At 43.3% G+C, this 60,948-nt stretch overlaps 1 protein-coding gene across 2 annotated transcripts; it reads right to left on the bottom strand.

Annotated features, from left to right (window-relative positions):
- Positions 1-4,327: 4,327 nt before the first annotated feature.
- Cldn18 (claudin 18) lies at positions 4,328-30,533 on the bottom strand. 2 transcript variants are annotated; one of them, XM_041677605.1, is made up of 5 exons: positions 30,314-30,533; positions 9,188-9,352; positions 8,481-8,598; positions 6,403-6,513; positions 4,328-4,502 (listed from the first exon to the last, which is right to left on the bottom strand). In XM_041677605.1, the coding sequence occupies exons 1-5, from the start codon at positions 30,531-30,533 to the stop codon at positions 4,328-4,330; spliced, it is 789 nt and encodes a 262-aa protein (XP_041533539.1). The 2 variants fall into 2 exon arrangements, with proteins under 2 accessions (XP_041533539.1, XP_041533538.1); XM_041677604.1 differs by lacking the exon at positions 30,314-30,533 and adding an exon at positions 22,021-22,240.
- Positions 30,534-60,948: the final 30,415 nt, after the last annotated feature.

The following is a 60,948-nucleotide window of genomic DNA, read 5'->3' as shown; positions in this document are numbered from 1 at the left end:
GTTTAGATAGTTGTCTTTGAAGCATGTGTAGAGTTTCAAGTTTGCAGGAGTCTGAGTCTTACAGGAACTTAGTAAGCTGTAGTAGGAGCTAGGCAATGCTAACCTAGTTTTACTATTAATTTCCAGATTGGCTGGAATGGTTTATGTTCCCATCAGCAAGTGTGTGAGGGTTCTCTTTTGTCTATATCCTCACCCCAATTTGTTGTTATGCATGGTACTAGTACTCTGAGAGGTGTTTTTCTTAGATTAGAAACAACATGCTTATTTATGTTTATTAAGCAATAACCATGCTTATTGTTCATGTATGAGTATGCACATGTGCGTACAGACGCCTGAGGAGGCCAGAGGACTCAGATCTTTTGGAGCTGGAAGTGTAGACATGAGTACTCAGAGTCGAACTCAGTCCTCCGCAATAGCAGCATGGGTTCTGTTCACATTTTTCAAAGGTTTTCTCATCCTCCTCTTCCTTCCTTTTTAAAATGTATATGCATTCTTTTAGTTTGTTTGTTTTTGAGACAGAATTTCTCTGTATAGACCAGGCTGGCCTTGAACTCAGAGATTCACTTGTCTCTGCCTCCTAAGTGCCAGAATCAGTGGTATGTGCCACCACACCCAGTTAACGTATACACATTTTACCACACCGTAGTTCAATTCCTTCCCTGCTGCTAAACTCCCCCACCCTGCCCCTAGTTTTACACAATGGGAAACAACCCTGCCCTGAACTTCACTGCCATGGCCCTTCCTGGAGTGTGGGTGACTCTGAATAGATTCCTAGTGAAGCCTAAAGGGATGGGATCAAAGAGAACGAGCAGGTGCAGTCTTGCTGTGTGTAAGGTTATTTGTTGTCAGGGGACTCCAGGTGACACTTTGCGAGCTTCTGGCTACCTCCTGGCTATGCTGCTCTATGGATGAATGGTGTTGGTGTGTTTGAACAGGCATGCTGGTGGGGAAGGGTAGGTGTGCTACAATCCTCATAAAAAACATGGTCGCATCCGCTCACAGAGTACCTTCACTCCTTCTGACCATGCCCCTGCCTTTATAATCTGCTAGTTGGACATTTTGTTTTTCTCACACTCTGTTAATGACGACTTAGCTCCTCAGACCCGGGCAAACACTCCTAGCGTAGAGATTTGCAGGCCAGCAGCCTGGGCTCCATTATGGTATTTTATTCGCCCTTCAGCCAAGCTCTATCCTCTTCAGCAGGGGCATTGCCATGGCAACCTCCCTTCTCAGGGCAGTAACTATGGGTGGTAAGTCCTACATGCTTAATATGTTTGATATTTTACTTTCAAAATATTCCTTAGGGGAAGTTCAAATTGGCTGCTGAACAAAATAAATAACATTTTTTTGTTGTTGTTGTCAACAAGGGCCGAAGGCGGCAGCTTTGATAACAGGAAAGGCCAGGACTGGTCAAAAGCCCGAAACTAGAGTGAGCCAGTCACTTCTAGCTGCACTTGAGACAAGAAAGGAATGGAGAAGCACTTAGTGCACAGGGACACTGACTCAGACCCAGATACTGTTAGAGCAACCTCAAAGTCAAGGGCTTCCAGGGATGAAGTAAGCCTGTTCCAGAGCCAGCCTCAGGGCTGTCTGAGCTTTGCATTGCCTCCCCTGTTGCTATGCCTCCAATGTTGCTATGCCTGAGCCAACCTTGGCTTTAGGTAGCCCCATTATAAGTCTTAAAGGTAGCCCAGTTATAAGTCTTAAAGTTGTGTAAGTGTGTACCAGTCCCTCACACAGGCCCTGTACTTCATTATTGCTGCGTCTTTAGTATCCACAGTTTATGGATAAGGGACCTGAGACTTGGGGAGGTGAGACACTTACTTTGCTTAGTCTCCTAGCTGGGAAGTGGCACGACCCAAGGTGGAGAGGGAGCTGTTCTGATTTTGCAACTCATTTGTTTCTCTTGCTGGATACAGCGACTACAGCTTGGCATGCTTCTGTCTTAACCCTAGGTCAAGAGGGCAGCCCTGGCTCTCTTGTTTCACAGAGCCAATGATGTTAGGCACTTTAGTTTGGTGCACCCGTGGTCAAACAGGCTAAACTGGTTACCTGAACCCCGTCCTTCACTCCTGGTCATTCTGAGAACCTCATTTCATCAAGGCTTCTGAACTCTCAGAAGCATTAGCCAGACTGGACCCAGACCTAACTGGCCTCCAGGCATCTGGGCTTCTGCAAGCAGAAGCAATTCTGGAAAGATGCATTCAGCTTTGAAAGTATTGAAAGTTCTTATGTCCACCTCTCAAAGCTTAGGAAAAAAAAAAGAACAGACTGATTCAAATGGAAGTTAACAGTGTTTTTAATATTTAAGTAACAAAACATGGAGGTTAATACTCAATGCATACAATAAGACAGAGCAATAACAAAAAAATGACAGAGTACAGTCTATAGGGAAGCTTTTAAACAGTCATGCGTTAAGCCCCGTGGTGGTGGTGGCAGCAGTGGTGGCGCACGCCTTTAATCCCAGCACTCGGGAGGCAGAGGCAGGCGGATCTCTGAATTTGAGGCCAGCCTGGTCTACAGAGCAAGTTCCAGGACAGGCAAAGATACAGAGAAACCCTGTCTTGAAAAAACAGAAATAAAAAACAAAAAACCAAAACAACCAATGACATGTTAGAGAACTACTAACTGAAAACAGCTGAGTCTGACTGCCTCCAATCTGCCTGGGTGTTTTCTGGTGGGTGGGTAGTTGGGGCTGAGGGGAAGAAACTCACTGTGTTCATGGTCTTGAAAGGATGATCTTCCATTTGGAGCCCAAGAACCTCAATAACCTCCATGCCTTCAATAGCTCATTTCCACCTCCTTCTCTCCCTCCTCTCTTGAATTGTTTGATCCGTCCATTTCTTAGCCACCTCAAACAATGAGTTTTAGGAGGGCCCTCTTCAATGTAGCCTAAAACTACCGGTGTTCCAGTGGGAAGGACTCTGTGTTACCCTGGAGACAGCCCTGAGTATTCTCTGACCCCCTGGAGGTCACTTTTATCTGCGCTATTAATGTAAGAACTGCCCTTTCCTCTTTAACAACGCCTCGGCCAGGCTCTTACAGCACCACTGCTGCTCTGGGCTTGGGTGGGTTTTAGTGAGCATCCTTATCTCCATTTCCTGGGAGCCTGTTCCAGCTGCATGCTGGGATGGAGTTCGTGTTTTCTCCTACAAACACAGAGAAGGGTGTGGCCCACATATTAATGCCCTGTGCAACTGTCAGAACCACAAAGACTGACCATAGGGTCCAGGAACTGCCACTGTTCACTGGCAGGGACTGGAGCTGTGCCAGTGAAGAGGCACAGGCTAAGTAGTCTTTTTGCAAAAAAAAAAAAAAAAAAAAAAAAAAAAAAAAAAAAAAACAGTTTTAAGCTACTCTCTAGGATTTGGGATTTGACTTTTTAAAAACAAAACAAGGGCTGCACTTAGATTATGGAGATCTCAAAAGAAAACAAATAGGATCAGAAAGCTTTTCATGATGTTTGGATTTATGTAGAACCTTACTGAGTACAGTACAGACAATAGCAAGGAATGATCCCCACCCCCAGATATTTCTATATGTAAGGGTGAGGCCAATTCACAGAGATATTATATACCATTTTGCTAATGTACTATTTATTATAACTGCACATAGGACTCAGGTTACCAAAAAATCCACTTTATTCTCTTCTAAGGGAGATTTCTGAATTCTGACAGAAGGAGGACCCTGGGTGGAAAGTTCTGGCACGGTCTGGTTGAAATCAGCAGAGGCCAAGAGAAGTAGCTGGCTTGCCTCACCTGAAAACCCCTGTGGCTGATAATGTGAGATCGCCACATGAGCGGAGGTTGGGGAGACTGCAACTGTCTCTCCTCTATTATTGTCTTTTTAATCCGTGTTCACTATGATTATTAGTCAAGTGGGGGTGGGCAAGGCAAAATTAGTAGGAAATAATGCCCTTAATTCCATTTTTTCCCTTTAAAAATTTTACTTGGGGAGTCAAGTTGGGAAATAGATCCTCAACAGGTTTATTAAATATGGGAGGGAAAGGTTGTCTAAGTCATTGAGTATTTGTCAGTGTGTCAAGTTACTTTCTAAGTCTACAGCGAAAGGCTGAGGACTGGGATAAGTGAGTGGTTATGACCTCTAACTCATAAACGATAACTCAGCTGTTTTGTGATAGACTGTTTAGAGACAGAGACACGTGGCCAAAACTGTCTAACCTCACCATGGATGAAATTAAGGCTTTACAAGTTTCCCACTGTCAGTCAAAAGCAATAATGGAACAAGGTAGAATGTCCTTGGTTTGGGGAGAGCTCTTCTTGGGGAAGGGTTTCTTCTGTACCCGTTGGGGGGGTATCTTAGAGCCTTACACATAGTCATACTTGGTAGGATGAGACTGATCATCTTCCTCTGTGCGGGCAGCACCCCCATCATAGATCTTCTTGTTTCTGATGTTGGACCCAAAGCCAGTGCTGGCCTTGTAGCCTCCAGGCCTGTAGGCAACATTTTGGCCAGAGGCATGGTAAGACACGGCTTTGAAGCTGAAAGCAAAAGAAACAATCATTGAACACCATGAGTGTCTTTAGTGTTCATAGAGATATGTTAGTCTTAGTCTGGCTAGGATATGTAGTCACTGTGTTCTTGGAGACATAAGCTGTCTGCGGTGGACCATGATTTCCTGCTTTTAAAGGAGACTTAGAGGTTGATGAAGAAATTTAAAGGAAGAGAGGGGTGACAGAATGAGGGTGATGGGATAATGTGACATGAAAGCAGAAGTGGGGGCTATGGGAGGGAAGGGGATCAGCAAGGAGGGAGGGGCAATGGGGAACATGTGGGATGATGAGATAAATAAAGACAAAATTGGACACATGGATAAAAATCTCATAATGAAACCTGTTATGTTTCATGCAAACTTAATTATTTGCTTGTTCTTTTTCCTTCCCCCAGCCCCCCAACCACGCTTTTTTGTTTTGGAAGCAGTATCTCATGTGGTTCAGGTTGGGCCTCTAACTTGCTGTGTAGCTGAGGTTGACCTTGGATTGATTCCCACTGTCTCCACCTCCTCAGGGCTGGCATTACAAGTATCTACTACCTCCTTGACTTTTTTTGTGTGTTTAATTCTAACCTAAAAGATCAATAAAAATTCTGTCTGTCTGTGTAATACATGTGCATATTAGAGCTGTAATGAGATGGTTGCTATTGACCACTGAATTCTTTAATTAAGATGAAGGTGACAATTTTCCAGTGTGATTTTATTTTGATGAAGAATCACAGAGTCTATCAGCTGGAATCTACAGATGTGCAACTTCTAATTTGTTTGTTCCATGGGCAAGGTATCAGAGGTTACTGTGGTTGAGTATGCGCTCTACAAAATTCACAGGAAAATTTAAGTCCCAGTGTGATGGTGTTAAGAGATGAGCCTTTGGGGCAGTGGTGACACATGACCTTTAATCTCAGCTCTTGGGAGGCAGAGGCAGGCAGATCTCTGAGTTAGAGGCCAGATTGGTCTACAGAGGTACTTCCAGGACAGCCAGGGCTACACAGAGAAACCCTGTCTTGAAAAGCAAAAACAAACAAACAAAAACCAAACATGGATAGGGCTTTGGAGACATGATTAAGCAGTCATGAGAATGGCTGAAAGGATTGCTTCCTTGCCTTCCTATTCTTTTTTCCATGTGGGCAACCTTCCTCTCCTGCATAGAATGCAGGAGGATGCCATCTTGGCATCTCAGCAGCAGAGACTGGGCTCTCACTAGGTACCAATCCCAATGTCTTCATTTTGGACTTCCCAGCTCTAGAGCTGTGGTAAATATATTTTTATTGTTCCTAAATTAACTATCATAGGGTGTTGTGCTATAATAGTCCTAATGTGCTGTCAGAGGCCGGGAGAACAGAAAAGACTTGCTGTATGCACAGGGCCCAAGAGTGGTAGAACCACCATACAATCTGGCTCTACCGATCCAAGATCCTTTGTAAACATTAAGAGCAGGCTTTCTGGATATCAGGGCTGTTGGTACTTTGGAGCAAATCCTTCGTAGTGAGGGATGCATTGCTGGATGTCTACCCTGGGCATATATCTACCCACTAGAAACCAGATTCATTTTCCCCTACCATCAACAAAGCAATCAAGTATTTTCAGGTGCTGCCAAATATCTCTGCAGGTGGTAGAGATGCAAAACTCTCTTCCAGGGAAGGATTACAGTTAGGAATCATTGGAGCCAGAGGAACTTAGAGGGATCGCCCCCACCCCACCCCTAATTTCAAACAAGATCCATCTTAAACACTCCAGTGGAATCCTGTTCTATTCTTCCAATTCCCCATAAAGGGGGGAATTCAAGGAACTGGTAGCTGATATCATTCTCCCATGTATATGGATCAGTTATCCTGTCTATAAGGTATGCATCAGGCGAAATTCTAGCTGCAGTGGGAGGCAGGACTCACTTGCTGTCATCCGGTGTCAGGCCACGGCAGGCAATGCACATCATCACGCCCCCAATTAGTGTGAGGCCTCCAGCGATCCAGCCCACGAATAGAGCTGCACCAAAGGTGTACCTGAAGAGGGAGATGTCGTGAATACAGCTGACTAAACCCTCCCATTGCTTCCAGTCATTCCGTCCCCTTGTTCTCCTTTGGTCCCTCCTTCTCTCTCTCCTGATCAAGGAGTGAGCCTGCAAGGCTTGAAAAGAGAAATTTAAGAGTGATGGAGACAGCCTCAAGTTGTTTCTGAGGGAGTTTTGGTATCTTGAGTTTTCATAGTGGACCTTGTCTCACGTAGCATTATATTGCGACTCTTCCCTAAGGGCCCAGGTATTAAAGGCTTGATATCCAAAGTAGTCCTATTGGGAGATGGTGGACTTTTAGGAGTTGTGACCCATGAGGAGCTTTAGATAACTGAGCATGTGATTTCAAAGGATATGATACTCCTGGTATTAAAATTGAGAAAGTCCCAGGCAATCAGTAAAGACACTATAGGAAAGACCTGAAACAGAATGTTGACAGCTTATATGATCATGTTCCTCCTCATTCTTGTAACCAAGCAGAAACACAAATGAACCCTGGGTTTCCAGAGTCAGATCATAACGGTTGTATCATCTTGATACCCTGTCTGTATCACTTGTTGGGTAACTGGAGAAATACCAGGCTCTGCTATGTAGAGAGTATTTATACCACTCTCTGGAAACAAGACTGGTGGAGGAAGTTCTTCTGTATATGTGTTGCTTTTTATTGGTTAATGAATAAAGAAACTGCTTTGAGCCAATATCAGGGCAGAATAGAGCTAGGTGGGGAAAACTAAACTGAATGCTGGGAGAAAGGAGGCGGAGTCAAGGATATGCCATGTAGACTCCAGAGGGAAAAGATGCAAGCCTCTAGTTGGAATCTTGCCAGTAGGCCATAAACCTCATGGTAAAATATAAAATAATAGAAATGGGTTAACAAAAGATATAAAAGCTAGCCAGCAAAACACTTAAGAGATTGGCTAAACAGTGATTTAATTAATTACAGTTTCTGTGTTGTTATTTCAGGTCTGAGCTGCCAGAACGAACAAGCGGCCTCCTTACAACACAAAACCTTCCTTCTTAGGGGTTTTGTTGGTGTTTATTGCTGAGAGACATCAATGTGATACTTGGGGTAAACAAATATAGGTAATGATAATGCTTTTCCACTAAACTCCCCTCCCCCCTTGGGGCTGGAGAGATGGCTCAGTGGCTAAGAGCGCTGACTGCTTTTCCAGAGGACCTGGGTTCAATTCCCAGCACCCACATGGCAGCTCAGAACAGTCTGCAATTCCAGACCCAGAGGCTATGACACCCTCTTCAGGCCTCCTCAAACACGGCACATATGTGGTATATAGACATACAAGCAGGCAAATACTCACACACACAGAATAGAAAGAAATAAAATCTAAAAAAAATTAAAAAGCCCTGTTTCTTTCAGGCATCAAATTATAGTGAGGTTTCACCTCCACCTCCTAGACCTCCATGAGACAGGGAGCTTGGCTGTATCTCTTGCACCCTGGTCTCTGCCTGGGCCACAGCAGGTGTTCCATACATTCACTGGATGAGCTAATGAGCCAGAGGAAAAAGCAACAGCACTGGGAGGAGCCAGCCCTTCTCCTACCCGTACCTGACTCGACTCCTTTCTATTGGAGTTTTTCCCCTGCTCCTGTCATGCTTCCATTATGGACTGTGGGTCTAAGTTGATGCTCATTTACATCTTGGGTTAACCATGCCTGTCGTATTGCCACCACAATGGGGCCCGTGTAAGCACGCTAGATAAATACCGTGAACTGTCACTGTATTTCAGTGCAAATGCCGGATCAGCCTCAAGTCATATCAGCAAGGGTATTTCATGGAAATGAAGTTCATGAATTTGCAGATCATTGTTGAGTTATGATACAGTGTGGTTGTCTCTGATAAATGTTTGCTATTTCAGGCCCTGACAGGCACATTAGGCACACAGTTTGATCGTCCTCTTACACTATTCCCTGTGGACCACCAGGAAGCCAAGTAGGGGGTTACCTCGTCTGAACGGTCTGCACCATCCCGCCCATGCCGCTGTACATGTTGGCTGTGGACATCCAGAAGTTGGTAACCAGCATGTTGGCAAACACGGACACACCAATAATTGCACAGATTCCTGTGGAAAAGGAACAAGGACCAGGTTAAGGGGTCACAATATTTCTGAGGCAGTTTACGCTGAAATGAGTTCAGATAAAAAGACTATAAGATACTCTCTATTCCTGTAATAGAATGATCAACCAACCACTGACTGTTGAATTAAACAGTTTTGCCTACTAGACAGTAGGCAAAGTGCATCTCACATTTAATTCTAGAAGGATTCCTGTATGTGCAATGCACATAGAAAGAGATGTTTTCACACACCTCAGGACCAAGGGTAAATAAACCAGGCATCTGGGGACGACTCTTTAGTTACTGGCAAGAGTTTCCCCATTAAAACCACTTCCTAGTGGTTTTTAAGGGCCCAGTCACATGCTTGCCTTAGGGTTGACCTTCCTCTATTGCTGTGTTGGTAGCAGCTAAGTGGGACCTTAGAACTGGTTACAGTTCTGTGGAGGGTAATTTTGCTTTCATGCACTCAGACTGTAAATCCAGTGTGAAATACTCTGAGCTGTGTTTAATAGTGGGAAGGGGTCACTTTTCTTGTATCAGAACAATTTGTTCTAGCATTTGCAGGTGCATGCTTGAGAGCAGGAGTCTGTGTTTACCCGAGATGATGAACAGGATCCCCGAGGTCAGGGTCATCTTGGCCTTGGCAGAATCATCCATGCTGCCAATCCGAATGCACTTCAGGGCAAAGATGGACACTAGAATACCGAAGACGCCCAGGACAATGCCCACGATCATGAGGGCTCGTACTGCTTGCAACATGGCTGTAGAAGAAGGGGCCCAACACAGGCAGACAAATAACAGCATTAGTTAGGTTTTATGTTGGTAAAACACATAAATTCCAATTAACCAGTGCTGAACCTTTGAGGACTGGCAAGACCACAAACTGAGCTTTGACACTGTGCAAAAACATGGAATTGTGGGGAATGCAAAAAGGCATCACTTGTATCCCTCCGAGTGATGAAGGGTGTGCACACAGATGTCCAGAGAAAGGGAGTTATGGATAGGTGAGGTTGAGAGAACTCTGGGTACTTATTACTTCAAAACTTGATAAACTGGGCCTAGAAGGGGAATGCAATTCTCTAAAGTGATCATCAAATTATCTATTGAGCTGACAGGAAAGTCAAGTAAACTGCACATCATTCTGCTTGTCTTTGCATAGGAATTGAAACCTTCATGCAACAGATACAAACTGTAGGGAAAGGCTGGCGGCAGTGGCACACACCTTTAATCCCAGCACGTGAGAGACAGAGGCAGATGGATCTCTGTTAGTTCAAGGCTAGCCTGGTTTACAGAGTGAGTTCCAGGACAGGTTCCAAAGCTACAAAGAAACCCTGTCTCTAAACAAAACAAAATAACAAACCAACCAACCAACCCCCAAAAAACCAAAAACCAAAAGAAAACAAAAAAACAAAAACCAACCAAAAACCAAAACCAACAAACCAACCAAACAAAATACCCTCAACTCCCCAAACAAAAACAAACAAACAACCCTCCCAAAACAACCTAAACTATAGGGAAACTCAGCACTAAGTCTGGCATGAAGAAATGAAGGTACTGAGACTATACCAGAAGTATTCTATATTTTTCCTTTGTCAAAGGTAATCACTAAGGTCATGGGTGGACTGTATGTTTCTAATTATAATGATCAGCATGTTAATATTAAGCCTATCAACAGTTTATCAATAATGTTCCCTTTCTAGGAACTGATGTTTCTGTAGGTCCTACTGGGTCCTGCTATGAACATCACCTCCAGATATGTTTAACATAGTTTCTAGTTTATCATTAAAGGACAGCGACTCATCTTAACAGTCAACTTACCAAGACACCCACACTGGATGTGGGATGTCAGTAGTGAACACTATGAAATGTCGAGAGACATTGATCAAGTTTGCCCATTGCAAGCATGAAGAATTTCATAAGTCTCCTAGTGCAGGTCAACCGCTGAGCTTTGTACCATATGTTCATATGTACCATGTGTTTGTTACATAAAGGAGACCAGACACCAATTTGTTTTATCTTTCTAGCATGGCCCCTTCTCTCCACCACACAAATCCTGATGGAGCTGCCATATCTTATATCAGTACTTAAAAAAATATTTTAATTTTAAATACCACAGGTTGATGTTCTGGCAGAAGAAACACTTGCTTGAGTGTCACAGAAATGTCAAATTGCTATAAGAGTTTAGTATTGTTTTTTCTCATGTAGAAAGCAGAACTGTTTAGATGGGAAACAGTTTGTGAGGCAGACTGATCCATGGGCCGACTTTGAATTATCTACCAACCTAAATCTCTTCGGTTAATAACTTGACTCTTGATCACAATGACTTATTTCAGCATGGGCATGTGACTGGAACCTGGCCAATGAAACCCTCATGTGAGATGTCTGTACTTTAGATACAGATCAAACTCTCTTCTAAGGGGTGTGGCACACCGTACAGGGACTCCTGGTCTTCCACTGGAGGGAGAAGTTACCACACAAGGACAAGAGGTGAAAGGCAAGAGGGAGGACAGAGTTCTAATAAAGTTTGAGCTGTGGATTCTGGGTACTTAGAAGGGCTAAATACCTTCTTGGGATCTAGGAGTTATTCTGACATCATTAAAAAAACATATTTTGAAGCTAATTCATGTTGAGACTGTTAACTGAAATCAGGTGACTATAAATTATGCAAGGTATTTTCGTCAGTGTTTTTCTTTAAAGCCTAATTGTTGATGAACGGTTTCCAAAGCACGATCAAGACAATGTTGAAGGTCCTTGCTGATGGGAGGGGCCTCTCATGTGAAGTCACAGCCACAGGCACCACATCCCACACTGCAGTGACAGAGAACAGATAGAAAGATCTCTATCTCTTGTTTGAAACCACTGAAATGATCTCCTAATTATATAAGCAGTAAATGATCATTATAAATATTTTCGAGCTTGTAGGAACCTCCCAAAGACTCTTTATTTCACTTCTTGGGGATAACTAACAGCAGCATCTTGGTGAGTAGTTTTTATGGGGAGTTTTTCCTTTTATAGAAGATGAACAAAGCCTCACTGAGGGTTACTCTACTATTTAGACCCAAGGCACTGAACAGGAGCCAGCCAGAGATGCAGTGTTACAGGCCCTATAACATTCTAATGATGGGGGACTCACCTGAAAGACATGTCATTCTTAGTGTCAGTGGACCAGTTAATAATGTCCAGGTGAAGTTCAAATATGAGAATAGAAAAGAAAGAGCAGAAATGCTTCCCGGTAGAAATGCTTCTGGCCACACCTCTTTGCTGGTTGAGAGATGAGATTGCTCAGACTCTAGCTCAACACTACAAACCTCCATCTACTTTGTTCTGATTCCCATCTCCCTCAGGACCTTGAGATTGAGTCTGAACTTTGCTTTTCTGCTGGGAGGAGTGTTCTCTAAGCCACCCTCACTAGCCGTGGTCTCCCTAGCAGGTGCATTCTCAACACAGGTTTGTGTGAGCTGTCGGTTGATCATTCTTGGGAAAACTAATAAATTTGGCATCTTGCAATGACAGTTGAATTCCAGTAAGATCCAGAGAACACATGAGCTTAGGAGGGGAACTAGGACCTATCTGCTCCTAAAATATGATGGCTCTACTGCTCTACCTGTGTTCCAGAGCCATGTCCAGTGTCTTTGCTGGCCCTGCAATGGGCTGGGAGCAAATACTTTGTCCATTTCCTTATTAAACATGCAAATGCATGCCATCTATTTGTGTATTCATTTCTGTCTTTGTGTTTTTAGAGGCAGTACGTACTGAACTATTGTATCCATGAATTAATAATGCCTTTATATTCTACCCCACGGATTTTTTTCATTCATCATGTTTTAGGGATTTTTCTCTTGATTTTATTTTGGTTAGAGCTTCATTGTCTATCCAAGGATAGCCATGAACTCACTATGTAGCCAAGGTTGGCCTTGAATTCCCAGCAATCCTTCTGTCTCAGCCTGCCAAGGACTGGGATTACAGGTGTACACCATCAGGCTTGACTTTCATCATGTATTTATAGCTCAAATCCTCTGCAAAACCTTCCCCCACCCCCAATATTGTAGAGGAATAAACTTAAGGGTAATGATCTGTCTTGAAGGCTTTTGCATGCTGAGATTACATATTTCTGCACTCCTGATCTTATATTTCTTCTTACCTTGGGAATATTCTAGGTGAGTAAATGCCAAAAAACTTTGTGGCAGTAGCGCAAGGCATAGGTCAAGTTGTCTTACACACACACACACACACACACACACGCACGCACGCACGCATGCACGCACGCACACACACACACACACACGCACACACACACAGAGCTAAATTATGCAGTGATTTCATGGTTCAGAACTGTGACTCAGAGGACATTTGTGAGATAGCCCACACCCTCAGGAAATAAATATCCTCAGGACTGTTCTGGTCTTAGAGGTTACTATCAGGAAACTGGATGTTTGAGAAAAAGAAGGAACATAGACATCCCTCTGTCTTGATCCTGTAGTTCTCTTAGACTTTTTTATTCTACCCAGGAGCCTACTAAAGGTTTTTAAAAATGCTCTAATTTTGATCTTTAAAATCCTAAGCTATTAAAAACATAATTTATCCAATTTGAAAAACATTTGGCAAGGCATCTGGTTAAGAGAAAACAACCAAAACCAAGTGAGCACCAACGGACCAATCAAACAACCGTAGAGGATGAAGATCCCTTCCCCATTCTATGGACGTTACATTTTTTTCCACCCTCAGCAAGTGTGAAGTCCCTGACTCCATTGAGTGGCTTTAATAATCTGTTCCTGAAAACATATCCCATGTATAGTGAGTTAGGGGCTTCTCTGATATCATTGGATGAGAATAGCGGGGAGCTGGCAGATGGAAGGCAAAACGGCAGTGAGGCGTGCTGCTGGCCTGCCCCAGCATCCCTTGGGGGTCAGAGCCTGGACAGTCTGTCACATTAGCTTCTGTAGATGCATTTTTCTTGCTTTCTCTTTCTTGACCTGTAGACTTGTGATGAAGGCAAGATCTGTTCTGAAGCAGGGTTCTAGCATGGCCTTGGTCTCCTTCTTAGCTTTCAGAGCCTCTTACATACTTCTACCCCCTGTTTTCTACGAAGTTAGAAAAAAAATGCAGCATTGATTTGTAACTCGGGGTCCAGGAGCAGGCTATGTGGTATTCTCTGGTTGGAAACCACCTTGAAATTCTTTTGGGAAGGGGAACTGTGATGGAGGCAGGTGCTAGGAAGTGGATGGACAAGCGCTGTACCATCTATAATGATCTTGGAGAGTCAGGAAGGTGATCTGAGCTTCCCTTTCAGCCTGAAGAGTCTACTATTTGGAATCCAAACTTTTCTCCATAGACAGGTAAACAGGACAATTATTTGGAACCATAGGTTTTTCTCTTTGCCCCTGAGTCTCTTACTTGATGTTTTGATCAAGTTACATAGGCTTCATCAAGTGGTAACATGTGAGTCAGTGGGCTCTGTGGGCTGACTCCCCACACCAAGGGTGAGGCAGGGGCGTTATTTCCAGTGAATAACTAGCCATATCAGTCAGAAGGGAGGCCAAGACTCAGGGCTGATAAAAACAAACAGAAAGGCTGGAACTCAGCGTTCCCTCCCTGTTGCAAAATATCCCACTCAGTAAAGTAGATGTGGACCGATGGGTGAAGGGTACCAAGGTATGGGTCTCAACCCTGATTGCCTGAGCATGCTTAAGAACCTTTAGAAAAGCGACAACGATGTGGCCTCATTTCGGGCCTTTCGTCCAGTTGTTCAATAATGTAAGATTTTGAGGGTAGAGTGTGAAGATGGTCCTGACGGGTGGCTCAAGGAAGTAAGAGCACCCAGAGCCATCAGCACTGAGCTGACATCAGAGTAGCTCTGGGAAGACAGTACTTCACTGGGAACCAAAGGCCCATGGGTGGGGCTTGGAGGAGAGGGCGAGAACCCACAATTTCAGGTAGCTGGGGTTCAGACTGGAGCCAGGAAGGACTGGAGGGGGGGTTCACGTAGGGATGTCTGTGGTTGACCTCAGAGGGAACGCTTCAGAACAAAGCAAACTTTCTTCAAAGAGTTCAAGGAACCAAAAGGAGGCTCATGTCTCTAAAATTCTGCCACACTGTGATGCCAGCTGAGTGTGCCCGGGCAAGTCAAATGACCTCAGATAAAGTTCTCTCCACTCTGGAGTGAGATAAAGACATCTCTTGCAGAGAGATGTTATGAGAATCAGGCACTACTCGGTAGCCGAATAAAATCAAGCCAGGCTTGGTAAATATTGGTTTTCCCTGTTTCCCTAACAGAATCGTTTCCCTGGCAACTCCATGTGGCTTTGGCTTGCATACATGACCATGTGATGAAACTACCAAGAGTGTATGATTGTGATGAGCAAAAGGAGAAGATGGTGGGAGAGGGAGGCTGGACCTAGTGGCACCAGGGAGGATTAAAAGCACAGATAAAGGCGAAAACACAGGGCTGTGCCAGCAATGAACAGAGGCGCCAACCGCACTTACTCCCGATACAATAGTATAAAGAGTATAGAGAGGCGGAGTCCGAGAGGAGGGCTCAGTCCTTAGTAACGGCAATAGGTCTTATCAAAGGCGTCACGGAAGTCTGGGCTGTGCCTTTTGGCCCTTCCTTCCCTTTCACGATGAGAGAACACAACAAAAGCTAACTTCTCTATCACCATGACTTGGATTTTCCAGCTTCCAGAGTTGTGAGAAATAAGCTGGGGGGTTGTTGTTCATCAGTTTCCTCATCTAAGGTACTTTTCTTACAGTATTTCATCAGCCTTTCAGGTGAGACCCAGCTATATCTCTAGCGATGTGCCTCCCCGCCAAGAAGCGATGTTGTACCCTGACAAGATCAGCCCCTAGGGTGCCACATTGTGGTAGTTGGTCCTTCCACTGAGACCAGGAGCACTACAGCTGCAAGATGAACAAACTTTCTGGTTCTTTTGGGGGAATTTTAATTTATTATTATTATTATTATTCAGGGTTTCATTGTGTATCCCCTGGCTGGAACTCACTTTGTAGACCAGGCTGGCCTCGAACTCAGAGATTTATCTGTTTTCTGCCTCCCAAGTGCTGGTATTAAAGGCATGTGCCACCACTGCCCAGCATATTCTGGTTCTTAAGTCTTAGCTTTGCTCCTTGAGAAACCAGGTGGCCTCATTTTAATCCAAGTTCTAGGTCCCCATGAGTTCTATAGACAGGGGCTCACCTCCCTGTGGCATCTCCTTCACATATGTGATGATGTATAAACACTGGAATGTTTGTTGTTAAAGTCAAAGGCATGCTGTGCTCCCTCACCCCTTTTGGAGGGAGGGAAACAGCTTGTTTAAAAACCCTGAGGCACTGCCAGACCCAAGATCAACTTTATGACTAATGGGATCATTCATCTCTTAGACCAGGTTTCCCCTCAGCATCTGGAAAGAGGCCAGCTGGTTCACATGACTGTGAGCGTTAGATCCACGAGAAATCATTCAGCTAAGGGCAAAAAGAAATGAGCAGGACAACTTCAGAAAAGATACTTCAGAATAGTCATATGCTTTTCCCTTGTAGATTTTTGGGTTCAATCCAGGTTGGTTGGAACCCCTCTCTCCGTGTCTATACATGTGGTTGATGGGAAAGTCTCCAGTTCTCCAGTGGTGGCGGATTTTGCACAGTGATGCAGAAAGGGGAACCGAAACTTCTCATATGGAAACCCCCGAGATTCTTAGTGCCTGCTGTGGAGCTGAGAAACACGGGAGGACCCAGGACATGGATGTGATAGGGATGGGGAAGGGAAGAACAGCGCCTTTAGTTATCTTTACTTCAGATATTTCGGGTGGCGTAGGCACAACAATGATTTAACAATGCCAACAAACAACTCTTGTGACTAGGCTGCCTGGCTCTTCACATTCATGTCATACAGTGTGGTGTTTTAGAGGTTGGGAGAATGAAGCCAGGAGATGCTAGGGACCAAGATAACCCGCACATACCTAACCCTAACCCTAGGACTCACCATTGTCCCAGACATGGTTCAAACGTTTGCAAACACATTAAGCAAGCAGTGTCTGACTGTGATGTCTTCACAGTGGCAGCAGCAGCAGCAGCAGCAGCAGCAGCAGCAGCAGCAGCAGCAGCACGAAGTTGGCAGAAGCTTGCTTTTCCTCTGCTCTGCTTGCCGGCTGAGCTTTGCTTTTCTGCTCCTCTGTCTCCGGGAAGCAGGGGAAGCAGCACTCAGACCACCCTCTGCGTAAATGGGATACTCTATGTGCTCAGTTAAGTTTGCTATGAAAGGGACGTGGATGATGTGTCCTTTATGTTTGTTGTACTCACGTCCAGACCCCTCTCTCATGAAGTCTCAAAAACCCATTCCTAGCTGGAAGGAGAAACAGGCCAGGCAGGAGGAAAGGAACGTTTAGAAAAGTCATTCAGACTTGTGGCCATCTTCTATGTGATTTTGGCCATATTCCATTTCCTTCCTCTTGGACTTTCTTGTAAGAATAAATCTGTTTATATTTCCCTGTAGGAGAGCCTAGGGATAGCCCAACCTATGGCCACCCCCTTTACTTCTGGGCGCTCCATGCTGCTTGGACTGGAGCACAGAGAGAGGCAATCAACTGTTAGGTGCACAGAGCTGGTGACATGTAGTGATGTCACCATCGCCTCTTCTCTCCCTGTCCTGCCTGTAGGAGACTCCATACAGCTGGAGTTGAATTAAATTGTTCTATGACTGTAAGTACCAAATGATCATGAAAAAGTTTCCTTTGAGATTAAGTGAAGATTTTTCAAGAAAAGAGCTTGCACTAAGGAAGAATTTAATAGCTTGTGGTGATTGTAGGGTGATTGTATGGTGTCTGTCCTGATTCCCTCTGAACACTTCCAGGCTTATTTCTCTTGTGTTCTAGGTCAAAATGAAGCCACCACCCGCACTGTTTCTCTACTGCCCCCACATTGTCTCTATTGCATCCACCACCAAAGAGTCTTCTCTCCTCTTCCCTGGGTTCTTGTTCACACAGCTGTTTCAGATGACAAGTGCTGTGTGTTCTGGTTGGTAAATGTTGATCCCTCAGAGCCGACATAAGTGTCTGCAGAGCCCTTCCACTTCCTGTTTGGAAACCCTGTCTCCTTATGTTGTTGCCTTTAGAGGATTTTCCCGCCCATCCCTTTAGTCAGCCAGATCTCAGTCCTGGGAGCCTGGCAGTTGTAATGTGCAGTCATCCTGCTGGAGAGACGGTGGTTCCTCAACTCCACACTGCATTCCATGGCCACTGCCAAGCTGTGGTTCTCCTGGTTTTCAGGGGAATCCTGTTCCTATAACCCAGATGGTTGGGGGAATCTGTGTAACAACTGGGAATTCCCCTGCCCCAACATTCATTTCCGTGGTGGTTCAGCCTAGCCTGAGAGTCAGTATAGAATAGCAACCCCACTCCATTCCTCTTAACTGCTGCCTGTATGGGCAACGCAGTGCAGTGTGGGAGATACAGACAGGCAGCTCAGGGTCCTCTGGCCATGAACTTAGCAACAGAGAGAAAAACAACTGCACCCAGCAGCACTAAGCGCATTGAGATGGGACCTTCGCAGTTCTTGGGATGCGGTTTCCGTCTGCGCCCTGCGTCCTAAAACTCTTCCGGTGTAGCCTGGGACCTCCTCTCCCTTTGAGCGGTTGAAACATCTCAGCGCTGCTTTATGGTGATAACCGGGTTTCCTATCTGAAAGCTGCCTGTCTGGCCTGACATGGAATAAAGGGGCTGGCACGCTTCCCTTTCTTCCATCTAAGTTTCTGGCGAAGAAATTTGTGCCGTTCCTCCATGACATTCATCTGATATTAAGTCCTGAGGAATTTTTTTTCTTCACAGAAACTCCTTAAGCCCTTCCCCCTTCCAGATTCCTGGCCACTCCTATCAAATGTCTGTCCTCTGGAAACTATACTCTTGTATCAGACAACATATTACACGCAGAGGAATTTAGCAACATTTGGTGGGGAAAATGAGCATAAATCAACAGCATGCCCTCTCTTGCACTCCTATTAGTTTTGACCATTGTGCAGCTGAGGAATTACCTGCTTTGCAGAACTGAAATCAGCATGGTAGGGAGGTTAGGGACGCAGCTCAGTGGAGAGCAGTTGCCTAGCAAGCACAAAGCCCTGACACTAGGTTCTGTGTACAATAAAGCAAGAACCACAAGCAACTACCAAACGAAATGATGGCAAATAAACAAAGGGGGTGAGTGGGAAGTCAACATGGGGGGCAGATTGCAGCCTGGGCAGTTCTTACTCAAAGGGCCTATGCAGCTGAGCTGATGGGTGCTGAGCTGATTGGTGCTGAGCTGATTGGTGCTGAGCTGATCGGTGCTGAGCTGATTGGTGCTGAGCTGATTGGTGCTGAGCTGATTGGTGCTGAGCTGATCGGTGCTGAGCTGATCGGTGCTTACCAAATAGCTGTAAGCCCCCGTATCTCTCCCCTTCCGGAGCCATGTGTCTAGTGCTAGCCAGTGCTTTCTGAGTGGAGGTGACAAGTGTCATCTTCAGGCTGACGTGTTTAAGAGCCCCTTTGCTCCCTTTAGGGCTTTCTTTTGATTCAGTTTCTATGAATCGCCTGTGTATAATCTTTCTTTCCAGTGGACTTCATGTGGGCAGGTAAGCAACGTACGTTGTGTGACGCCACTGAACTGAGCAGTGTGGCTGTTGCCGCAGCTGGTGTTAACTACCCTGACTAACTGCTCCTGATGCCCTCATCAGACTGTACAGTAAGCAGGCAGAATTTTATTGATGACAAGCCTGGGTGACCATTTGACTATTTTAGAAGGAGGGGACCCAGGTTATTTTTTACACATGGAAACACAACAGCAAAAACCAAGTACAAAGGCAAAACCAAACCTCTGTTTTTTGAAAGAGGAAACTTTTTTTTTTTTTTTTAGTTTTTCCAAGACAGGGTTTCTCTGTAGCTTTGGAGCCTGTCCTGGCACTAGCTCTTGTAGACCAGGCTGGCCTCGAACTCACAGAGATCCACCTGCCTCTGCCTCCCGAGTGCTGGGATTAAAGGCGTGCACCACCACCGCCCAACCGTCTTATCTGTAATTTTGTGTGTACAAATGGCTTGCATAAACACTGAAATAAATTTTCACTCTTCAGTTCAACCTACTCTATCAACCATGTGCCGTATAGCCTCCCTTCCAGGCCCCATGTTTAGAGCTGGGAGACTCTCGGTCTGTGTTAGCACAGAGCAGAATGAGACAAATGTATAAATAATGAGGTTAATAATCTAAAGTTCAGATTCAGATTCCCTTCCCGCAGAATAATCATTTTCTTCCTGGTGTTGCTAACACCCATGTAAAAGGCCCATCAAATCTACTGCCTTTTTGTTGACATTTTGATACGCTAATGTCTCCTGAAATGGAGATTTACAGGCACCCACAAGGCCAGTTTTGCACGGTGTACCCTGAGATCTGCAGGAAATACTTCTCAGATTCATGAACAGTGTCAAAGGGGACTGGGAGCTCAATGCTATGAGCATGCACTTGGGCTATCTGGTTTGTGGGATCCTAGCAAATTTCAAGATGTGGGAAAGTTTTAGATAAGATTTGTGGGAAGGGCAGGTGAGAGGGAATATCCTGGGTAGCCTGGGCCAAAGAACACTAAGAGGAGAGGGAAAAGAATGGGGTGGAGCAGCAGCCTTAGGAAGAGAGAGCAGGGAAGGAAGGTGTGTGTGTGTGTGTGTGTGTGTGTGTGTGTGTGTGTGAAGGATCCCAGGTTGGACTGTCATGTCTACTCACTAATAAAGCAGGGAATAGAGGATCATGGGAACTGCCTGGGCTTTGACACCCGTAGGAGATGGAGGAGTGGGAACTGATGTTGGAAGGATCACCCCAACCTGGTGCTGTGCTCAAAGGAGCAAGGGATCAAGGGCAAAGGATAAAAACCAGACTGAGGAAGCCGATGCGCTTGTCTAGAAGTGGTGGGAAAATGTAGTCTTTTGATTTGCTTGTCAGTGAGCAGGAGGGAGGCAGAACTTGACAATGGTTAGAAATGAGAAACCATTTTCCAGGGAAGGAGGACGGGAGCTCAGGTTAGCAGGAGAGGGGAAAGATGTGAGGTGCGGGGTGGATCCTGGGCAGGAGGGCAAACGGCCCCCAGAGCCTGGGTGGAAGGTACGTTTTGTGGAACTATAGGAGACAGAGGAGAGATTTTCAGGGGGTCAAAGGGAAGGATTCCACATAGGACGGCAGTGAAGGGGCTGAATGGGTCTGAGCCGTACGAGAGTGGATGGAGCTGTTTGGAAGGTTCAAAGCAGAACTTGCCATAGAGAGAGAGAGTACCAGAGTCTTTGGTGGATGCTAGAAAGAGGGTACTGAGTACAGGACAGATGCCTTGGGGAAATGTGACTAAGATCACAGTCTTTTTATCTCCATCTAATAATTAACATGGGTGTGGCTAGCCAGGTAGCAACCCAGGTTTTGCATGGCCTCCCCATGACCTGTCCTTTGCACATAGCATAATATCTCAGCCTGTTTTCCTCCCCTCTAGCTGTTTCTTCCTCCTTTTCTCTCTGCGCAGGTGGATTGTGCTAACCCCGCAGTGGGTGGTTTCCCAAAACAGAGCACACCCTAACCCTTGGCCTCTATACTCCTTTCTCAGAAGGAAGATGAACTCGTTGAATTGCTTCTTTACAATTCCCCAAGGGCTCCACAACCTCTTTACAACGTGTAAATTTGTCTCATCTCTCTCTCTACAAGGGGCTTGCTTCGAAGAATCAAAGCCACCTCGATACCTTTTGCTCGCTGCTTTTGTTAAGTACAAATTGAGTTCGTATACTGTCAAGAATGCAAAGTCCCTATGATGTTTGGAATAATTATCTGTATTATAAGCAAATTTCAACTTCATCTTCAAAGGTGAAATGGTGTCATACATTTGCATTCTACATTGTTATGATATTATATTCTGACAGCTCTGATTTTTAGGGCAAGTATACTAGATATTTTCATCACAAATGCAGAAAAAGAAAATCGTAATTTAATGATAATGGTAATGTTTTTACACCTCACAAGGTCCCCAATTTTTTTTTTAAAAAAACTTCAATCGAATTGAAAATACAGTTGAAGTCACTCTCGATAAATATCTCTGTCTATAACAAAATAACCACTCCCTTTCCTATTCTCATGCATATGCAGGCAGAAGCAAGTCTCCTGCTTATGGAATGGAAGCAAGCCATTTATGTTCTCCTCAGGTAACAAGGTTCGAATTAGCCATCACCAGCATGTACTTACATTAGAGCCATTTTGTTGGCTGGTATATGAATTCTCCCACCTTCTGTGCGGCTATTGCCCGCTTTGATGCAGGGCCAATTGCTCTTATTCACACCTTTTATTGGGAGCCAGGGCTGCCAAGGTCATACCCGAGGCAGGACCCAGTCCTGGGAGTCCTTGAGGGTGCACAGGCCCTCTGCCTCTCCTGTCCCTCTCTCACCTCACCTACCTGGAAGGCCCAGGATGGTGAAGTATGGCCGGCACTCGGTGAACCCTGAGCTCTGCTGCACGCAACTCCTCCAGAGCCCTTCATACTGGAACACGGAGGTGACTGGGTTGTCGTACAGGTCCTGGGTGCTCCACATATCCATCCCGGTGGCGGCGATGCAGCCGGCCAGACCCAGGAGGGACAAGAGGAGCCCCACCACCTGGCACGTGGTGGTGGCCATGGCTTTAGCTGCTGGTCCTAGGCCTCCAGGAGCAAGCCACCACCCTCCTGCTGGGAAGGTGTGCGGCCTGGCTGGCCACAGGGAGGTCTTCTAATCAGAAGGTCCTCTCAGCGCAGTGTTTGCTCATACTGTTTTCCTTAGATAGTTCAGTTTCACTCCTGCTTCAAGGGCATGTTTTTTTTTTTCATTTGTTGGGGAAGCGGCCCCAAGAGGCACTTGTCTGGTTAAGCTTCACAGCCAGGGTGGTTGGAACGTTAAGCAGGCTGAGTGGACCGAAGGACTCTCCTCTTGACCAGGCCCTACCGGCTCTGCCTCTGCCCAGAATGCACCATCTAGGGGAAAAGGGAGTTTGTTCCGTCCAGTGAGAGCATGAGGAGAGACACTAAGGCTGGCCTGAATTATAATAAAACTCCCTGGGATGCGCCCATTCGGCTCTATCGTACGTCAGATGGTCGTACGTTTCTCCTTGCACCCCCGCGGCACCTTTCTCTTATGGTCTCAGATGGAAAGGGCAGCTGATATTATTTTATTCGTGAAGTGGAGAGTTCCAGTCTAGCTCTCTTTCTCTCTCTCTCAACAGGAAGTCAGATTCTAGAGGCACACCCTTGATCCATGGGTGTCGGGCCGGCCCAAGGAGCCGGATTCCAGTTGACTCTTGCTGTCTCTCATAAAATAGGAACTATACAAATACCACACAGATAGAGAGGTTACTGTGAAGGCTGAAAGAAGGAACAGGGCTGGCCTGAATTTCTAACCTGGTCACCGAGAGGCTGAGGAACTGCTTCCCACACTGTCCCCAGCTCTGTGTGTTTGGTGATTTGGCCTTGGTAGGTCAGTTCCTTCATTTGTAGCCTGACAGGAAACTGTAAGGAGCACTCTAGAGCTTTTCTGATCTCACTAGTTTCCATGTGTTGTAGAAAAGTTTACACTACAGTTGGTGAATTTCTCAGAAGTTGTATGCTCAACTAGAGAAAAGTCTGGCTGAAAGGGTCAGAGCTGGGTTTTTGTTCTATGGCTACATTTTGTTAGACAATTTATCAGCCTGTGGCCTCATGTGGGCCCTGAATGCCTGGCCTCTGAATTCAGAGACGTTTCAATTAGAACTTCTCAGGGTCCTGAAATACATACACACAAACATACACACACACACACACACACACACACACATGCATACACACACACACACACACACACACACACAAACGCACACACATCACATCCCTGCCCCCAATCTCTAGCCATGGCAAGTTCTGGAGGAAGCCAGTCCATATTTCAATGGTATCTTGACTGTTCTCACCTTCCCTGGCCTAAGGCTTTATTCTTACTAAAACAAAAATGATTAATGTGGGTGGTCTTCCCCTAATGTGAACGGAGGCAACCCTGCTCTTGATTGCACACCACTTTCTGTGGTCCATATTTGTAGAGAATGAAACATCAGAAAAATTCACATGAGGGCGTAAGCCAGACTTCCATGACAATTGAGGCGTACACTGATGGCTGAGTGTCTCTGAGCTGGGCCGCTAGACCAAGTCAGCTGTAAATGATACCGGTTTCTGCCGGCGGACTGAGACTGAACCATTGGATTGAACGGTGCTGGTGGAATGGTTCCAGAATTACGCTGGCCTTGCTTCTGGGGGGCATTGCCAACCGTGGTTCCACCAGAGGGCGCTTGTCATTCCCACAAAGCTCCGTGAGTTTGGTTTTTCAGCTAACTGGTTTATCACTCATGCATTCTAAACATTCGTTGTAATGCCATCCAAACAATAAGTTGAAAAGAGAAAAAAATAAATTATTTGTTCGCATTTGTGGCAGTTTCTCTATGATGTAAGTTTCAAAGCCAGGGGCAAAAACTTATTTAGGTGTTATGCTTGCTTTCTAGGTGGAAATGCGGCAATGAAAATTTTTTTGAAAAAGAAAAGATCAAAGTTAAGTGGTAAACTAAAGCTAACTCTACCTACACAGAATTCTGAATGAAAAGACAGAAATTACGTATTGACACACTTTAGAGGATAGGCTTAAAACACACAGCAGGTGGATTTCTCACTTGTAGGGCGGTTTCTGTGCTCCAAACAGTGACCGCTGCTCTAGCCATCGCTGCCAGAGAACAAATGGTGGCCTGTGGAGGAACACCGGATTCCTTGTTTGTGGCAACAGGTCTTGGTAAAGAGGATTCATATCCCTGTGTTAACTCCTGGCCTGATTCTGTTTGCAGCAATAGCTTTGGTACAACTTCGTTTAATAACCTCTAGAATTGAGCGAGATGTTTTGCTGGCGTCCTCAGGGAAATCACCCCGTGTTCAGCGTAAACACGCTCTGTGCCACTTCAGCCTGCGTGTTTCCAGGAACTGGTGCCATTTTACCCACACTAGAGAAATTTTCCTTTCAGTTTTCTGAACTTTTTCAGCTACAACAGGGACTGAGTAATTTGGCAAGAATGGTGATCCAAGGAGCAATGAAAATATTATAGGTAGGTATTAGTTGAACTTGCTAGAAGAATACTAGACACATTTATTAAGTTCTGAAAGCTACCACAGTGAATATTCCTCCTCATCTTTTCTAAAACTGTTTGGTGTTCATAATAGAAGATTAGGAGGCATTTTAACAAATCCCTCATATCTAAACTCTAGACAAACTATTTCCACCATACAGATAAACTCTAAACATACGTTCTTCTTCTCAGTCCTGTGCATGGGCAACTTTACATGGTCAATTATATATTTGATAATTTGATCTTCCCTCTTGTGTTGTGCCATCAAAACTCTTGCAAGAATAGCAGGTTGCTAGTACTTTATACAGAAGTTCACATAAAATTTCTGTTCTCATATACTTAGATTTATCTTTCTCTAATTTTCTTTTATGTAAAAGCACTGCTTTTATATAAATGTTTATCATTTAATGTGTAACTTTTTGCCAGCCTTTCTGGTCACATTTTAAGATAGATTCACAGGAGAACTTAATTGCCCAAGAGTGTGAAGTATTAGAGTAATATCTCCTTTATGAGAAATGACATTTTCCCCGTAAAGTTTATTCCCAGCATCAGTATCTAAAAAATTGTTCTAGGGGCTGGAGAGATGATTCTCTGCTTAAGAGCACTGACTACTCTTCAAGAGGGCCAGGGTTCATTTTCCAACACCCACATGGTGGTTCACAACTGTGTGTAACTCTAGTTTCGGGGATATGATGCCCTGTTCTGGCCTCAGAGACCACTACAAGCTCACAGAGTACAGGCATACATGCAGGCGAAACACCCGCATACACAAAGTAAAACCAAAGTGGAAAATGTAGTTCTATATCCTCACCTACATTGTGCAATTAATAAGTCATACATGACCATTTGTTTTAACGTATATCTCTTTGCCCACTGAGTTTTACTGCTTCCAAGTTTGTTTTACTTTTTCTTTTTATTATTGTGGGTTTGGTGTGTGTGTGTGTGTGTGCGCGCGCGCGCGCGCAGTGCCCTCTGGTGGTCAGAGGACAACTTTCAGGAGTCAGTGTCAGTTCTCTCCTTCCAGTTTGAGACCCAGGGATTGAGCTCAGGTCAGCAATACCTGCGCTTTAACCTCCTGTCCCCGCCCCCAGTCATGCTGCCGGCCCTGAGGCCCTGAAAAACCTCAAAACTCATGGGCTGGGTGCGAAGGAGCACACCTTTAAGTGTGTGTCTGTGTGTGTGGGGGGGGCGGGTAGAGGCAAATGTGCTGTGAGTTCAAGATCGGCATGGTTTACAAAGAAAGCAAGTTCTAAGCCAGTCAGAGTCACACAGTGAGACCCTGTCTCAAAAAAACTCACAACAAAATACTCATGAAACATTTTTTTTGTTTCTTGACCTGGCAGCCTGCACTGTTCATTAATCTATTTTTTTTTTTTTTTGAGATAGGGTTTCTCCGTAGATTTTTTTGGTTCCTGCCCTGGAATTAGCTCTTGTAGACCAGGCTGGCCTCAAACTCACAGAGATCTGCCTGCCTCTACCTCCCGAGTGCTGGGATTAAAGGCGTGCGCCACCACCGCCCGGCCTTGCTAGCACATCTTTTACCATCAATTTGTGTGAACTATTTGTTAATTGTGTGGTAATACATTGCAGCAAGAACAACAGACATGCTTTTGATTGGTTATTGGGTTTTTAACTTCATTTATAGTTTTGAAAAAATGCAACGTATTCTATTTTATGGGTTTTCCAGAATCTGGCACATAAAATGTGCTCAATAAGTTTTTTGTTGAATAATGTAATCAAATAAATTTATTTTTCCTTTATGTTTCCAACATTGTTTTCATCCTTAGAGAAATATTTTCCATGTAGGAGGTAAAAACATTATAAATTATTTTGTAATTAAAAATATTTACAAAGTAGTTAATGTATTTTTTCTTCCCATAAAGTCCCTCAATAATTTCTGCAGCATTTTTTGAATAGCCTTCCTTTTCCCCAATGTTCTGTAAAACCTCCTGAACCTTACAGTAAACTCACATTTGTGGCTTTCTGATTTTAGGTGTTCTTCCATTAATTTGTTTTTCCTTGTGGCAAAATACAACATTAATTATCAAAGTGTTAAAACTGGGCTGAACATCTGGTAGAGTTAGGCCTTCTCTTCATTATTCTTAAACAAAACATTTCTCATTTGCTTCTTATTGATAAGCACTGTCAAGTATTCCTAGCCTTTGATTAGAATTTCTGTATTGCAGAGGGGCCTAGCCCTGGGCAAAGCCAGTTTGGTGGACTCCTAACCTGCCATTTATACTACAGGGCCCCTTGACAGATTCTTTAATCACCTTGTGCCTCAGTTTCCTCAATCTGTGAAATGGAGGAAACGATAGTTCTTATCTCAGAGGATTATTGAAAATATTGAAGAATTAAGCCATTCAATGAATACGTAATAATGTAAAACATATACTAATACATATTGATTTCTTAAAACAATGCCCAGCAAGGACTGAAGCATCCACTATTGTTAAGTACTGTTAGTTGGAGGCAAAAAAAAAAGTTTTATAACATTCTCATCAGGAATCTGAAGATCTTAAGAAATGTCTCTTGGCAAAACCTCTTTTACTTTTCCATTGGACTCTTGTCAGCTGTTCACGGGTGTTACTTGCTAAGTATTCTTGCCTTTCACTGCCCTGGGCGGCCCCTCCTTCCCTATATCACACAGAGCCTGGTTCTGTGCACTCTCTCACACCACACTGCCTTTTCTCAGATAGGGCTTTCTCTGTCACCTTTTGCTCCTTTCGTTCAGAAATGAATTGTCTTTAATATATCCCCATAAAAATAGCTCACTAAAGGTATGATCACAAAAATTTAATACACATGACCCAAACTTTTAAAAATGATGGCATACAAAGGATAAAATGACTATTAAAATAGTTGTATGTTAAGCATCTTGAACTGTCATTTTTCATTAATTATATTTATTCCTTGACATTTTCATATATATATGTAAGGCAAGCAAATCTCTACAATTTTAAGGCTAGTCTGGCCTACATTGGAGTTCCAGCCTAGCCAAGGATACATAGTAAAATCCTGTTTCAGAAAACCAAACCAAACCAAAACAAAAAAACCCAGCAACAACACAAAATGAATTGCATTGTTTGCCCTCACTGTCTCCATCCCGGTCACCACTTCCTACAAAGCCCTTTGTCCATAGATGTCTCTGTTCTGTTTTGTGCCCTGCTATATGCTGAGATGGAGGGGAAGGGAAGGCCAACAGTGAATAGCTTTCCTCCATGGTCTCTGATGCTTCATAGGTGTCACTTCCTATACACTGTGGTTCCTTGCGGAGATAACCCCTCGCCCCCAAGGATGTTTGGAAATGTCAGGAGACACATTTGGTAGAGACGAATAGACTCAGGAGGCCATGCTATTTCCACCTAATGAGTAAAATAGCCTAAAACTGGTAGGATGGCCCTCATGAGAAATACATACCCGTAGGCGTTGAGAACCCCACCTGATAATGGTCTATTCACTGTCTCCAGATTTTCAAGCACCTTGATAATTATGTTGCCCACACCCAGAAAGCTTAGCAAATGTTCACTGGATGATTAAATATTTCTTCTAATGCCACAATTTCTATGTCATTGCTTAGTCCCTTATGATTTACATCTGAGAGAGGGAACCAAGGGGTGTAGCTTTTCTTTCCCCCAGGAAGGAACCTTGTCTACACTTAGTCATTTTGGAACAGGTTGTCCTTGGGCTGTGAGCCTAGTGAGATGCCTCTTTTGTCCAGGAAGGCAACTGGCAGTCTTATGCCTAGAGTTCTTCTGGAGAAAAAGTTTTCAATCTGTGGGCCATAACCCCTTGGTCGAATGACCCTTTCACGGGGAACGCCTAAGACCATCAGGAGACATATTTATATTATGATTCATAACTAACAGTAGAAAAATTAGAGTTATGAAGTACCAATCAAAATAATTTTGTGGTTGGGGGTCACCACAACATGAGGAATCGTATGAAAGGGCGTAGCATTAGGAAGGTTGAGAACCACTGCTCTCGAGGGTTATGTTGTATGTTACTGTTTCTTGTTGAGCTTGGGAGTCTGTGCTTGCACTTTCAGTGGAAATTTTGAGACGTCATTTCTTTCATTTCAAGGACAATGAAAAAGAAACTCAAACAGTCATGTCCTGGGTTCTCTGGCTAACTACATATAGTTTCTGTTTCTGCTGCCCCCAGTATTTCTACCAGAGTCAGCCAACTGATATCCTCGATTTCTAATGAGCAAAATGGTTCGAGGAACTTTTCCTCACTCGGAGGTACGCAGGTCTCCAACCTTGAAGGCTTGTGTCTGGCAGTCTATGGCCTCATGCATTTCACACCCCGCTTTTGTGCACTACCCAACCACAGCAATTACCAACAGAAATGCAGAGTAAAGAACTTTACCCATCTAATTCCAGAAATGACTGTTGATGTAGCCATTGGAGCTAGATTTCAGGAACGCTATGGTAGCCTTTTCTCGAATGAGCAAGCCCACTACAAGGAAGCACCAGGTCTCAGACATCTTATGGCCGTGGACATTTTGTGAATCAAACCCATTCAAATAGAAACCCTGCACCAACAGTTGGGATCATTCCATATACAGATAGGAAACCTATAAATGGACAAATCTCCAAGTAACTGCTCTCCTCTCTTGCTTCCTTTCCGGGTATCTAAGTCTTGACTCTGTGGTCAAATGGCAAGGCTCACCTGGGGACATTCCCATGGTGTTTTCCTACAATACCCAACTTAGACCAGTTCCCCTAGTTAGACTGCTGTGTATATCCAAGGAAGGAACAAATAAGCAAAACTAAAATGATGTGTTTGCTCATTTTCTTACTTGATTGTGTGAGTGAAAGACACTTTCAACATTCTCTTGTGACTTGAAGTGCTCTTCAAGTTGAAATGGCCAATCCACTAAGCAAAAAATACCCATGCAAACTTGTGTGGTTAACAAGCAAATGTGGGGAGGGGGCTTGGCCACCCTCGACACCTTTCCCTCATGGCAGAACTCATTTGCCAGGTAGACATTCCTGTGCTGGGAGGTTCTGGAGTCCTGTTCCTTGAGACCAGTATGTTCTGAAGGTCAGGCACCTGGAGGTCAGAGCCTCCCCCACCCCCAAGCACAGGCCCATTCAGTGCACTGTAGAGAACCCTGTCTTTTCCTTCAGGTCTTTTCTATGGCTCCAATTCTATTCTTGCTGTTAGCTTCAGAATTCTTGGGAGCCAGGGCGAGGCATGGGAGGCCTGGATAGATAGTCTGTTCAGGACCTAGTCGGTCTCTGACTCAGCAAGGGGGCTCTTGGATTGGAGAAAGTGGCCAGTGTCTGGGTGTCTTGAGTCCTGTTCTTGAGGGTAATGGAGACTCTGTCATTGCTCACGTAAAAGCAATTAGAAAACTGTGTCCTTGGGAGAACTGGACACCAATGGACCGAAGTGTCAACATCTCCATAAAGTTTATCTCCCTATACTTCTATTCCAATCACGGTGCTAGGGTCTATTGCTCTTGTCAAAATTAAATCTTTTCTCTGGCTTCTTGGTCACTCTTCTGGAGTCTCAGGTACAGGCTACTTTCTCTTCTCTACCCCCATCCACCCTACAAACAGGCACCTGGTCCTTACCTGGCAACCCCAGCAAGGTGAAGTAACCTCGGCACTCCGTGAAGCCAGAGCTCTCTCTGACACAAGAACGCCATAGGCCTTGGTAGTTGAATACAGCCGTCACTGGGTTGTTGTATAAGTCCTGGGTGCTCCACTGGTCCATACATGTGGCTGCAATGACGCCTGCAAACCCGATCAGTGAGACCACAAAGCCCAGGCCCTGGCAGGCGGTAACAGACATGATGGAGACGAGCGTCACACAAACTCGGAGGACAAAAGACAGGCAGGTTCTGAGGGCACCCAGTGTAGGGTTGGCGTTTTCTCAGAGAGGCTGGTGCACACGTCACAAATGGACCGTGTGATGGAGGGGGGACTCACCAGTGCCACCTGGGCTTGCCTTGCTCCTTTATCTACTTAAGCGAGATAATTTCCACAACATGGTACCAAGAGCCATTTGTTTTCCGCCATATGTACACTCTACTCACTGTTTGCCTTTGAAGGGAGTTTCTTTTCTGATTAGCCAGGCTCTCCTCTGGAGAGGGTGAGCAACTGCAGGGATGGCTGCTTAGGAGGCGTGGCATGCTGGTCAGGAGGGGCTTTCAGGGGCCGAGCCACAACATCTCGAGGTTCCAGTGTCCCACGGATCTTTCGATGGAGGATATCGAGCTTCTTTGGGGGACTTCCTAGGGCACTTTCACCTTAGTTAAAAAATCTTTGGCAACATATGTTGAAATAGAATTGATTCTCATTCACCATGGTCCTATGTTTAAAGAAAAATCACAATATTGAATTAGTAAATTCTGAAACATTGCCTGTGAGGAAAAATACACTGTTAGGTTCTTGTGAACTTATGCTCACAGTTTTATCATCAACAGATAACTTTATTTTATGTGCACTTCTATTTAGTGATGCATAATTTAATATATTTTTGATTTATTATCATTGAAATTATAGTCAGTAGTATAATCATGCCTACCTTCTCACATATGTGTTTTCTTCATGGGGGATATAGTAACTGCCCATGCTTATAAACAGCAGAGAGAACTTTAGCACTGTCTGTGGTGGCTATTATAAACAGCAGGATCAACAGGAAGTGAGGAAAACATGAAAAAGTAGCCACTAACTACACTTCAGAAAGGACCCTTGTTTACAGTATGGGAGCGCAAGCATGGAAGGCAAGAGTTATTCTGCTCTTCCTCAGTTGGCAACACGCAATCTTCTCTCACAAAATATCTCTAGTTACAAGAAGACTTAAGTTTTTAGCCCATATATTATTTCTGCTTCTTTTTTGTTGATCCTCACGTTGGTGAGTATCTGTGGTGTATGTGAACACTGTGCATTTTGAGATCATTAGCATTAAATGTGGGTTCTGATAAGCATTAAAATTTCCAGGAGTGAGAAACTCCACCTGCTCTCTCCAGGTGAAGCAGCCATTCCAGTTTCTAAGGAGAAACTGAACAAGTTCTTGTCATGGGCTCATACTGCCAACTCAGATATGACTCAGAGAAATGACCATCAAACCTGAGTTTCAGTCTAGTGTGGGTGTTCCAAGAGCACGATTCTGCCAAGGAGTGACTCATTTCCACTTGGTTTGGCTTGTGGGAGTGATGAGATAGTGCATCTGTGACTGTGCCCTGGGGGTATAAATGCCCATTTACTCTATTCCATTTGATTCAAGATTCAAAATCCAGAAAGCATGGATATCCGGAACACTGTCTAGCATCCATTAGGTTTCTGGTACGAGTTATTGTCTTGTGCACAGATCGAGTGACTAACAGCATCTGAATTTTCAATAAAACTTAAGATCAAAATCAGCTCATGATGGCCTGGTAAGATGGCTCGGTAGGAAACGGTGCCTGCTACCAAACCTCGCCACCTGAGTTGGATGCCTGGGATCCACAGAGCAGAAGGAGAGAACTGACTCTTGCAAGTTGCCCTCTGATGTCGACGTGCATGTCATGCCATTAATGAGCCCACATATAAAGTCATGCACATAAAATAAAATGCAATAAAAAAATTTTAAAATCAGCTCATAAACTCAAGCAAATTTTGGGAAAGGATTTGAACAAAACAACATAACATATATGCTCTGGGGCTTGACAAGAAGTAGGTCTGTATATTTTCAACCATATCTATAGTTGAAACCCAACAGATGAAACACATGAAAATGGACACCACCGAGGATGCAGCTGCTTCTGCTGCCAGCATATGCTTGTGTGCGGAGATATAGGGGCTTAGAGGGCAAATTCTTTGATAGAACCAACCTGGGGCGAGGATTGGGTATCACTACAGAGAGCCCTAGCTTCTCTGGTTCTCCAGTCTGTTTTTCTCTAACACCTTTTAGCTGGTGTTTCTTGCTCTGGGCGCTAACCCACCTTCTAAGCATGATCAATGGCTGGAGAGTCTCTTTGGCAACCTCTTCTACAACTTCTCTCGCCATTGTGTTTGCAGATGATTTGGTCGTCCTGAGTCTTTAAGGTTTTATGAATGATTGCATTTTTATGGAAATGATTCAGGAACCTAAAGAAAGTCACTTTTTCAAGCAAGGATACTGTTAGTTACCACAATCATAGAGAATGTTTTAATACAAAAGATAGAAAACTACGATCTCAAAATGAAAGAATGTCACCAACAGTTATATACATATTAATTTTTCACATTATTGTTTCTCAGAAAGTGTATCATGATCATGGGCCAGGGTAATTCATCGGCCAGCATGGATACAGGAGTCTGGAGCTGCTGGGCTGCTGGCTATAGCCAGTGAGATGTTTATGCTAAGGCCTGTTGAGTAGCCATGCCAGAGTATGAGGGACAAAAATTCAATTCTTGAGCTGAAGGCGATGGTGGGAGTTTTGGTGAGCTTCAGGGGAGGTGTTAAACTGGGGAGGCAGACTTAAGGGCAAAGGCCAGCAAAGCCCAAGGACCCTGAAGGGCAGGGGCTGAGGTTCAGAGAAGTGATATCTGGGGAAACTAACTGATGCCAGGAATAGGCGAGAAAGGAAAGAAGCAAACATCCCTGGGATGGTTTCTGTGAACTTAGGGGGACTCAGAGTGTTCTGTGGACAGGGATGAGGAATGTCATGGGGTGACTGGTGGATTTTAGGAGATAGATTTGATCCATTCACGGGAGCATTAGTCTAGGAGTAGTTGCTGAGCTCTGCAGTACACATCACCACTGGTGATGTAGAACAAATACAGGGTAGTATTTGTTCCCAGATATACATAGTTGTCTGTCTGTCCGTGTGTGTATAAATTATAAACATGTGTGCACTGGCTAGTTTCGTGTCAGCTTGACACAAGCTAAAGTCATTTTGGAAGAGAGAACCTCAAGAAAATACTCCCACGAGATTGGCCTTTGGGCTAGCTTGTAGGGATTTTTTTTTTGATTGATAACTGATAGGGAGGGTTCAGATCACAGAGAGCAATATCACCCCCGGGCTTGTGGTCATGGAACTTGTAAGAAAGCAGACTGAACAAGGATTGGGGGAGTAAGCTGGTAAGCAGCATTTCTCCATGGCCTCTGTTTCAGTTTTGGCTTCCAGTTTCCTGCCCTGCTTGAGTTTTTGCCCTGACTTCCCTTGATGATGAACTGTGATGCGGACTGTAAGCTAAAATAAAACCTTTCCTCCCCGAGCTGTTTGTTGTCATGTCTTCGTCACAGCAAGAGAATCTTTAACTAAGATGAGGTGATGATATATTTGTGTTTTATGTACTCTAGAACACTTGCCTAGCATGTGTGAGGTCCTAGATTCAATTCCTAGCATCATATACATACATACATGCATACATACATACATACATACATACATACATTATATTCTCATATGAAAACTGAAAGAGGATAGTTCAATACTAATAGTAAACAGAACTTCTTGATTTGTCTCCCTGCACCCAGTGGATAATTTTGTCTATTTATGGCCTGTGCACAGCATGGACTAGGAGATCATGGCCAAATCATTACTGAGAGAAACAGATAGGTAGGCATGCAAACGACTTTGGGGAGGCCGAGGAATAGAAAGAACTCAAAGCCAAAAGGTCTGGCTTTCTTTGGGATAAAAGAGAAGGGAGTGAAATAGAAATGAAGTGGAAAGAAGAGAGGAAAAAGTGCAGTTTGGAGTAGGAGGAGGAAGGAGACTTCAAGTGAGGGCTTGATGAGTCAGCGAGGCAGAGCGAACTCACAGAAAGGCAGCTTGAAACTGTTTGGAATTCAAGTTTATTTAGACCCCACTCAGTCTGAGGCTGGGCCTCTGGTTCTTCTTCTTTCTCTATGAGATACACACCATGCTGTCCATGATGCTGGTGAATGGCTTCCGTAAAGGCAGAGGGTGGAGTGGGAAGGGCTCAAATAAAACCCGGGAGAGCGACAAATCCTAAGCCTCAGTGATTCTGGTTTCCAGGTCAGAGGGCTCTATGGCTCAGTGTTAGCTTTTTGAGTCATCTGATAACAGTAGGGAACCAGCCAGCTTGATTTGCTTAGAAAGGACTCTCCTTCTATCATAGAAAAACACTGATTCTGAAAATCCCCCAGTTTCAGACAAACTGGACAGTTGACTAACTTCAGTCACGGCACTTTGATTGCTACTGGGAGGACCAGTGTCTTACTCCTGGTCAGTTCACTAGCTCCTGGGGAGTGGCTTCTTCTGCAGACGTGGGATTGGCAGAGGCCTTGCTGCTTGGTGTCTTTCACTTCCCAGTCACAGTCATTGGATTGTGGATGGGCACATGACAATGACACCAGGGAGACTCAGTTTTAGACCCATTTCAAAAACTAGAATTTCACATAGCCCAGACTGGGTTCAAACTTTACACACAGTCAAGGGGTGACTTGAGCTACTGACCCCCCATCCTCCCTCTCCTGAGTGCTAGGGTTACAGGCGTGTACCTCCTGCCCAGTTTCTTCAGTCCTACGGCTCAAACCTAGAGCCTTGAGCATTCTTGGCAAACATTTTATTAGCTAAGGCACATCCCTAGAAATTCTGAAGTTTTGTTGGGCCCTATTGGGAAAGGAAAGGCGGGAGGAGGGATGCTTTCAGTGGGATCATAGGTAGTGAGCTTAGCAAACTTTTAAAGATAGACTTTCCAGTGTAAACTAAAATGGCAGAGAGCAGCAGAGAGCTGGAGAGAACCTGCAGTTCCTGATATCTGGGCTTCTCCACCAGACCATGCCTGAAGAGAGCTTCATGTGGGTGGTTTTCGTTATGTGAATCAACACGTCTCCCTCTGCATTTACCACCCAGCCCCAGCCCTGCTCATGCCAGTTCGATTGACATTCTCTTTCCGTTAAGAGAATCCTGACAAACACAGCTGCTAGTCATCAAATAGAGACAAGAAAATGAATACGTAGTGCCCTACCCAGGGGCCTCACTCATTCTTCATCTTGATGCTGGGAGAAGGGGATGAGTGAGGCAGCTGCTAATCTTCCTTCAGGTAAGAAGAGACTGTCAGCAGTTTCATGGGGTTAAACAGCCAGGAGTAAAGAGAGACCACTGTTGTCTAATGCGGAAGGAATCGGGATAATTCAGTACCAAAGCTAAAGGATATTTAGAAAATTACAGATTTTCTTGCTATATTGTATTTATGATTTTAATTTCTCCCCCTGCCTAAGGCAATTAATACTACAGTTTTGACAAACTGTGCTAAACTTGACTTGAGGGTAGCTTTTGGAGAGCAGCAAAATTGGAGAAAGATGAAATCAAGGGATAATCAGACTAATATCATGCAGTTCTTTGTCCAACACAAAATTTTAAAATATTTCTTCAACATTTATCTAGATGAAAAAAAGAAAAACCCACTTTGATGATAAATTCACTTCTATGGGTGACAGCCGATGTCAAAAATTCCATGAGCTGTTTCTCACTTTCTGAAGTTCTCGTCTGTCTGGTAGTCGGAAGATCTTCTGCAGCGGGAGTCTAGGGCTTTAACAACAGGGGTGAGCAAACAGCATCCTGCCATCTCTGACATAGTTTCATAATCACAGATTTCTGTGTTAGAAAGCTTGGGCAATTTTTGATGACTAGCTTTAGGTTGGCAGCATCGAAGAGCAAGACGTAGATCCTGGAGACTCTTGGCTAGTAAATTTTCACAGAAAACATAGTCTACTTTGGGGTAGAAGCCTGATTGATGGGCATCTGTGGTAGTTTGGATTAATTGGCCCCATAATCTCATATGGAGTGGCGCTGTTAGGAGGTGGGGCTTTGATGGAGTGGGTATGGCCTTGTTGGAGGAAGTGTATCACTGTGGGGGTGGGCTTTGAGGTTTTCTATGCTCAGGATGGTCTCCAGTGTCTCAGTTGACTTCCTGTTGCCTAAAAGATGGATGATTCTCAGCTTCTACTCCAGCACATATGCCCGCACGCCATCATGCTCCCCACCATCATGATAATGGACTAAATCTCTAAACTTGTAAGTGGGCCACCCCAATTAAATGTTTTCTTTCTAAGAGTTGCTGTGGTCATGGTGTCTCTTTGCAGTACTAAAAACCTGAAAATAAAATCGTAATTCCAATTTATTCATTGATGGCTTGAAACCCTTCAGGCTGTTAGTACTTCAGCTGGCTGGTTAGTCTAGTTCTAATCCAGCTTTGGAAGGAAGGGGTGACAGAAGACTTGAGGTAGAGAAGCTGGATTCTTGACTCTGCAGCCAAAGTAACTGCAGAGGGGGCAGGGAGAGCTGGTGGTTTCTCACAGTGACAACTGGAACGCCATGTGGAAGGCTTCTGTGTCTAGGAATCGTAGGGCAGGACATATGATCAATTTCTGACACAATTTAAAAAGCTGAAGGAATATTCAGGGAAAAGCTTAGGCTGTAATAAACTATACAAGTTAACATGAAGGTGCTAGTCTAAAAGAGAAGGAAGAGCAGTACCCCGAGCTAGCAATGAACACTGAAGCTAACTACTTTAGTTGAGGACATTATTGACTCTTCCAAATTAACGCTTTTCATTTGGCATCTTGTGGGGCATGGACAGGCCACAAAGTTTCAAAGTTTCATGGGAGTAACTCAGGCTTAGGAGACCGGAGTCTTTTCTATAATAAACACAAAGATTCAATCTGTAGGAAAAGAATACAGAAGTTTAGAATTGTAGCTCAGAATTTCTCAAAGTTATAATTCTAAACTTCTCTATTTTCCATTTTTGTGTGTTCCTCAAATTATTCATTCAAAGAATTTTTATGTGTAGTCAAGGATAACTGGATATGTATAAATAAAATTCAAGGATGAAGAGCCAACAAACAAAACAACATCACATAGGACAGCTATAAAGCAAATTAATGGGTTGATAGGTCCATTAAAAAAGTCATTTAGAGAACACTGGGTGGATTTTAAGAGGAGAGAGAAAAAAGAGTACCTGGAGAGGTGGTCTAGCAGTGAAGAACACTTCACTGCTCCAAGAGGACTTGGGTTTGGTTCCCAGAACCTACACAACAGCTCACAACTGTCTGTAACTCCAGTTCCAGGGGATCTGCCCTCTTTTGGCCTCTACATGTACGATATACACATGTGATGCGCATAATACACAGATGCGGCCAAATATATATATACATATATACATACATATTACATAAAAAATAAATTTTTAGAAAAAATAAGAAGGGAGGGAAGTTTTGGAGGGAGGAAGAAGATAAAAAGGGGCAGGGAGAAGCCTGGAAGACAAATTGATAAGGTGTAAGCATGTATTTAATTGCAATTCATATAGGAGAGGCTAGAACTCAGTAGATGCTGATGTGAGTAGATAATCACCGAGAACTCTCTAGAATTACAGAGAGATACCAATATTCTGCATCTTCAACAAGCTCCAGAATCATAATAACGTAAATCAAAAGACTACTCCTAGCTATATCATGATGCTTCAGAAAATCAAAGATAAAGGAGCATTTTAATAATAAAAAATAGTTTCACTTTATGGGAGTGGTAATTAGATGGAGTAACATTGAAAGACAGAAGGCACCATGGAACAACACCCTCTCAGAGCTGAAGAAAGGTAGTGGTAATGTAGAAATTTACGTTTGGGAAGCAAAATCTTGCAGAAATAGAGATAAATTTTAAAATGTTTTCAAACCAATAAAATGGAGTGACTTCTCTAAGAGCAGACTTGTAACAAAGCAAATTCTGAAAAAATGTTTTAAGTCAAAAAAGTTTATAAGTTTTCTAAGTTAGAAGAAAAATGGCGAGGAGATTAAAACTCCCACCACTGAAATCAGACGTAAAAATAAAAGACAGAATACTTGCCCCATAAGGACCTAGGCAAATATGTCTGTTTCCATCATTTTCCTGGAGGTTCTAGTCAGCGTACTTAGGCAAGAAAAAGAAATGAAAGGTGTTCAGATTGGAAGGAGAAGCAAAAACCTCTCCATTTGCTAAGGAAGCATATTATAAATAGGAGCTTTACTCTTTTGACCTTACATATAAGAAAAACTTAAAGAATCCATTTTTTTAAAAAGCCAAATAATGGAGCAAGTCAAGTTGTAGGGTTCAAGGTCAATATAAAAATAAAAATACACTTTGCAATGAGAAACCTGCAAATAACGCTTAGAAAACAATCCCAGTGTCAGATCAGTACCAAAAGGAGTAAAATATTGGACTGGAGAGGTGGCATGGTGTGTAAGCGTGAGGGTCTCAGTCCAAATTCCTAGACCCCATGGGAAAGGTGGCACGGTAGTGCACACCCGTAATGTGAGTGCTCCCACAGTGTGATAGGTATCTATCCCTGTAACTTCATGGGCTAGCCTGGTCTACACAGTGGTGACTCTGCGCTCAAACAAGGTAGAAGCTGAGGCTATCCTCTGACTTCTACATTCTCCCTTTCTTCCTCTCCCACCCCTCCCCTTTCTTTCTCACTAGGTAGACCCTGTCCTGCTTGGAACTCTCCATGTAAACCAGGTTGGCCTCAGATTCGCAGATTTGCCTCTGGAATGACTCCTTTGTAGAAGGTGACAAGCTTATTCTAAACTCCAAAGAGTCTAGGAACGTCCATAAAAAAGAAGAACGAAATGAGAGGACTTAATCTTTCGGATTTGAAAATGTATTCTGCAGTGGTCAAGACAGCGTGGCACAAAATACAAGAGCAAATTCACGACTCAATAGTGGAACTCAGAGTCCAAAAATAAGCCCTCACATCCCGGCCAGCTGCTTTTTGAAAGAGTTTTAAGACAATTCAGTGGAGAAAGAGAATAATTCCTTCCACGGGACAGTTGAGTATCTGTCCATATCCCTACCTCACACCACTCACGAACGTCAGTTCAAAAGGGATCAAAACACTAAACACAAGAGCTAAAAGTACGAACATCTTAGAAGAAAAGATTGACATATTTCTCCCTTGAGTATGACACCCGAAGTGTAACTAACAAACAAAAACAAAGAAATTAGATTTCAACAAAATCAGACTTTGTGTGTGTGTCAAAGGACATGAGCAAGAAAGTTAAGGCAATCGGCCGACTGGGATGCTGTGAGAATCCTGGAGGATTGAGAAAGCATTTCACGCCGAAGCGTGGAGATAAGCTAAGCAAGTGCACAGCTGGTCCTCTTGGGAGGATGGATTTCTGTACACTCCCGGGGAAGGTCTGTGCAGCGATTGGATTTCTCAAGCTGAGATGTTGTGGACATGAACTGAGAAACAGGATTTGCCTCTGACTTTCAATTAATTGAAATAAAGTCAGCTTTTAAGTATAAAGTTAAATTATCATTAGATAACGTATGCAACAAATCAACCCGGTCACGCCAGTAAGGTAACAGGAGAATGCCTCTGGGAGAAGTCGGGATGATGACCACCTATGTCCCGGTTTACCTACTAGCACCCAGCACCTCGCATGCCTTATCATAGCAACCATGAGTATCAGGAAGCACAGGACTGTTTCCTGCTCTCAGGAATCGGGAGCAGAGTCAGGCGAGAGCAAACAAGGTGGGAAGGCTGGTTTCTGTTTGACTAGCAGTAGACCTGCTTGGCTTCCTGCCACCTCCCAGTATTCAATACACGATGTGCATGCTCACTTTGGGGTGCTTTCATTCAGGGGAGTTACAAATTTACACAAAGCGTTTCTGAGTTGTGGGGGAGACTAAGAATACAATCTGATTTTATATCATAAAGGTTTTCTTTAAATAGCATATTTATTTTTTCTTATCAGAAAAGTCATACAGACACTGAAAAAATAGAGAAAAAATGAAAAAGTTTTCCAATATCCAAGCAAGGATGGCCAGGTGGGGCCCAGAGGACTTTTGGGGCATGGTAGTGATTCATACGATGTGCTGTAGTGGTAGACACCGGCTGCTAAATATTTGTCTAAACTCCAGAAGGCACGACTCTGAATCCTGTGGACTCTGCATGATGGTGCGTCAACGCAGGCTTGTGAGAGAAAACACCATCTGGTGGGGACATGGACGACAGGGAAGTCTCTGCAATGGGTGGGTATGGGGATAAGTTACGTATGGGAAGTCTCATTCATTCTACTCAATTTCAACGTGAACCTAAAACTACTATAAAACTAAAATGAAAAATAAATAAAATCTCCCCCCTCCTCAAATTCCTAAATCACAAAAGCACAGAAAATAAAATACAACCCTCCCTTTAGGAGTTACCACTCCTGACAATTTGTCTTTATTTACCGCCAATCTTCTTTTCTTCATATTGTATACATTTTAATACAGCTGGAATTGAACTGCATGGATAGTTTTCAATCATGCTTTTTCCAATATAACTTGGTATTCGGGAAATGTATTTCTTCCACTGAGACCTCATTGCCAGCGCATGCTTCCAACAATTTGTTCTGTGGCACCATCAAGTTTGTTTGCTGCCTCTTCCACTTGGATATTTAGGTTGTCTTCAGAGTTTGATTTTTATGTACAGCATTGGTTCTGGAAAAACTAGAACTTGTACATTTTGAAATATTGAAGGGTGGAAGTCGAAAGCTAGTGCCTGAGATGTGAGCCAATCCCACTTACTCGTTCATATGACATCATCTCTGACTGAGGGACTCAGCCAAGGAAGTCTGGCAGAAACCACAGGGAAGGCTCTTTGCTGCCTCGCTTCTTCAGGCTCATGTCTAGCTGGCTTTCTGATACAGTCAAGGGCCACCTGCCTAGGGAATGGTGCTGCCCACACTGGGATCGGTTCTTCTTTATCAGTTAACAATCAAGACAACCTTTTATAGACATGCCCACGGGCCAACCTGATCAAAACAATTGCTCAAGTAGACTCCCTTTTCAGGTGATTTGGCGTGTCAGTTGATGGTTAATGCCAACTAGGACCGAAGGGCAAGAGAGAAGATGTTAGCACAGATCCCTGGCATCTAGCAGTGGTGTCTGAGGAGACTGTGGCAGGTGTGTGTGTGTGTGTGTGTGTGTAGGAGTTCCCTGGTTAGTTGAAGGGATCTGGAGGCATAGGCTTCTGAGTCCTCAGCATATGAACACCTGAAGAGGATCATTAGAATAATGAAGTGACCCAGGAAGAGATGTAAAATTGGTTCTACAGAGGGCTCAGATCCTGTCTTTGGAATGCTCTCAACCCATAGAGGGCAGGTAGGGCAAGGAGCATCAGCAAAAAGATTGGGAAGGGTTGAGTAGAGAGGTGGAAAAGAAGTTGTGGCTGTAGGGTCACAGAAGGCAAAAAGGGGGGTGCTTTGGGAAGGAGGAGGAGGAGGAAGAGGAGGGATGGAACACTGTCTTGTGCTGCTAGAGGCTAAGCAGATGGAGGACTGAGGAGTGTCTTGTGGGTTGATTGACAAGGGAGCTCACTAGTGCCTTTCCCAAGGATGTTTTTAGTACAAATGTTAGGGAAGGATGCTGGAACACAGAGAGAAGGAGTGTGTAGGACATGAGAAGGGGGAACTTACAGTAGAGACTTGTCTTAAATTTGTTCAAGAAAGGGCAGATGAGAAATAGAACCATGGTAGTGAAGAGCATGGAGTTGGGGGGAAATTGGGAGAGGGAGCAGAGGGACATGGTTAGCATGTGTAATTGCAGATGAGCAACCAGAAGAGAAGTAGTGACGCAGGAGAGAGGGTCCCTGAGGGGCTCAAGTCTCTGTGGTGATAGGATGAAGCTCAGACAAACAGGACATTCCTACCTTCCATTCATGCTAAGTGACTTGTTTACGGTTGTTTCTTTCTGAGCCTTCTGCCTCTTCTGCTGGTGCTTGTGTACTTCAGAATTTGCTCCATTCAAAAGAGCATCGTTCTCAGGCTGGTGAGCTGGTGCAGTGGGTCAAAGCACTTGCTGACGACAGAAGTCTATCCCAGAAGGAGAGAACTCATCCTCCAAAGACATCCTCTGACCTTCACAGGTGCCCTGACATGTGTGCACTTGTACACACATACGCCCCCATAACAACAACTAAAATCAGATTTAAAAAGCTATTTTTAACTCTCCACCACCCTCAATTTGTTCTTGAATTTACTTATCTATCCACTCACTCATAAGTTCATACATAATTCAATTCATAATCAACCTTGATATTTGGGAATTATTAGATACAGGAGTAGGTTCAGAGCCTGGCATTTAGTGTTGTCACGAGGACCCCATCTTTCATCTGCTTCCTGCCTCTACTTAGCTGGTGACCATCCAGCCAATGCCTCTAGGCATGGAAGTTTGTTAGCCTCTAGAACCTAGTTCAGCAGCTCCACAAGGCTGGAGAGCCTGCATGCATTTCAGACAAATTCCCAGGTGAAACCTATGTTCTGAGTAGCAACGGTCGAACTGGTGCTGTCTGAGACATAGGAACAAAAGTGGCCAAAGTCCAGATAATGAGTTTTATTATAAGCATAATCCAAACTTCAGAATGGAACATATTTATACTTAAACACTTATTAGATATACTAAGAAATTTTGTGTCTACTGGAAATTCATATTTAATGGGGCACCCAGTGTTCTTATTTGTTAAGCATGGCAGCCTTACATATGATTTAAGCAGCAGATATGAACTACATATGTAACTCAACTGTATTTTAAGAGGTAAAAAAGGAAGAAGCAAATTAAATAATGCCACTTATTGAATCTATCATTAAAAAAACTTTCAACATATAATCCACATAGAAATTCTTTTCTAGTCCTATGGGTTTGAAATCCAGTGGGTATTCTATTCTGCATTTCCATTGCAATTAGAATGTTCATTTTTCCTACTTTATTGTTCAGAAAAAAATCCTTGAAAATAAACAAAAACATCACTATCAAAATTGACCAGACTCAAAGACCACACAATTTAACAACCCTATATACAGTTAGGATTGAGAAGGAAAATGGGAGCTGTGAAGCTTCTTGTTAAATTTCTGCACTTAATCTCCACCAAAACAGGCAAATGCAATCCATGGCAGAATTAGAACCAGGAAAACATTTAGCTTTATAGACATAAGCTCATGTCTATTAAGCGAGTTCAGTTCTGCCCAATTCCCTTATATTTAGCTTTCCTTGGTCTCTTTTCCTCATGTTATCCTGTACCTACATGTACATTTTTACACATACATATTATACACACGTGCAAACACACAACAAACACACACTCGGCTCGGTTTTGCATATGTCAGAGAACACATGATTTTTTTTTTTCTGAGATGTCTGATGTCGGGTTTAATATATTCTAAACCCATCCATTTTCTCAGATTTTTTTTTTAAATTTCATTTTTCTTTAGTCGTTGATAGCTGTTCCTGGCTGCTGGTGGCAGTATTGGACAACAGAGATCCAGTTCACTCCAAGTTATTTGGAGTGCAGTGAGTGGTCTATAGCTCAGAGCTTGTTTTTAAAGCCCTTAGGTCCTTAGGGGATTCCAATTCAGTCTCCAACCTCCCAAGGCGCCAGGAGGCGCGCATTCCGGCGGTGGCAGCCACCACCAGAGGGAGCCGGCAGCTCGGAGTAAAGCCTTCAGGTCTCAAGGCCCTGGCTAGCCCCGGGCTCAGGAAACTCGCTCTCGCCTTCCCAGCAGGGGTTTTCCAGTTTGGGTCACTCTGGAGTTCTTTGTTGGTTCTTCCTGTTGGCAGTATCTTAATTGTCCCCTCCCGCTTCCTACGGTCATTCCCTTACCCCCAATGGGAGGGTAGTCAGAGGAGCCCGGAGTCTGCCAGTCCAGCCTGCTTTGCTCACCACGAGGCTGCTTGGAGCTTTTTCAGCAGTGTAGAAACAACGCCCGCCTCGCAGCTGCGCCCAGGAAGGGCAGCGGGTGACACGGTACCGAGGGCGAGGTCCAGGAACCGAGCTACCAAATCACAGTTCAGGTCTCCCGCCCTACAAAGGCGGTGGGGGCAACCGACAGCCTCACGTGTGAGTTCCCAAACCTTTAGGCCTGGACTCAATTTAAGATGGGGGTGCGCCCAAGGATTATGAATTAGAGTTTGAAAATTTAGCGGATATTCCCGAGTGTTGAGTGGGAATCAAAGGCAGAAGAAGTATACAGGGGAGTTGGATTCCGGGTCCTGGGTTCCGTGTCTTACTTTGCTGTTTAACCTTTCTGAGCCTCATTTACTCCATTTGTTAAAGGAGACACACATGCGAACAACTGTGCTTAAAGCAGCTGGTCCACCAAGGGCCAGCAGTGCAAAACAAAGGCAAAAGACAAACACCAAACTGACCTAGAGATTGACCCAATCAGATCTGGAATTTTAATTATCTCATAAAGCATTCTGGTTGAAAGTTTTCCCCCCGTGTACCATGCTGCACTTGTGGAAGTCACAGGGATAATTTGCTGGACTCCAGGCTTTCCTTCCACCGCGTGGGTCCCAAGGATTGTGACAAGTGCTTTTAGCTGAGCCGTCTCAGCAGACCCATTCTGTTTGTTTTTACCTGAGGTGGTAATTGTAGCGCAAAGTGACTGCAGGGTTGTCGGGCAAGCCCAGAGAGTGAGGAAATCCTGAAGCTTCTGTGTTCACTTTCAGCTGGTGAAGAAATGAACACCCTCTGCTCAAATTCTAAAACGCCAACAAGAAGCAAAGATTAAAATTGCATCTGTGCACGCGTGTACATGCTCCTGTATGTACATGGATGTTCCTGGCACATGTATGTACATGTATGTTTCTGGCACATGGAAGCCAGAGGTCAACACTTCTTCAATCAACTCTCCATCTGATTTTTGGAGATATTGTCTCTCACTGAACCTGGAGTTCATAGATTTGGCTGGTCCAGCAAACCTCAGGGATTTTTCTGTCTCTGACCACCCAGTGCTGGGATTGCAGGCACACACTGCTGGGTTCAGGCATATACATGGATGCTGAGGATCCAGCCCTTTATAGACTGAGCCATCTTCCCAGTCCCTGACTGCATTTTTATTATGTCAACAACAGCATCTATTCAATATGTTGAATATCTTATACCTTTTTATTTTTTTACTTAGGAAGTCATGGCATAATTTTAAATTTTTATTATACATTCACCTCAAACTTTCAAAAAGCTTAATATTATCTTTATGTTTGGTTGCATTTTAAACTTAATTTAATTAGCAGGGTATCAATGTATGTCTTTAATATTTTCTGTTGTGAATGATAATGATACAGATATCTTAGAACATCAATTATTTCTCAATAGTTTCATTATTTTCTTATGATAAACTCTTTGAGGTGGAATATTTGATATGAACATAAAATAAATTTGGATTTAAAAGGATACTTTTCTCATTCACTTGAAAACTAAAGGTTTTCAGTTTTTATTATTATTATTATTTTTTAAATCACTTCAGGAACAAGCAGTTGAAGTGATGTCCCTCCTCCCCAACTTGAAGCTCTTGATTTGTCTGCTGAACATGGCTTCCTGCCTTAGTAAACATTTTTATTTCTTCTCTTTTGACTTTCTTACTCATGTTATTAAGTAAAGTTCTAATCAGAATAATAAATCCATTTCAAGATTGTATTTAATACTTTTTAAAGGTAAAATTAATGTCAAATGGGTAGGCAGAAGTAGTTACCCCCAAAGTATGCATAAAACGAATACTTACAATGATCATTTTAAAATACTTTTTGGATTTTTACAATATTACATTCTTTTTATTAGTTCTCTAATAATATCATCTAATGAGTTTTGATCATATTGATCCTCTCCCCAACTCTTCCCACATCCATGTCCCTCCCTCCCACCCTCTCTAACTCTGTATACTCTTTTATTCTGTCTCCTAGGACGTACAACTTGTGCTGCCCTTACATTCATGAATGTGTGGCCTTTCACGAGAGTGTTGTTGTTGATCTATGGTAACAGTGGTTTTTAAAGAAAACTGACTTTCTCCTCCCAGCCGCTTTCGGTTGCCGATAGGTCTCTGTTGGGGGGGGGGTGGGACTTTACATCTATCTTCTCTCTCCATGCTGTGATTTGATCTGGCTTGGTCTTGCATGGATCCTGTGCATGTGGTCATACCTGCGAACACCATTTGAAACTGACTGCTAGTGACCTACTGTTATACCTTGATTAGTGCGTCTCTCAGCCCTCGTCACAGAGGCGTCTGTTTGCGGTTGATGGTGGCTAACACAGAGACCCACAACTGACCAAGACAATAAGAGCCTGTGGAATTCTCAGCCCTAAATGGGTCATCGAGGCTGTACCCCCACCTCCCAAGACGTAGGGATCATCAACCAAAAAGGAGACAGAGGAGTGTAAGAACAAGAGATGGTGAACAAATGCAGGAATCTAAAAAATAGTTTAAATCTGCATTGCCCTGATGGTTAAGGATGTTGAGCCTTTTAAAAACGTGTTTCCTGACCTTTTGTGTCCCCCTTTGGAGAACTCTATTTAGTTACATAAGCCATTTTATAATTGGATTGTTTATTTTCTTGGAGTTTAGTTTCCTGAGCTTCTTGTATATTCTAGTTATGAACACTCTATCATGTATATATCTGGCAAATATTTTCTCCTATTCTGTGGGCTACCTCTTCACTCAATTACCAGTTTCCTTTGCTGTGCAGAAGCATTTTGGTTCTACTGTAATCCTTTGTTCATTGTTGGTCTGCTTTCCTGTGTCCTAATCAGAAAAAAAAAAAAAATTCCAATTCCCACTTTCTCTTCTGGCAGTCTCTGGGCATCAGGTCTTATATTGAGATCTTTGATGCATTTGAAGTTGCTTTTTAAAATTACTTTGTTCAAGGTGATATATCAGGATCTAGTTTTATTCTTCTACATATTGAGATCCAGGTTTCCCAGCACTGTTTATTGAAGCTGATGTCTTTTCTCTAGAGAATATCTTTGAATTTTTGTCAAATCAGGTATTTGTAATTGCATGGATTTTTTTTTTTTTTTTTTTTTTTTTTTTTTATTTTTCGAGACAGGGTTTCTCCGTAGCTTTTGGTTCCTGTCCTGGAACTAGCTCTTGTAGACCAGGCTGGCCTCGAACTCACAGAGATCCGCCTGCATGGATTTTTATCTGATCCTCTATTCTATTCCGTTGATGTATGTGTCTGTTTTTGCTCCACCACTGGGCTGCTTTTACTACTATGACTCTGTAGTACAGCTTGGAATCAGGAGTGGCAATACCTCGTACAATGTTCATTTTGTCTAGGATTAATTGGTGTTTTCAGGAAAATTTTGAGATTTTTTTTTTCTGTCTCTGAAAATTGTCCTTGGAATCTTTACTGGGATTGTACTGAGCCTATAGATTGGCTTTGGTACAGTGGTTATTTTTGCAATATTGATTCTTCCAATCCACGAGAAAGAGTGATCTTTTTCATCTTCTGGTGTTGGCCTGAATTCCTTTCCTTGGTGATTCTAAGTTTTCACTACAAAGGTCTTTCATTTCCTTGGTTATGTTTATTCCAAGATTTATTTTTTGGGGGATTGTTACAGACAGTTGTGAGCTTCCTAACCCAAGTGCTGAGGATTAAACTTGAGTCCACCCTAAACCATTGAGACATCTCTCAAACCTCAGTGGCATTGATCTTTGATAGTGAAATATATTCCTTGTAGTCAGCAAAATGATGGATCATGTTTTCTAATCCAACGTGCCTGTCTGTGTCTTTTTATTGGTGAAATTGAGACCATTAATATTCAGAGTTATTATTGAAAGGTGCACATTAATTTCTGTCATTTGAGAGTGTTGTGCGTTTTCTTAGGCATTATTTGACTAACTGTCCTGGTATTATTTTTTCCTGTGTATTCTTTGGTGTCTTTATCCTTCTCTTCAGTCTGGAGTATTCTTTCCAGAATGTGCTGTAGAGTTGATTAATGTTCATAAATTCCTTTGGTTTGTTTTATCAAGGAAAATATTAATATCTCCTTCATTTATAAAGGGTTGATTTTTCTAGGTGTAATATTTTTGGGTTGGCACTTGTGATCTTTCAGAGTTTGGAATACATTTTTCTAAGGCTGTTTTCAAGTCAGTCTGTCTTTAAGACTTGACTTTTCTTTCTTGCAGCCTTCAGTATTCTTAATCCTGTGTTTTAACTGTAATATGTCATGGTGGCTTTATTTTCTGGTCCTGACTGTTTGGTGTTCTTCGAACCTCTTTGTCTGCTTTTGTCTTGGGATTCTTCTCCTTCTTCTGTACCCTAAAACTATAGATTTGCTCTTTACATGATGTCTCAAATATCCTGCATGTTTCATTGATGCATTTTAAAGAACAGTCATCTCCTTGGTGTGAGTGATTCCATTCATCTACCTTGTCTTCAGGCCCTGATGGATTGTCTTCCACATGGTCCATTCTGCCAGCGAGGGCTTCATTTGATCAGTAATATTTGTTCACTTCCGGCTCCACTTCAGTTTGAATTTCTCTTTATTGCATTCTATTTTCATATCTTGATTTGCCTTCCTTACTGTTTGTGTTTTCATGAGCTTCAATCAATTTATCCCATCTCAATTCATTCAGGTGTTTTTTTTTTTCATGACCCTTTCATATCTTTGAACTCTTTGAACATGTTTATAGCTGTTTTGTTTTTTATTTTGAATTCTTCATTTCAAATTTTATCTAAGTCATTCTCCTTGAGGACCATTATTATGGGATTGGCTACTGAGGGGCATATTGTTTTGCTTTTGTTTTTCTGATGAAATCTGGACTTATGGGGTTGGGTTATTGGTCATATCTTTTGCTAGGTTTCTTAACCTAGCCAGACCCTGGAAGTGGGCTGTGGGATGGGTACTTTGAGGAAGATTGGAAGGGACAGAGGTGGGTCACAGTAGGGGGTCTGCCTTATGGGGTTCATGGTAGCCTGGGCTGCTGTGGAAGGTCAGTTGGAGAGGGCTTTTGGGGTGGGGGAGGGGCTGGAGTAATTGAGGCAGAGGAACTCTGTTCAGGCCAAGTTGGGCTGAGCCACATGTGGTCGTTCTGCTGGAGAGGCTCCTGAGACTTAGGAGGGGCATAGATGGCTATAGTTGGGGTCTGTGCTGCCGTGTGCCTCTTGCGGTAGTTCTGTAGATGGCTTTGGGGGAAGGTGAGAGGTTGCAGGTGATCAGGCTATGGTCCTCACTGGGCTATGTCAGTTCAGCAACTGCCTACTGTTAGTTTTTGAGATAGGGTCTTGTTATGTGGCCTATGCAAACTTGTGATCTGCCTGCTTCTACCCTTTGAGTGCTGGAGTTGCAAGCATGTGCCATTATCACTGGCTACAATAGATCTATACTTATCTACATATTTAACTTTATTGTATGTATATGAGTGTTTTGCTTGCATGTATTGTGTTCCTTGTACCTGTGGGAGACAGCAGAGGGCACTGGATCTCCTGGAATTGGGTCACAGGTTGTGAGCTGCCACATAGGTGCTGGGAATAGAATCCAGGTCCTCTGCAGAGCAGCCAGGGCTCTTACCTCTGAGTCATCTTTCTGGCCCCAATGTCTTTAAATGTGAATGATTACAGCAAAGTTTGCATTCCTTTAATTTTAAAGACAAGAAAATCTTCATGTGCTTCATAAAGTGACAGGATTGTAGTATTCTCATTTAACAATGACAACACCATTGCTGATCTTCCCACCTCCTGCTGACAGGCGGGAACAAGCATATTTAACTGTGCCCAAAGCAAACACATGTGAACCCTAACCCCTCAGCATGTATCCCTGAAACAAATGTGTCCAGTTATACTTGTGTGCCTTGGGTCAACTGGGAATACTCTTAATTAACTTCTCAATAGAAAATGTTTATTCAAAGATAAAGAGTAAAAAAAAAGTGCCAATTTGAAACTTACATATGTATTACTGATACTTGAGCACAATTGCAAAAATTATTTAGATCTTGAAACCACAAAAGATGCTTTAAGGAGGGATATTTATCATTGCCAGCAATGGAAAGACCACAAAATAATAGCTATACATGAATATGATTATTGCCTTTAAATTCTCCATGGACAATGCATGTCTGATGCTTGTCTATTTTCTTTACTCTTCAAGAGAACCAGGGATGCTCCAGGTTCTGTCATGGAGTGAACAGAGTCAACCTCCTCTCTATTTACTAAACACAGGATTATTCTCTCTTGCCTGAGAGCTCATGGCTGGAGAAGTGTGCCCAGTCGTTTCTTCTTGTGGAAACTGCTTTGTGGGTGGCTTCCCACTTACTCTCCTCAGAGTGGTGGAGCTTCTCTATGGTGTAAGTTTTCTTGTCGGGACAGAAGAGGTTCTTCAACTCTTGTTTTGAAGGGAGAAGTCAATTTGTGAATGGGAACCAAGCTGAGTACAGCCCTCCCACCTCCCAGGCAAAGACCCAAATGTGTGACCACATATACAATCTGCAAAACATTCGAGGGATGTCCGCGTTTCCATGTCCAGTGTCAGCTGGGCTCCGAGGCCCTTAGCATCCTCATCCCCCTCGCTGGGTTTGGAGCACGACACACGGTATCCTCTTTGGCTTTTCCTGCATTAAGACTGTTCCTGGGGGACAACACAGCTCTCAAGAAGTTGACTCTTAGCATCTAAGCTCAGGAAAGTTTCAACCTGACTGCCTGCGGCAGTTAAGAGGTTTGCAGTTATAGAGGAGAGGCTTTCTTGTGGTACCACGTACCTTCCCTGAGTGGTGACAGCCAGCGAACGAGGGCCAGTGACTATAGTCGTCAATCAGGACTCGTGTTTGATGATGTTTCAGCACACACTTATCTCCCAAGTCCTTGAGGGGAATACAGTCCATATGGTTTCCCATTGGGCCTGATAAGTCTCTAAAGCCTCCCTGGGTATGATGCCCACGCCAAGAAGGCACTGCAGCAATTGAAGGAGGGGTTTTCACCCTGAGCTCTGGGGTCTATTTATCTTCCAGCCAATGTTACTTTCTTTTGCCAAGCTTCATAATAGCTGGACCCCCTCTTCCTTCATAGCCTCATAATAAAGTGAGGGGAGGGTTAAAAAAAAATCTTCCCCTGGCGAGCAGGAAAGAAGGCTAGTTGAATATCCATTAGATCTAATAAGTCGGATTCATTTCAAAGGCATCGTGTTGCCCGACCACAGGCCTTTCTGAAGCTGTGACCTAGAAGAGGCCCTGGGCCTATTGTCCCCAATGGCTGGTGGGAGGGAAACTGGGCAGCCAAGATGATGCCCTGCTGGACAATGGGGAGCATTGACGAAGTGCTCCCATTTATTGGCTGAGCGACTGCATCAGTCATTCATTCACAGACACGAGGTCTAAATTGCAGAACCAATTAACAGCACTAATAGCCCTTGCCTGAATTAATCTTTGAGACAAAAGGGAGGAGAAGTGGAAGTGCTATTAGCAAATCAAGCTGTACCATCCCTGCTTTATTGCGGGGATCTCACTGTCTGTATGTGGCCATTGTGCACTGACTGCAATTACAGCCCTCATTTAAAAATGATTAAGTGGTTATAATTATTTTTCAATTAAAACTTATATCTTCCATTTATGCAACATTTCAGACTTCAATTAAACTTCTCTTTAAAATTGCCACTGAGCCCAAAGATTCGTCTTCTGCCAGGAAGCCTTAAACTTAAACCCACAGAGGGTTCTGATTTCCAGACTTCGGGAGTCCATTAAATTTAAACATTGAGATGAAAGTTAACAAGCAATGGAAGTTGCAAGGCCTGCGTGAATCGACCACTCTGTCTCCAGAGGACTGAGGTATTTGTGATTCCTGAGAACAGGGTTCTTGCCACTGGACAGCAATGTCACCGGGTGAGCTGCTAGCTCTGTCTGTCAAGCAACACCCCAGTTCTCCTCTTATGACAGAGATGGGAGAACGTAAGAAGAATGTAAAAATTTTTAAAACTTATTTTCATCTTTATGTGTCCATGCCATGGCATGTGGGTGGAAATCAGAGAGAAGCTTGCCGGAACTGGTTTTCTGCTTTCAACCAAGTGGGTCTCAGTGATCAAACTCAGGTCACCAGGCTTAGTGGCAAGGGCCTTGACCACATCTTGCTAACCCAACTTGTGAAGTTTCGAGCAACTCACTGCATTTTAGATCTAGAGAAGTTTCAGGGGATTGCCCTGTGATGGCTAACCTCGGTTTCAACTAGGCTGCATTGAGAGTCACCTGGGCAATTGGGAAGACACTTCTGGGAGTGTCTGTGAGGGTGTTTCCAGAGATTGCTGGCATGTGGAGCCCAGAACTGATAGGTGAAGAACCATCCCAAATGTGAGGAACGCCAGTAAAATAATCTGGGTTCTGGATGGAGCAGAAAGTGGGAAAAGGGGAAAGCTTGCTACAGGCAAGATTCATTCTTGAATGGGTCCTTTTTTTTTTTTTTTTTTTTTCCCAAGGTCAGTGGACATCAGATTCCAGATTCTTCAGCTTTTTTGCTTGTTTGTTTTTAAACTTTATGATTGTTTTAGTATTTTATTATACAAGTATTTTTTTCTGCATGTATGGTTACATGCCACATGTATGCCTTGTGCCCACACAGGCAGCAGAGGGAGGCAGATCCCTTGGAATTGGAATTATAGGTGCTTGTGAGCTACCGTGTGGGTACTGGGAATGGAACCCAGGTCCTCTGGAAGACTAGCCAGTGCTCTGAACCTCTGAACCATCTCTCTAGCCCCTATTCTTCAGTCTTTGAATATGGACTTGTGGTAGCCTCTCTCCAGGGGGCTTGCAGGCCTTCAGGCTTGGACCCAGGCTGCATTCTTGGTTCCTATTGCTTGGAGACTTTCAGTTTCTTGGACTGAGAAGCCGTTGATTCTCTTCACTCTTACCCCTATAAACCAGCACAATGGGGTCATTCAGTCTTTCATTGTGTGAGCCACGCTGTGTGTGTATGTACATGTAGTGTACATACACGTCTGTGTGTGCATGGTTGTGGGTGGCATGGTTGTGGGTGGCTGTGCATGTGTGTGGAGACCAGAGGTCAAATTCAAGCATTTCTTGATTGTTTTCCTTTTTTTTTTTTCTGACATAAGTTCTTTCACAGAACCTGGACCTCACTGACTAAAAAAAGGCTGAGTGGGATCCACCTGTCTCCTCCCTTCCTCTCCCACACTGGAGTTACAGACATCGGCCAACGCTCCTGGGATTTTTGTGTGGGAGCTGAGCATCCACTCAAGTCTCCATGCTCGTGCGGCAAGTACTCTCCTAACTGAGCTACCACCCAGACCCCGCAGTCTAATAAATTCTTGCATAATCATGTCTACATTTTATTGATTCTGCCCCTCCAGAGAAGGCTACTATGCCTCCTTTAAACTGCCTTCATCTGGCGTTTCCTCGAGGGAATGTATGCTTTGTGGTCCATTTCATCTTATTGCGCACAATCAGTGCATGTTCTTGGGCTGTGACCCTCGTGGGAATATCATGCATCTTGTATGTGGTGCTGGCTGTCCTTTGAGACTCAGATGTTCCAGTCAGGACTGTTTAAAAAGCCATATCACTAACTTCAGTGGGGACAAAGATCTGTGAAAAGAAATTCTCGGACTTGGTGAAGCAGTAAAGAGGTTGGTTTTGATCCTCCTCCTGTCTGACCTCTGCCTCCTCTTTGAGCTGAGCCTTTTGGAGTTAGAAATCTCGGTCTGCTTCTGTGCTGTTGAAAGTATCTGTGCCACATGTAATGAGTTTGAGAAGTCAGACAATTAAAAGAAATTATTTCTAATTTTCTTCCTTTAGTATCAAAGTCATCATTTGTCTAGTATAATTGTGGCACTCACAAAGAAAATTATGCCTCAAGATAGAGGAGGCAACGGCAATGCTAAAACCTGGAGCTGGCTCCATGGACTAGACCATGACCTAGAAACTCAGTGAAAATGTACAGATTTTTCCTGCAAGGAAGAGATGTACTCCTGCAATATATTTTCCTTTTCAAAAATTAAATCATCTGGATGTAGTGGTTCATGCATATTAACTCAGCAATTGGGACTGAGACAGAGGAGTGCTATGAGTTAGAGGCCTGTCTGGGCTACAGAGTGAGACTTGGTCTCAAAATAGCAAATTTAAATATTTATTTTAATAAAATACATAATTTAATATGGTTCATATCTCCAAAGTGCTTTTACTTTTGAGTGGCTATTGAATATCTGGCCTTGGTATGGTGGCGCAGGAGGAAAGCTGAGGCAGGAGGACTGGGAGTTCAAGGCTAGCCTGGGTTACAGGAAATCAGGGAAATTAACTGTAGAAGAACAGGACACCTGGGAAATAAGCCAAGGGGGGGAATCAAGCTGAACCATCTATAAGCAAGCTTGAAGAATGTTGATATATTCCAGTGTTGAAGGGTTGTTTCTCATTCAAGTTGGACATCCCCACTCTCTCACGTCTTACAGTCACGGGTCAGGACGGTTGTGCATTCTCCTTCCTGTGTGGGCTGTAGCCAGGTTCACAGCAAACAACTGACGGGTTTGCTTAGCTCTGTGTGTTGGAAATTAGGCAGCGAGTGGCCAGGCAAAGAACACAATTCCAGCCTCTAGATTCAAGGGCAGATGAGGAGTTCCAAGGGGAGCCAGCGTCAGAAACAGAAGGAAGAAAGGAGTAGCTACTTGATTTAATTAATACTTTTAATACAGCATATTATACCTTGATTACTGCTTTTAGTAACTAAGACCAAATACATTTCTATTCTTTAAAAAAATGTTTTTACTGTCTCCATTTGAATCAATTGCTTTGCATCAGGGTTTCTTGTAGTTTCTTTTTGTTTGTTTTTTTTTTTTTTTTTTTCGAGACAGGGTTTCTCTGTGGTTTTGGAGCCTGTCCTGGAACTAGCTCTTGTAGACCAGGCTGGTCTCGAACTCACAGAGATCCGCCTGCCTCTACCTCCCAAGTGCTGGGATTAAAGGCGTGCGCCACCACCGCCCGGCTCTTGTAGTTTCTATAACATACCTACAGTGTACTTGTTTCAAGCTGAATTTCCAGACAGCATCAGGAAAGCTGTTTGAGGACCTTGCCCCTGGATATGTTGCTAACCGGCAGCAGAGCTGGAACATCTCATCTGTAAAGGAACCAGGACCCACTGTGGTTAGTTACGATGGCCCATGACTTTGTAGAAAGTCTGAAATCGTGGTACAAGGCCTCTCCTCTGCTCTGGCTCCAATGGCCCGTCCTCTACCTGTCCCGTCCCCCTTCTCCAAATGTTGTTCATCTTGATGTTTTTCTGTGCATTTAAGGAAGTGATTGCCACCATCTGCAAAGTAAGACCTCTTGCCTTCAACTACATAAGACCTGTGTTGGGTTAGGCATTGATTAGAATTATAGTAAATGTATGGATTACTTTAGGGAAGATGACGTCTTTATGGGATTGATGTTTCCCACCTGATCGTAGACAGTCTCTGTTCCTTCAGACCTGCTTTTGTGAACTTCAATAATATTTCGGTGTTTTTCTCCAACAAAATATATCTGTTTGGTCCGAGGTTCTTCATATAGACTTTTATGTTTTGACAGTATGGGTGAGCTGTTGTACTAATATGTGTTCCAGTAAATTATGCTGAAGAGGGTCTCTATTGATTTTTCTACATATACTTTGTCTTCAGTGAGTTTGCTGAATTCCCTTTTTATTTGCAGTGCTGGGATTCAAACCCAGGACCTGATGTGTGCTATGATGTGGGAGTGTCATATATCAATCTGTTGATTTCATTGGTTAAGCAATAAAGAAACTGCTTGGCCCTGTGGGTGGAGTAAACAGAACAAAATGCTGGGAGGAAGAGGAAGTGAGGTCAGACTCCACAGCTCTCCTCTCGGGAGCAGACGCCTGAGAGAGACACGAGGAGCAGACGCCTGAGAGAGACACCATGCCCCGCTCCCGGGCAGACACACGCCATGAAGCTCCAACCCAGGATGGACTAGACTAGAATCTTCCCGGTAAGACTGGTTCTCACAGATTATTAGAGATGGGTTGATCGGGATATCAGAATTAGCCAGTAAGGGCTAGAGCTAAAGGGCCAAGCAGTGTTTAAATGAATACAGTTTGTGTGTTGTTATTTCGGGGCATAAGCTAGCCAGGCGGCTGGGGTGCCAGGGACGCAGCCCCCCGCCACTCTTATTACTACAGTGCTAGGTCAATGCTTGAGCACCTTGCTACACCTTGAGTAGCGCTGAATTCTCTTGTTGAGGATGCTTCTTCGTTTCTTCTCTTCTATGCACATAGGATTAAGTTACTTGTATTCAAGACCATGGTGGATAGAAGTAATGACATAGGTATTTTGTCTTGTTTTTGTCTTAAAGACACTTCTTCCAAGCTGGGCGGTGGTGGTGAACACCTTTAATCCTAGCATGTGGAAGGCAGAGGCAGGCAGATCTCTGTGAGTTCAAGGCCAGCCTGGTCTACAAGAGCTAGTTCCAGGACAGACTCCAAAGCTACAGAAAAACCCTGTCTTGACAAAACAAAACTGAACTAAAAAATTACCGCTCTTCCAATACCCCACCCTTTAGTACACTGTTTATTTTAGGCATTGACAAATGCTCTATCTCAGTGAAATAAATGATCTCTGCTCATGAAAAGGTTCAATTTCATCAGACCTTTTCCTGTATACTGAGATGCTCATGTCCTGTTTTCACCGAGTGTTACACTGGATATTTATATTAAAAGCTCTCCCGACCTTCCTGGGACATACTTTACATTATTACAATACATCCTGGAATTAAATTTGATGCTATTTTATCTAAGTTTTTCATCTCCCTTTATGAAATGATGGATCTATAGTCTCCCTCCCTTCTTTCTCTCTCCTTTTCTCTTGTCATTTTCCTCTCTGCTTTTCTTCGTTCTCTCATTTTAATATAGACAAAATACTCACCTGCCTTCATGAATTCATTTCCATCTTTGAAACTGTTTGTGTTTATTTAGATCGCCATTTAGAAGATGTTTGTTGGATGCTCAGTGTGTGCCAGGCCCCTTCTAGTCCCTGGGGACTTGCGGCACACCATGCCCATCTGCGCTCTATGCGCTACTGTATAGTTTGTGAACCAGGCAAGGGGCTGGAGATTGAAACATACAAAGACACACAGAGACAAAGAGACAGAGACACGGGTCATCCTTGATGCCAGAATGCCCCAGGAATGCCTCCTTTATTGTGTTCAGGGGTAGCTTATATAGGGATAGCCACGCTCCAGCCAAACGCACCAGAAACCATTGCCCTGCTATCAGGAACTCTCAAGGGTCTCGTGCTCAGAGCAGCTGTAGGCACTCAGATGCTGGGAACTAAACTCTGGTTTTCTGGAAGTTCAGGAAGCACAATGCATTGAACCTAAGATATGATTTTTAATGTCTAGTTATAGCTTTGTCCTCCGCATTTCCCCTCACAACACCACTTATTTCTGCCTTTTCATTCCCACTCAGTCTGGTTAAAAGCTTATTATCATTAAAATAATCACAGTAGTCTTTGCAAGGAAGTGTGTCGTAGGTCTTCACTTCTTCCCTTCTCTTTCTCCCCCCACCCACTGTGCTTCTTTGATGAAACAGTTTCTGTTTCTAACATCTTGAAATTACCGTCTAACTAACCAACTTCTTTCCAAGCTGTTTGTGAGAAAATGCATTTCTCCCACTGTCACACCACTGAAGAGAACTAGTGCTTGCTAAAGACTGGCAGGGTCCAGATCTGGGGCAGAAAATATACAAAATGATCCCGGAACATCTGTCACAATAGATAACAAAGACTCTACCGAAGACAAACAGGACCACAACAATGGGATCCTAATGCCTAATTAGAGGCTCCCATTTTCTCTGGCCAACAGTGAGACAATATAACCACCAAAAAAGAATGAAATCTGAAAAATTAAATATGTCATATGTATTAAAATCCATGAGCTCATAATGATAAAAATATTTTTTATAGTTATATTTAATGTGAGGCTGTTAGTTCAGTATCCTTAAAAAAAACTTTAAATTGGGAGACTGTAGCATTTATTTTGCTTTTTCTTGTATAAACTGTACCTTAGGGAAAATAGTAGTTGATGGTAAGCTGTGTTTGGAAGAATTTTAGTTAATTAACGAAGACTGTATACATAGGATATCCTACCTTTGCAGCCCTTAGTGGACATTCGGAGGTAGGCCATGTTTCTCAATGATGCCAAAGCCTGCTGCTTTGACACAGTGGGGAGTATATGCCACTGCCTGTGAAGTGTTCTCATAAAAATATGAACCACAATTAAACTACAAACAATTGTTTATAGGAAAAATAGGAAACTCTGAATGCTTTCAGGGGTACTAAAATCAATGAAATTTAGGATGTAAGAATTTTTTTGTAGAGAAATATTTTTGTACTCTTCTTTTAATTAAAATTGATATGTGTGTATGTATATACGTACATACGTATGTATGTATGTGTGTATGTATCAATCTATCCATCCATCTACCTATCTATCATCCGTTGTGGAGGCGTGTGTTTTGTCTGTTTGCATATGTGCCATAGTACATATGGAAGTCAGATGACAACTTTTGGGAATCAGTTCTCTCCTTTACCAACATAGTCCCAGGAAATCAAACTTAAGCTGTCAGGTTTGGGAGCAAGTGTCTTCACCCATGGAGTCATCTCACTAGCTCCTGTAGGCTGCTTCAACTAGTAATTATTAAGGAGAAAAAGAAGAAAGCGTAGCATTTGTAGACTAAAAGATATGTACAAACGTATAAACCAATGTAAGAATTGAATCTTGTTTGGAAACCTTATTCAAACAAAGTATACAATTACTAGAGAATTCTTATTCACTTACTTGTGATGATGACATTGCCACTTGGTGAAGGCATGTCTTTGAGAGATATACTGAAGGACTTGGGGATAAAATATATATTTTTGCTGCCAAATAATTGAAGGTGGTCAAATCTTGATAATGGTTAAAGTTGGTCCTCCTTGGTTTTGTGTACGTCTGAATTTTCCTGTAGCTACGGAGTGCACCCAGCGAGGCTAGGGCTATAGCTCAGTGGTAGAGCTCTTGCCTTGCGGGCAGGAGGCTTTGATTCCCCAGCCCCTCCATCGGAAAAGACTAATGAATGCATACTTTAGCTTCCAAGTTCTGATTCTGCTCTACCCTAAATTTTTCATGCAGTGCTTTCATTGGTCATTTTCAGTTTCCTGAACTCTGGATTGTTTCATGTGAATTTGTGGATGCACAGTTTACACACTGTATAGTTGAATAACTATAGTTGAATAACAATTCTTTCATAAAGGATGGCGAGCATACTTATGGTAAGAAATACAGATAGGTTGGAGGCAGGGTTCTTTTCTTATCTCCACAGGAAAATACTCATCTTCAAAGAAATTAACGGACCCTGAATATTTAATTACTGATGGATGGACACATTTTGTAAGTATTAATTTATATATATATATATATATATATATATATATATGTGTGTGTGTGTGTGTGTGTGTGTGTGTATGTGTGTGTGTGTCTTATTAAACATTTCTTTATAAATACGTAGAGCAGGTTTTGAAGTTGGACTCTGGCTCAGTCCCTCTCCAATTCCAAGCCTGTTAATAAGAGAAAAACCCGGAATTTCTGGAGTTTCTGTCTCATGTCAAGAGCCATGATATGGGACAGAAAAACATATGAGTTTAGAAAACATCTTTGCTTTTCTCCATATCTATCATACTTTTCATTGAATATATCTATCATGCCTTTCATTGAATATATATATATATGTCTATATGATTAATGTTTAAGTTTTTCACAATGAACAATGAGTTTTTCCTGAAGTGATATTTGAAGTTTCCAGGAAGAAGATGGGGCCCCACAACAACAACTCTACCTGGTTGATATGATGTCATGATACTGATAGCACTACTACAAGACCTGCTTTGGATACCAGCTGCACAAGACGATCCCGACTTGGTTAGCTGAAATGGTGCACATCTTGTACAACATTCTGGCCAGACCTGCACAAAATACTCAGAGACTATTTGCAATTTTAAAAGACATTGATCTTGAAATTTAACCATCACTTTACTTTCACGGGATCCCCCAGAAAGAACGTTGCCCCATGACAGCTGTAAGTAATTCTAGAGGACAATGTCCCCTCTCCCAGTAAAGTTTACCCCTGGGTTAGGGACATCATTTAGGGGTTGGGAGGTTGGGGGAGGAATTTTATACGCTCAGGGATCATTTTGAAAAAAAAAAAGAGGGAATGATGGGATAATAGATTTATAATTGTGAGTTACTGCTTTTAGACAAATATATTGGTATCGATTCTTGTATATTGATACAAAGTTAAATTATATTGACTATTGTATGCATGCATGTTTCTATGTCTGTTTAAAACATTTTTATGTATTGACATATATTGTATTGAGATATATATTGTATATATTTACCATATTGCAGTGTACATTTCTACCTCTGATTAAGATACTTATATAATGTTTGTGTATTGATATATATTTGCCATTTTGCAATGTATATTTGTACAGTGTTTATATTTGGAGGTCATTATCCTCATTTGTTA

Source organism: Microtus oregoni, unplaced genomic scaffold, assembly GCF_018167655.1.
Source record: "Microtus oregoni isolate MIOR12 unplaced genomic scaffold, Mior012 000028F_ref0000031, whole genome shotgun sequence".
Lineage (NCBI taxonomy): Eukaryota > Metazoa > Chordata > Mammalia > Rodentia > Cricetidae > Microtus > Microtus oregoni.
This window is presented reverse-complemented; position numbering and strand designations above follow the sequence as displayed.

Bases quoted from the DNA above. Each gene is read 5' to 3' on its own strand.
- Cldn18 (XM_041677605.1), bottom strand. From the start codon at position 30,533: ATGTCTGTTACCGCCTGCCAGGGCCTGGGCTTTGTGGTCTCACTGATC. The intron at 9,353-30,313 runs GTAAGGACCAGG...CTTCTTCTACAG, and splicing joins CACCTTGCTGGGGTTGCCAG to CCATGTTGCAAGCAGTACGA. The intron at 8,599-9,187 runs GTAAACACAGAC...CCTTTTCCACAG, and splicing joins GATCCTGTTCATCATCTCGG to GAATCTGTGCAATTATTGGT.